The sequence below is a fragment of the Bufo bufo genome, chromosome 1 (assembly GCF_905171765.1).
Source record: "Bufo bufo chromosome 1, aBufBuf1.1, whole genome shotgun sequence".
Lineage (NCBI taxonomy): Eukaryota > Metazoa > Chordata > Amphibia > Anura > Bufonidae > Bufo > Bufo bufo.
This window is the reverse complement of record NC_053389.1, coordinates 603,026,356-603,098,444: the sequence shown is the minus strand read 5'-3', so window position 1 is coordinate 603,098,444 and position 72,089 is coordinate 603,026,356. Positions and strand designations below refer to the sequence as shown.

General features: G+C 43.2%; 2 protein-coding genes across 2 annotated transcripts; one reads left to right on the top strand and one right to left on the bottom strand.

The window, feature by feature from the left end:
- Positions 1 to 23,199: 23,199 nt before the first annotated feature.
- Positions 23,200 to 61,263, bottom strand: LOC120986112 (acrosin-like). The gene is made up of 5 exons (XM_040414466.1): positions 61,029 to 61,263; positions 34,419 to 34,620; positions 27,654 to 27,919; positions 23,485 to 23,630; positions 23,200 to 23,391 (listed from the first exon to the last, which is right to left on the bottom strand). The coding sequence occupies exons 1-5, from the start codon at positions 61,261 to 61,263 to the stop codon at positions 23,200 to 23,202; spliced, it is 1,041 nt and encodes a 346-aa protein (XP_040270400.1).
- Positions 61,264 to 67,607: 6,344 nt separating this feature from the next.
- LOC120986103 (acrosin-like) lies at positions 67,608 to 71,774 on the top strand. The gene is made up of 4 exons (XM_040414457.1): positions 67,608 to 67,768; positions 68,085 to 68,350; positions 71,190 to 71,335; positions 71,415 to 71,774. Exons 1-4 carry the CDS (start codon positions 67,608 to 67,610, stop codon positions 71,772 to 71,774), a joined length of 933 nt encoding a protein of 310 aa, XP_040270391.1.
- Positions 71,775 to 72,089: the final 315 nt, after the last annotated feature.

Sequence of the window (72,089 nt, the reverse complement as noted above, 5' to 3'; positions counted from 1 at the left end):
GAAAAACGAGTGGCCATCATTACTTTAAGAAATGAAGGTCAGTCAGTCAGCCGAAAAATTGGGAAAACTTTGAAAGTAAGGGCTATTTGACCATGAAGGAGAGTGATGGGGTGCTGCGCCAGATGACCTGGCCTCCACAGTCACCGGACCTGAACCCAATCGAGATGGTTTGGGGTGAGCTGGACCGCAGAGTGAAGGCAAAAGGGCCAACAAGTGCTAAGCATCTCTGGGAACTCCTTCAAGACTGTTGGAAGACCATTTCAGGGGACTACCTCTTGAAGCTCATCAAGAGAATGCCAAGAGTGTGCAAAGCAGTAATCAAAGCAAAAGGTGGCTACTTTGAAGAACCTAGAATATGACATATTTTCAGTTGTTTCACACTTGTTTGTTATGTATATAATTCCACATGTGTTCATTCATAGTTTTGATGCCTTCATAGTCATGAAAATAAAGAAAACTCTTTGAATGAGAAGGTGTGTCCAAACTTTTGGTCTGTACTGTATATATTTGGGAATATATTTGTCACCAGCTTGCTGGCCCAGGCTGCGGCGACATGCCCTGGGGCTGCAGCGCAGCTGTGAAGAGTGAGACATGCTCCCCAAGATGCGCAGTTTAGGCCACAACCCCTGGTGACAGGCTGTGTAAGCCACACCCCCTGGTGATGCACCACCCAAGTCATGCCCCCTTGTGACATCCCACTTAAGCCACACCCCCTGGTGATGCGAGCGCACATGCTTGCTGGGGGAGATTAGTAGGTACAGTCAGGTCCATAAATATTGGGACATCGACACAATTCTAACATTTTTGGCTCTATACACCACCACAATGGATTTGAAATGAAACGAACAAGATGTGCTTTAACTGCAGACTGTCAGCTTTAATTTGAGGGTATTTACATCCAAATCAGGTGAACGGTGTAGGAATTACAACAGTTTGCATATGTGCCTCCCACTTGTTAAGGGACCAAAAGTAATGGGACAATTGGCTTCTCGGCTGTTCCATGGCCAGGTGTGTGTTATTCCCTCATTATCCCAATTACAATGAGCAGATAAAAGGTCCAGAGTTATTTGAAGTGTGCTATTTGAATTTGGAATCTGTTGCTGTCAACTCTGAAGATGAGATGCAAAGAGCTGTCACTATCAGTGAAGCAAGCCATCATTAGGCTGAAAAAACAAAACAAACCCATCAAAGAGATAGCAAAAACATTAGGCGTGGCCAGAACAACTGTTTGGATCATTCTTAAAAAGAAGGAATGAGCTCAGCCACACCAAAAGACCCGGAAGACCACAGAAAACAACTGTGGTGGATGACCGAAGAATTTCCCTGGTGAAGAAAACACCCTTCACAACAGTTGGCCAGATCAAGAACACTCTCCAGGAGGTAGGTGTATGTGTGTCATAGTAAACAATCAAGAGAAGACTTCACCAAAGTGAATACAGAGGGTTCACCACAAGATGTAAACCATTGGTGAGCCTCAAAAACAGGAAGGCCAGATTAGAGTTTGCCAAATGACATCTAAAAAAGCCTTCACAGTTCTGGAACAATATCCTATGGACAGATGAGACCAAGATCAACTTGTACCAGAGTGATGGGAAGAAAAGAGTATGGAGAAGGAAAGGAACTGCTCATGATCCTAAGCATACCACCTCAGCAGTGAAGCATGGTGGTGGTAGTGTCATGGTGTGGGCATGTATGGCTGCCAATGGAACTGGGTCTCTTGTATTTATTGATGATGTGACTGCTGACAAAAGTATCAGGATGAATTCTGAAGTGTTTCGGGCAATATTATCTGCTCATATTCAGCCAAATGCTTCAGAACTCATTGGACGGCGCTTCACAGTGCAGATGGACAATGACCCAAAGCATACTGCAAAAGCAACCTAAGAGTTTTTTAAGGGAAAGAAGCGGAATGTTATGCAATGGCCAAGTCAATCACCGGACCTTAATCCGATTGAGCATGCATTTCACTTGCTGAAGACAAAACTGAAGGGAAAATGCCCCAAGAACAAGCAGGAACTGAAGACAGTTGCAGTAGAGACCTGGCAGAGCATCACCAGGGATGAAACCCAGCGTCTGGTGATGTCTATGTGTTCCAGACTTCAGGCTGTAATTGACTGCAAAGGATTTGCAACCAAGTATTAAAAAGTGAAAGTTTGATTTATGATTATTATTCTGTCCCATTACTTTTGGTTCCTTAACAAGTGGGAGGCACATATGCAAACTGTTGTAATTCCTACACCGTTCACCTGATTTGGATGTAAATACCCTCAAATTAAAGCTGACAGTCTGCAGTTACAGAACATCTTGTTTGTTTAATTTAAAATCCATTATGGAGGTGTATAGAGCCAAAAATGTTAGAATTGTGTCGATGTCCCAATATTCATGGACCTGACTGTATATGTATGACCCGTGTATGTTTAGGATGCAGACTGAGTGACAGCTCAGCCTGCCTATCTCAGGACTGCTTGTTTTCTGGTCCAATGGGGTGCTGAGTCCCGGGACCTTTCAGGTTCTGATCCAGGGACTCAGTGCTCTATTTAAATTTCCCGCTGGCAATACACCCTTGCCAGTAACACAGTAGGTTTTCCCTTGCTGTGCTCTGGTTGCTATGGTGTGTTCTTGGATTGTTGTTATTAGGATTTGACTTTGGCTTGACTTGGACGTCTCTCTCTGCTTAGTGATTTTGTACCCTGTTTCCCATCCAGTTCTGACCCTTGGCTACTTGTGACCACCCTCCGCTCTGTTATTTGGTACTGTATTGACCTCGTGGCTTTGACCCTTTTCTGTACAACCCTTCTCTGTGTTCTTGTCTGTTTTGGGTTCCAATTGTGTGAACAGGTCCCTGCAGTTTTTATCGCGGGTGCTTTATTTGGCTCCCTGCACTTACCAGCATAGGGACAGCCAACCAGTTGTGGACTTGCTGCTTAGAGCTTGCTCTGCAAGTAGGCAGGGACAATGTGTTGGGTGCAAGTTAGGGCTCACAGTGTGAGTGTGTTTCCCTGCCTACGGTCGTGACAATATTTATAATAAAGTAATATTTAGTATTTTCATTTTCTTCATCCCGGAGAACTCCTTTACCTTGGTTGTCTGAGGCAGTGCATTCCAAAGAGCTGGTGCAGGTCAAGAAAAGTCTTGAAGATGGGAGTGAGAGGTTCAAATTATGGAAGATGTTTGTCAGTATGGGATCTGCATCTCCACTGCAGGGTGGCAGATCGCTGTCTACACATTGCAGCACTATGGGTCCCAGTACTGGCTTACCTTGTAGGAGACGCAGGTGCCCGCCAGCATACCGCCGCATCCGTCCTCTTTGCCAGGTGTCATCTGATGCGCTATAGAATGCGCGCGCGCACCTCTCCCTTTCTTATAGGAGTAGGCAGCTGGTTCCTGATTACCATCCCCACCCGGAGGCGGGACTATTTGTATTTAAGGCAGCTTCACTCATCATGAAGTGCCCAAGCGTGGTTGTAGTACCTCTTGACTCCCGCTGAAGCATTCCTCTGTGTCTGTTTATTGGATTTCCTGGATTCTGACCTCTGCTTCGTTTGACTACGCATCTGCCTGCTGTCTGTTTATTGGATCACCTGGATTATAGACCTCTGCACTGCCTGACTACGCGTCTGCCCATCTCCTCCTGTAAGTCTGCCTGGATCCAGATCCTGCACTGCCTATGAGACTGCTTATATCTGCACTGCCTGACAACGAGACTGCTTATATCTGCACTGCCTGACTATGCATCTGCCCATCTCCTCCTGTAAGTCTGCCTGGATCCAGACCCTGCGCTGCCTATGAGACTGCTTATATCTGCATGCTATATTGCTCTGAACTTTGTGTTGCCTGTATCTGTCAAGTGACTTTTGAATACTGTCTGCCAGTAAAGACCATCTGTTCCTTTATTCTGCCTTTGTTGGACTCTGTTCACACTACTGCAGGTAGCTGCATTCAAGGTAACCAGTGCAGACACCAGGGTCCCGTCTCTGAGAGTCAGCAGTCAGCAATATTGGACTAATTTCCAGTCCTCTATCAGCTGACACAGAGGATCCACATCCTCTGGTCGTAACAATGTTAATCTTAGATCACTGGCAGATCGGACAACATAAGTAGGGTGGTAATCAGAAATAAGGGAGGATATGTAGGGAGGTGCGGTACTATGGAGAGCTTTTGTCGATGAGGGTGAAAAGTAGGGTGAACTGTATTCTGTGGTGGATGGGAAACCAATGAAGTGACTGGCACAGGCTAGAGGCATCAGTGTATCTGTTAGACAGCGGGCATTGCTGCTCAATAGTTATGATAGTACCTGTTGCGGAGCTTCACGGTATACCCTCAATATCTTCACTTAAATCCCTGTGTAGCTGAAGAAGCAGGTCAATATCCAAGAGACAATTTCCCCAGTGACTGGACGACACACAGTTTGGGAGTCAACTGACTTTACTAGGCATGCGCACCTGGTTTCAAACTGCCAACAGCCTCATTTACATACAATACATAGATGACTATGGTACAAGGAAAAGTGGGGTCAGACAATAGCAAGGGCTGAGACAACACCCTGCTGGGGAAACAATGGGACAGGAAAAGGGGGGAGGTGAAGAGGTACAGACAAGAAAGACATTCTGTAAGTGGCTAGGTTTGCCACAGTACCACGGGCTGAAATTGAAATATCAGGTTTCGGTAGATTAGTTGATTGGGGAAAGACAAGAAGTTCAGTTTTTTCGAGATTCAGTTTTAGGTAGAGAGAGGACATATTTGTAGAGACAGCTGTCAGAATAGCACTGCTGGAGTGATGTCATGGAATGAGGTATATATTTGGGTGTCATCAGCTTAGAGGTAGTACTGAAAGCCAAATCGGCTGATGGTCTGTGAATTAAGGCCTGTTTAGAGAGAAAAGAGAAGAGGACCTAGGACTTAACCCCGAGGAACACCAAGGGTGAGGAGAATAAGTAAAACCGGCAAATGATATACTGAAAGAGTGGTCAAAGAGATAGGAAGAAAACCTGGAGAGAGCAGTCTCTTTGATGCCAATAGAAATGAGCATGGCAAGGAGGAGATGGTGGTCTACAGTGTCAAATGCTGTAGAGAGACCCAGAAGAATCAGTAGAGAGTAGTTGTCATTTATTTTTGCTGTCAGGAGATCACTGGATACTCCTGTAAGAAGAGTTTCTGTAGAGTGCAAAAGCCAGATTGTAAGGGATCAAGAAGAGAGATAGCAAAGGGTTAACTTGTTAGGTAAGAGTAGACCAGATGTTCCAAGAGGTTAGAGATGAAGGGGAGATTACAGACAGGTTGTTAGTTAGAAGCACATGTCGGTTCAAGAGATGTTTTTTTTTAGTAGTTGGGTAATATCAGAATGTTTAAAAGAGGAAAGAAAAATTCCAGAAGAGAGGTGACTAATGACATGCAGAGAGAGAAGGATGAAGGAGGTGTAATGGAATAGGATAACTACTGCAGGTAGTTAGTTGGTCAAGAAGACAAGAAGAACCTGGAGCCTTCTTCTTCTGTTATAAGGTCAAATGAGGAGAAAGAAAAAAAAATGTGTTGGAGAGAGGGGAATCAGAGCTGATTGGTTACTGGGAGATTTTCCTGCCCGATGTTACCAATACTATCTTTGAAGTAAGTGGCAAGATCTTCAGCACAGAGGTCAGTGGTGGGCACATGCACTTTAGGGCTGCGGAAGGAGTGATGAGTATCAAAGAGTTGTTTTGACTTATTTGAAAGTGAGGCGATCAGAGAAGTGAGGTAAGCCTTTTTGGCAAAGTTAAGGGAAGAATTAAAGAAAATCTGCTAATGTACATGGTTTTCCATAAATGTTTGGAACAACTAAAGAACTTCTGTCAAGGTTGCTGTGGTCTGTGTCTGGAAACTCGGAGGGTAATGGTTTTGAGGGTATGTTTGGAATGATTGGCAGCCAGTTCTGGACAACAGAGGGAAAATATCGGAGCCAGTGATGTCTGTAGGGTGTTAATAGATAGGAAATAAGCAGAGAAAGTGCCCAGGTTTCCACACAATTGCAGGTGTTTAAACGTCTGTCAGTGAACATCTCAGGATCCATTCATGCTTGTCATTGCTCTTTTGCAAGTCACTGCTTTTTTGCATTTCAGATGTCAGCTCATTATTATTTTTCCCTTCCCTAATCAACTTTCAGTAAAGACAAAACTGAGAATAAATCTGTATTCTTCTTATTATATCCTCTGTCTAATCTTCTCATCACAGCTGATAGTATTCCGAAAGTCTCCAGCTCATTTCTCTACAAAGGTATCTATACCAGTTCTCACTCATGGAGCAGGTAAAATACTTGTGCATGTTCTATAAGTTCAATGTAATATGGATGCTCACCCATCTACTGTCAAACCACCACCAATGAGGAAGGGGGTCAGTTTAGACCCCGAAACGCGTCTGGTGTACTACGATACCCGCATGTCCAAACAGTAAAAGGACAATACAGGAAGCGCTTCCACATACAATCACTGCCCGCAGATCCACTACAGCCTCCCCGGCATATACTATCAGCGCAGAGCAACCACGTGACACGCTGAACTCATTCAGCAGCGTGTGATACACCGAGTCAACATAAGACCACGTGGGATGCCAAGCGCTGTGAGCTCACAAAGCCCAACACCACGTGGACTCCGTCCCTGCATCACACCCGGAGAGGAGACTGCTGCCAGAACAGACATCGGACAGCGATCTTTGAAGACATCAGAGAGGTAACAGCAGACAGTGTGTTATCTTCCTGTGGGAACACCTGCCTGCTATAGACTATATAGAATATTGGCCACATAGGCCCACAGCAGTTTCTATCCCATTTTCTTTCTGTTGACCAACTGGAATCCCCAGCTGGATCAATTATTAACTCTTTGGAACATTAATTCCTTATTTTTGGAATATTAACTACCACTAGATCTTGGAGTATTGACTATGACTGCATTAAGTTTCTATACAAAAAGACTTTCTATTGATCAAAAAGATTTTCCACTGAGTCATTATTGCTCTTTTATCACAATTATTTTCCTCTGAGGTTTGAATTTATATCCCCACATCAATAGCAAAGCAACAAAGCAAGCGGCTCCAATAGTGTGGAAATATAAAAATGCACATAAATCTGCACTCTTTATTGTGGTTTTCATGCTGTTTTTGTTCGGTTTTTGGTGCAGATTTTCTGAAGTCTATATGGCGAAACCACAATACATCAGCCGTGGAGTCGCACACACAATTGACATGCTGAGGATTGTAAAAGCCGCACTGCACTGCAGGTCAATTTCCGAGTGTATGCACTGTGTACATGAGATCGGGCAACCTTAGGGTACGGCCACATGGTCAGGTTCCTTGATACAGTTTTGGAAGCCAAAATCATAAGTGAATCATAAAAGTAGACAAAGTATGTAGAACAGATACAACGTCTCTCTTTTTAATTCACTCCTGGTTTTGGCTTCCAAAACTGCATCAGAAAACCTGACAGTGTGAGTGTACCCTAAGAGAAATATAATAAAATGAAAGAAAGCAGTACTGCCCTCACCTCTTAGGGAGGACCGCGGATGCCAGTTGTCCAGACCCCTGCATGTCCCAACTTCAATAGTATCTGCGTCCTCAGGACACATATTTAGTTGAATACAATGAAGCCAGGGGCATAACTAGGCCTGTAGATCCAGCCCCGGATGATAAGCATATTGATGCAAACCTCAGCAGCAGCAAGGGAACTGTACTGCCACCGTGCTGCTGTCTCCCTCAGTGATGGGTGCAACAGTAACATGGTAACAGTGGGCACATGATGAGAGACTGCAGGGTAGTGGCAGCAGCATTAGATGTTATTAGAACAGCCATCCAATTAGTGGTTGTGCCGTTGACAGTTGATGCTGCTGATGCTAACCAGGGGTCTCTACCCCCACTATAATGTGAATATGCTCATTCCATAAGCCCACCCAGTATGACACATCACGTGACAATGATATCATGTGTGATGCAATGCTAAATTGCTCCCCTCTTGGCCCTCCAATTTGACTTCTGAACAATGCCCTACAGCAGGCATGCTCAACCTGCGGCCCTCCAGCTGTTGTAAAACTACAACTCCCAGCATGCCCTGCTGTAGGCTGATAGCTGTAGGCTGTTCGGGCATGCTGGGAGTTGTAGTTTTGCAACAGCTGGAGGGCCGCAGGTTGAGCATGCCTGCCCTACAGTGTGCCTTTATACTCCTGCACCTCAACCCTGCTTCCAGCTGAGGTGTTGGCAGCTCCTTGCAATTTATGTAGATGTACAGTGCCTTGCAAAAGTATTCAACCCCCCCCCCCCCCCCCTTGACTTTTTTCGTATTTTGGTGCCTCACAACCTGGAATTAACATGGATTGTTTGAGGGTTTGCATCATTTAATTTACAGAACATGCCCACAACTTTGAAGATGTTTTTTTATTTATTGTGAAGCAAACAACAAATAGGACAAAATAACAGAAAAAGTCAATGTGCATAACTATTCACCCCCTAAAGTCAATACTTTGTAGAGGCACCTTTTGCGGCAATCACAGCTCCAAGTCACTTTGGATAAGTCTCTATGAGCTTGCCTCATCTTACCACTGGGATTTTTGCCCATTCCTCCTTGCAAAACTGCTCCAGCTTCTTCAAGTTGGATGGTTTGCGCTTGTGAACAGCAATCTTTAGGTCTGACCACAGATTTTCTGTTGGATTGAGATCTGGGCTTTGACCAGGCCATTCCAACACATTTGCCCATTCCTCCTTGCAAAACTGCTCCAGCTTCTTCAAGTTGGATGGTTTGCGCTTGTGAACAGCAATCTTTAGGTCTGACCACAGATTTTCTGTTGGATTGAGATCTGGGCTTTGACCAGGCCATTCCAACACATTTACATGTTTCCCCTTGAACCAGTCAAGTGTTGCTTTAGCAGTGTGTTTGGGGTCATTGTCCTGCTGGAAGATGAACCTCCATCCTAGCCTCAAATCACGCACAGAGTGGTACAGGTTTTGCTCAAGAATATCCCTGTATTTAGCACCATCCATCTTTCGCTCAACTCTGACCAGTTTCCCAGTCCCGGCTGCTAAAAAACATCTCCACAGCATGATGCTGCCACCACCATGTTTAACTGTGGGGATGTTCTTTGGGTGATGTGATGTGTTTGTTGGGTTTGCGCCAGACATAGCGTTTTCTTTGATGGCCGAAAAGTTCAATTTTATGCTCATCAGACCAGAGCACCTTCCTCCATACATTTTAGGAGTCTCCCACATGCCTTTTTGCAAACTCACAACGTGCCTTTTTGTATTTTGCTGAAAGTAATGGCTTTCTTCTGGCCACTCTGCCATAAAGCCCAACTCTATGGCGCGTACAGCTTATTGTCGTCCTATGTACAGATACTCCAGTCTCTGCTGTGGAACTCTGCAGCTCCTCCAGGGTTACCTTAGGTCTCCCTGCTGCCTCTCTGATTAATGCCCTCCTACCCGGCCCGTGAGTTTTAACCACTTTGGGATACAGCCTTATTTCACCTTAAGGACCAGGCCATTTTTTGCAAATCTGACCAGTGTCATTTTTAAGTGGTGATAACTTTAAAAGGCTTTGACTTTTCCAAGCCATTCTGAGATTGTTTTTTCATCACATATTGTACTTCATGACACTGGTAAAATGAAGTAAAAAAAATTCATTTTTATTTATAGAAAAATACAAAATTTAGCAAAAATTTTGAAAAAATTGCAAATTTCCAAGTTTCAATTTCTCTACTTCTATAATACATAGTAATACCTCCAAAAATAGTTATACATTTACATTCCCCATATAGGACAAAAGAATTGCAGGGGTGGCGCTCAGTGGATGCTGTCTGCAAGAAGCAGCGGTATCGCGGCAAGAACCACACAAAACTGCCGCACTGGAAAGGCAATGAAGTGTATTTGAGATACTGCGCTGAAGGACAATTTTTAGAGATTTTTAGAGATTTTTATTACTAAACACACTGAACACACTGAAACACACTAAACAAAACTGCTGGAATTTTTAAATGAGATCAATAAAAATGAGTTTTACTTGGAATTTAGTTCTATATACAGCAGTAAAGAAATCAACTTTTTGGATCTAACCATCTACATAGAGGGAAACAAATTACTTACCAAAACCTATAGCAAACCGACGGATGGGAATAGCTTCATATCGATGAATAGCTGCCACCTTCCCAAATGGCTGGAAAATATCCCGCGGAGTCAATTTATGAGGCTAAGACGAAACTGCACAGAAATAGAGGAATATGAAAAGGAAGCAGACACCCTACAGAAAAAATTGGAACATAAGGGATATGACACAATAAAATTGCTGGAGCAAAAGATAGAAATAAACCAACTAAACAGACAAACTTTACTAACAGCAAAAAAGGAAAAAAATAATAATAATAAAAATACAAGTTCTCTGGACATTGAAATCAACACAATAATTCCACCTATCATAACACCGTACAGTGACCAGGTCCCAACTTTCAAAAAAATAGTAAAAAGACACTGGGACATTCTCAAGGAAGACAAAATAATAGGAGAACTTATCCCGAAAGATCCAAAATTTGTATTCAGAAGGGCACAAAATATAGGTAACATGATTGCCTCAACAGGTAGATGTACAGGAACCAATGTAGGGGAAAAAAATCAGAAACCAAAAGAAGAAGGATTAGGAGGGTTCCATCCATGTAGAACCTGTAGAGCATGCAAAATATCAAAAAACAACAAAACCACAATAGAAATCACCAATTCAGAAGGATCCTATAAACACACCATAAAACAGTTCATTACCTGCAACAGTAAAGGGGTCATATATACCTTAACATGCCCCTGTAATAAAATCTACGTGGGCCGCACCAAGAGAACCCTAAAGAAAAGAATGGGAGAACATGTATACAACATAACCAGAAAATATGATGGACATCCACTATCACGCCACTACAGTATAAAGCATGGGGGAAACTTTGCTGGATCCCGATTTTGTGGGGTAGAAATAATACCATCTAACAAGAGGGGGGGGGGACTACATCAAAGAGATGTCAAAAAAAGAATCCAAATGGATATTTAATATGGATAGCCTAATACCAAACGGACTAAATGCAGAGCTGGAACTGTTCGCTTTTGAATAGGCAAATAACACTGAATTCATGCAGGATTGGCAGGGAAGAGGTTAAAGCGCTGGAGAAGTACCTATAAAAAAGGGTGCATAAACAGCCAGGCAGCACTCCCTGAGGAAGAACAGCGTTCTGTTCGAAACGCGTTGGAGGATACCTGGCATCTGTCGGTCATTGCCTGACCGCTTTAGTGACGTCACTAACTAACTCCAAGTGAGCGCCAACCACTCCCCCACACACACCTCCACCTGCGGCAGCAGCGTGCCACCGGCCGGGGCACGAGACAGCACGCCGACCCATCCTGCAGCTGGATTACCCCATCCTAACCCAAAGCATCGATAAAGAAGAAAGAAAAATGAACTTACATCCAAAGCAATAAACCAGCAAAAAAGCGGAGAAAAGAAAAAGAAAAGAGAAAAAAGCCGACTTTCCAAAACTACAGGGACGCAGACAGAAGCACGCCAACTGAGGTCTTCGCTACAGGTAAGCGGTCTTCAAACCAGCTTAATACCTGTATAGTGATATATCCTCGTATGCCAGCCTGCACCAAGTTGTTACAATTGTTTAGTAATAAAAATCTCTAAAAATCTCTAAAAATTGTCCTTCAGCGCAGTATCTCAAATACACTTCATTACATTCCCCATATGTCTACTTCATGTTTGGATCATTTTGGGAATGATATTTTATTTTTTGGGGATGTTACAAGGCTTAGAAGTAAATCTTGAAATTTTTCTGGAATTTTCAAAAACCAAATTTTTAGGGACCAGTTCAGGTCTGAAGTCACTTTGCGAGGCTTACATAATAGAAACCACCCAAAAACATTGTTAACCCTTTAGGTGTTCCACAAGAGTTAATGACAAATGGAGATAAATTTTCAGAATTCAAAGAATTCTTTGGCAAATTTTCAATTTTAACCCATTTATTCCACTAACAAAGCAAGGGTTAACAGCCAAACAAGACTGTATCTTTATTGCCCTGACTCTGCCGTTTACAGAAACACCCCATATGTGGTCGTACACTACTATATGGCAACACAGTAGGGTGTAGAGGGAAAGGTGCGCCATATGGTTTTTGGAAGGCACATTTTTCTAGACAGTTTTTTTGACACCATGTCCCATTTGAAGCCCCCCTGATGCACCCCTAGAGTAGAAACTCCATAAAAGTGACCCCATTTTGGAAACTACACCCCTCAAGGTATTCAAAACATATTTTACAAACTTTGTTAACACTTTAGGTGTTGCACAAGAGTTATTGGCAAATGGGGATGAAATTTGAGAATTTAATTTTTTTGCCAAATTTTCCATTTTAACCCATTTTTTCCACTAACAAAGCAAGGGTTAACAGCCAAACAAGACTGTATCTTTATTGCCCTGACTCTGCGGTTTACAGAAACACCCCATATGTGGTCGTACACTACTGTATGGCCACACGGCGGGGCGTAGAGGGAAAGGAGCGCCGTGTGGTTTTTGGAGGGCTGATTTTTATGGACCGGTTGATTTACACAGTGTCCTGTTTCAACCCCCTTGATGCACTCCTGGAGTAGAAACTCCCTAAAAGTGACCCCATTTTGGAAACTACACCCCTCAAGGTATTCAAAACTGATTTTACAAACGTCGTTAACTCTTTAGGTGTTGCACAAGAGTTATTGGCAAATGGGGATGAAATTTGAGAATTTCATTTTTTTGCCAAATTTTCCATTTTAACCCATTTTTTCCACTAACAAAGCAAGGGTTAACAGCCAAACAAGACTGTATCTGTATTGCCCTGACTCTGCGGTGTACAGAAACACCCCATATGTGGTCGTACACTACTGTACGGCCACACGGCGGGGCATAGAGGGAAAGGAGAGCCGTGTGGTTTTTGGAGGACTGATTTTTATGGATCGGTTTATTTACACCGTGTCCTGTTTCAGCCCCCCTGATGCACCCCTGGAAAAGAAACTCCCTAAAAGTGACCCCATTTTGGAAACTACGGGATAAGGTGGCGGTTTTGTTGGGACTATTTTTAGGGTACATATGATTTTTGGTTGCTCTATATTATATTTTTGTGAGGCAAGGTTCCCAAAAATTTAAATTCTGAAATTTCATCTCCATTTGCCATTAGCTGTTGAGAAACACCTAAAGGGTTAATAAAGTTTGTAGTTTCTTAGATGTGGTCACTTTTAGGGAGTTTTTACTCTAAGGGTGCATCAGGGGGGCTTCAAAAGGGACATGGTGTCAATAAAAAAGGCCACCAAAATAGGCCTTCAAGAAACCATGTCGGTCCTTTCCTTTTGCGCCCTGCCTTTTAGTGATACAGCAGTTTACGACCACAAATGTGGCGTTTCTGTAAACTTCAGTATCAGGGTAATAAATATTAAGTTTTGTTTGGTTGTTAACCCTTGCTTTGTTACCGGAAAAAAGGATTGAAATGGAAAAGTGCCAAAAATAGCTGTTCTGGCACCGTTTAAAAAAATATATATTTGACCGTGTTAATCTGGGGGGTTAGGTCATAGGGTATTTTTATAGAGGAGATTCTTACGGACGCGGCGATACCTAATAAGTCTCCTTTTTTTTTTACAATTATTTAGGTTTTAGACTATATTATCCTTTTTGATACCAAAAATTTTTTGGGTTTTTTAGCCGATTATCTTATGTAGGGGCTCATTTTTTGCGGGATGAGAGGACGGCTTTATTGGCACTATTTTGGGGGCTATATGACTTTTTGATCGCTTGCTATTAAACTTTTTGTTATGTAAGGTTTTTTTCTTCTTTTTTTTTGGATCATGTTAATCTGGGGGGTTAGGTCATGGGGCATTTTTATAGAGGAGATTAATAAAGACGCGGAGATACCTAATTTGTATACTTTTTTAAAATTATTTTTGTTTTTTCAATTTTTTGGGGTGTCTCAAGTCTGAGAACCATAGTTATTTTTTTTATCAGATTGTCAGTGGCTACATTGGGATATAAATTTAGTACTCAATGGAAGTGTGGTACTCCCTGAAGCAACCAATAATGCAGAGGCCCGGATGATCGGGGCACGTGTCACATTGAGTAGTGGTGTCCTTCCGTATCCCCCTCCTGTGACACACTCTGTACCTTTTTTGGGTTCGTCCCTTCTTTCCAGTATGGGGGACCACACCTGGAAAGTGTTGGCAAGGAACGATCCGGGCGCCTCCAGTTCCTTCCCGAGGTACTCCGGCCTGCCTCATAGAACTGAAGGAATGTCCCTGTGTTGCCAGCGCTCTGGAACAGCACAAAAGAGTTGTACATGGCAACGTGCACCAAGTAGACCACAACCTTTTTGTACCATGCCCGGGTTTTGCGCATGGCATTATATGGCTTGCCTTGAGGACTTGATCAGAGAGATCAACTCCTCCCATATACCGATTGTAGTCGACGATACAATCGGGCTTAAGGACCGTTGCTGCGGTACCTCGCACAGGGACAGGGTGATGCCGTTACCATGAATTGTGGACAGTACAAGGACATCCCTCTTGTCCTTATATCTGACCAGCAACAAGTTTCCAGGGGTAAGGGCACGGGTCTCACCCCTGGGGATAGGTACCTGGAGGGGGTGGGCAGGGAGGCTGCGTTGATTTTTCCGCACGGTCCCACAAGCGGACGTGGATCTGGCGGCGAGGGACTGGAACAAGGGGATACTAGTATAAAAGTTATCCACATAAAGGTGGTAACCCTTATCTAGCAGTGGGTGCATAAGGTCCCACACAAGTTTCCCGCTAACACCCAGAGTGGGGGGACATTCTGGGGGTTGAATACGGGAATCTCGCCCCTCGTACACATGAAACTTGTAAGTGTACCCTGAGGTTCACGCCATACCTCGCCCGCTTTGAGGGAACATACTGGCGGAAAATGAGTCTCCCCTTGAACGCAATCAGAGACTCATCAACCGCGACCTCCCTTCCAGGTACATAGGCCTGTACAAATTTGGCCCTAAAGTGATCGATGACCGGCCTGATTTTGTACAGGCGGTCATAGGCAGGATCACCTCGGGGGGGACATGATGCATTATCTGAATAATGCAGGCATTTCCGGATGGCCTCAAACCGGGAGCGTGTAATGGCTGTACTGTAAAGTGGGGTCTGGTAGAGGACGTCCCCACTCCAGTAATGCCTGACACTAGATTTCTTGACTAGGCCCATATGCAGCACGAGGCCCCAAAATGTCCTCATCTCGGCTGCACTGACCGGCGTCCAGCCACCGGGCCTAGCCAAAAAGGAGGCCGGGTGTTGAGCAACGAACTGTTGGGCGTACAGGTTCGTCTGCTCCACCATTAGATTTGCCAGTTGGTCACTGAAAAAATGACAAAAAAAATGACAAAAAAAGTAATATTCAGTGAAGCCCACTGTGGAAATCTGGATTCCTGGTTGGCCTACAAAATCAGGAATCACTGGCTCAAATCGCTCTGGGGTATACCAGACAAGTTCACCGGCAGGGGGCTCCGGTGGATTTAACTGGTGGGCCGGAAAACTAGTACGAACCCCAGAGTGGCTCGTACTAGGGTGGGCCACAGGGTCCCTAACATGGCAGTCCCCTTGCTCCGCCTGGCGGCGCCTCCGCCACCTTGGGGGCTCGCTCATCATCATCGCTAGATGATGAGGAGGACGCAGATGACAACAGGAAAGTGGGGTCATCCTCGTCCTCACTGGGACTCTCGGACTTGGAGGCAAGCTGGGCAGGGGAGTGTATGTCTGCGTGTGTATGTGCGCTCGTGAAAATCTTTATTTGGTGTGCGTGTGTGTGGGGGCACGGGTGTTAGCGGACTTATCCCTAAAGCTAACAGAAAAAAAAAAAAGACTAACTAAAAAAAAAGGCAAAAAATGTGAAAAAAAAGTAAAAAAAAAAAATCAAAACCGCTGATCAACCGTCCGAAGTTGATCAGCAGTAGATTGTGCGATGCGCTAACAGTGGCCGGACTCTAAGAGTGCCGGCCACAGTCAGCGTATGCACAAAAAAAAAAAAACTGCCCCAGTTTTTTTTTGCTGTGGACCCCAGACACCCTACTAAGGCCTCATGCACACGACCGTTGTGTGCACCCGTGGCCGTTGTGCCGTTTTCCGTTTTTTTTTCGCGGACCCATTGACTTTCAATGGGTCCGTGGAAAAATCGGAAAATGCACCGTTTTGCAGCCGCATCCGTGATCCGTGTTTCCAGGTCATGTCACTTACCAGTAGGAGGAGCTCCCGGCCGGACCTGTCACTTACCAGTAGGAGGAGCTCCCGGCCGGACGCAGAGATCGCAGCTCGCAGGTAAGTATAATGGTTCTAAAAATTGCTAAGTAACCATGGCAACCGGGACTGCAGTAGCGCCCTGGTTGCCATGGTTACCGATCGGAGCCCCAGCGATTAAACTGGGACTCTGATCGGTACACTCCGCTGCCACCAATGATAGGGGGGAGATTTTAATTAGGAGGGGGAGGGAGGGGAGAAGGCCCACTGGCCACCAACGAGTTAACTACAGGGGAGGGAGGGGGGCCGGCCGCACTGGCCACCAATGAGTTAACTACAGGGGAGGGGGGGCCCCACCGGCCACCAATGAGTTAACTACAGGGGAGGGAGGGGGGGGGGCCGGCCACACTGGCCACCAATGAGTTAACTACAGGGGAGGGGGGGGCCCACTGGCCACCAATGAGTTAACTACAGGGGAGGGGGGGGCCGGCTGCACTGGCCACCAATAAGTTAACTACAGGGGAGGGAGGGGGGGCCCACTGGCCACCAATGAGTTAACTACAGGGGAGGGAGGGGGGCCAGCCGCACTGGCCACCAATGAGTTAACTACAGGGGAGGGGGGGCCCCACCGGCCACCAATGAGTTAACTACAGGGGAGGGAGGGGGGGGCCGGCCACACTGGCCACCAATGAGTTAACTACAGGGGAGGGGGGGGCCCACTGGCCACCAATGAGTTAACTACAGGGGAGGGGGGGGCCGGCTGCACTGGCCACCAATGAGTTAACTACAGGGGAGGGAGGGGGGGGCGGCCACACTGGCCACCAATGTGTTAACTACAGGGGGGGGCTGCCCCCTGCTGCCTGGCAGCACCTGCCAGGCAGCAGGGGGCAGTCATGTACACAGTTCTTTTAGTATATTCTAACCTGAAGCGTCCCCATCACCATGGGAACGCCTCTGTGTTAGAATATACTGTCAGATTTGAGTTTCACGATGTAACTCAAATCCGACAGTATATTCTAACATAGAGGCGTTCCCATGGTGATGGGGACGCTTCAAGTTAAAATATACCATCGGATTGGAGAAAACTCCGATCCGATGGTATATTAACTCCTGACTTTACATTGAAAGTCAATGGGGGACGGATCCGTTTGAAATTGCACCATATTGTGTCAACGTCAAACGGATCCGTCCCCTCTGACTTGCATTGTAATTCAGGACGGATCCGTTTGGCACCGCACGGCCAGGCGGACACCAAAACGACTTTTTTTTCATGTCCGTGGATCCTCCAAAAATCAAGGAAGACCCACGGACGAAAAAACGGTCACGGAACACGGGAAAACGGAACCCCGTTTGGCGGACCGCAAAAAAATACGGTCGTGTGCATGAGGCCTTAGGGTGATGCAATAAAACTTTTTTTCACACTAACTTTCCCTTTATTATCCCTGCATAGCCCAACCTTTCCCTAGACTTTCCCTAATTACCTGCTGATCAGATGGGGGTGCTGGGGCACAGATCGGGTCCTGGGGGGCAAGGATGGGTGCTGGGGCACAGATGGGGTGATGCTGGATCAGATCCCACCGACGTGCAGGCAGCACTCCTCTCTCCTCCGCTCCGGGACACAAAAGGAGGAGGAGAGGAGCGCTGGCAACATTTGAATATCCCGCCGCCCGCCCACCTATCAATCAGAGGCGATCCTGAGAGGTGATGTCACCGTCACCTCTCAGGATCGCAGGATGGTGATTGGTGGGGTAAAATCACACCACCGATCACCATCCTGTTCCGGGTTATCGGGTCCTCAGAGACCCGAACCCGGAAACGCAGCAAACCGCAGGTCTGAATGGACCTGTGGTTTGCTGCGATCGCCGACATGGGGGGGTCACAGGACTCCCCGGCGCATCTAGCCAAGGTGCCTGCTCAATGATTTGAGCAGGCACCGGGTTCCGATCACGGGCGGCGGTGATCGGAACTATACATGACGTACCGGTACGTCATCTGTCCTTAAGTACCAGGACAATATGCCGTACGGGTACGTCATGTGTCCTGAAGAAGTTAAAGGGCAGCCGTCTTTTGGCAGGTTTGCTGTTGTGCCATGTTCTTTCCATTTGGTTATGATAGATTTTATGGTGCTCCTGGGGATCATCAATGATTTGGATATTTTTTTTATAACCTAACCCTGACTTGTACTTCTCAACAACATTGTCCCTTACTTGTTTGGAGAGTTCCTTGGTCTTCATGGCAGTGTTTGGTTAGTGATGCCACTTGCTTAGGTGTTGCAGCTTCTGGGGCCTTTCAAAAAAGATGTGTATATGTAATGACAGATCATGTGACACTTAGATTGCACACAGGTGGACATCATTTCACTAATTATGTGACTTCTGAAGGTAATTGGTTACACTAGAGCTTTTTATGGGCTTCCTAACAAAGGAGGTGAATACATACGCACATGACAATTTTCTGTTTTCTATTTCTAAACAATAGTTTTATTTATATATTTTTCTCATTTCACTTCACCAACTTAGACAATTGTGTTCTGATCCATCACATAAAATTCAGATTAACAAAACATTGAACTTAAGGCTGTAATGTAACAAAATATTAAAAAAGTCAAGGGGGTGAATACTTTTGCAAGGCAATGTATGTGGTTACTGCACTACACGAGACATCTGTATGAATAATATCTGTATCTCTGGATCTGGAATCACCTGCCGTTACAACCTGCTGTTGTATGTACTGTATGAGTGTTGAATGTGTACATTAATGTGTATGGACATACTGAGTGTATGTAGTGTGTGGGAATGTATACATGCTCTTTTTTTTTTAAATACAACCTTTAACCACTGTAGCCAATGGGGGTATCACCCCTTGACCACATGATTCCAGTCATCCTAATGTGGGCACATTACATTTTCTTTACATTTTTTTTGGTGAGTTCAAACAAGTTTTGGGGATTTGGCCCGTGATCTTTTAGGACCATAGCAAGATTGTGTCCCTGCAGTGACATCATACTGGATGGAAGCAGTTAGAGGGCATTGCTCGGTGTGGAGGGCACTTAAGGGGTCTTCAACCTGTATGGAAGCACTTAAGTGGGCAACACTGTGTAGGGGATTTAAGGGGGTCTCATTTTGTGAGGTAGACACTTAGGGGCATCATACTGTGTAGGGGCATTAAGGGGAATCCTATTCTGTCAGGTGCACTAAAGGAGCATCATACTGGGGGAAGGCACCAAGAGATCACCCTGCTAGGAGGAGGGTATTTAGATTACATTCTACTGTGAGAGGCACTTAGGGGCATTCATTACTGTCTGGAGGGCACTAAGGGGCACTGATCTGTTGCATATGCGATTGGCAGCTGAAGGCATTTTTGTTGTTGGTCCCATGTTCATATGTGCCCGTTTTACTGAAAAAATGGTTTTAATATGTGCAAATGAGCCTCTAGGAGCAATGGCAGCATTGCTGTTACACCGAGAGGCTCTGCTCTCCCTGCAACTGCCACACCTTCTGCACTATGATTGACAGGGCCAGGAGTGATGGATTTTTCACTGAAACAGTAATCCTTAGGATCTATTCATATGATTGTCTATGGTTATTTTGCATGTAAACAGCAAAATGCTGAAAGGAGTATCTAAGAACCCCACAATTTCATTACAGAACCTACAGGTAGCTCTCACCACTATTCATGTCAAAGCACTTAGGTCTACCTTTAGAAAGAAGCTGCACAAATTAAGGATCAATTAGACTGCACAATTTCAGGCAAATAATCGGTGATAATCGGGAGCACATGTCCCTGTGTAAAATGTTCCAGGAGGAGAATCCCAATTGGAGCTCCATTTGGAGCTAGTCACTTGATACTAGGTTTTATTTCTTTGATTCAAAACCTATTACTTTATTGATAATATAGGGGTTAAGTCCTGAGAATAATTTCCTAAAGAGTTCCAAAGACTCCAAGTATATCTCTACATCACTGTGGAAGACTTCTGTAAAAACACCAGGAGTTGGACTGGAGCTGCGACACTGAGAATGGCTGGCAGTGAAACATGGTAAGTATATGATGATATTTTTTTAGTTCATATCTTTTACTGGCATGGGACAATTTTGTTTAGTTAACTTAGACAACCCCTTTAGTTTGTGTCACAAAACTGGTGTATTTGCCTTGTACCACAAAGATTTTGCCAATTTTTACACCCGGCTTGACTTGGCAGGGAAGAAGTCTGGCTTAGCTAGAGAAAGGAATGGCTTAAAAGGTGCCAATGTGTACTAAAAGTGCCTCAAGGTTTGGTGGAAACTTTTGGTGTGAGGGCTGCCAACCAATATGTAGTGTACAGTTAGACAAAGGTGTCCACAGATGCACCAAATTTATCATCTAGCCTGAGCCACCATGATAAATTGGAGGATCTTTAGACTGTCTGGTCTAAGTTTACACAGTCTAAATATTAGACAGGATTAGTAAATCTGCCCCAATGTGTTCTGGACAGACAAAGCAAGATACAGTTACTTGGCCACAGTACCAGAAGACATGTTAAACAAAAGCCAAATACATCACTTAACCAGAGGAATCTGATGCCAACAGGACTGCATTGTGGTAGAGATTTGGTTTGGGGCTGCTTTAGTTCATCGGGGCCTGGACAGAACATCATCATTAAATCCATGAATATTGTACCAGAAGGTGCTTGAGGACACTGTGATGCAATCTTTCAACTGAAACTCAAGTGAAATGGACTTTGAAACATGGTAACCACTCTAAACATACCAGTAAAGGTATGGTTTAAAAAAGTTAACAGTTTTATCCAAGTCAGAACATGAATTTAAACTCTACTGAGATGCTTATAAGTCTGCAAGTTGATTTTAGAGACTGGTAGATAGTTATAAGAACTGTCTGATGGGGGTTATTTGCGTCAAAACGGCAATAGGAGGTATTCCAATCAAAGAAGGAAATGACACGTTTGAAGAAAAATTTTGACTCTAAAGTATACAGTCGTGGCCAAAAGTTTTGAGAATGACACAAATATTAGTTTTCACAAAGCTTGATGCTAAACTGCTTTTAGATCTTTGTTTCAGTTGTTTCTATGATGTAGTGAAATATAATTACACGCACTTCATATGTTTCAAAGGCTTTTATCGACAATTACATGACATTTATGCAAAGAGTCAGTATTTGCAGTGTTGGCCCTTCTTTTTCAGGACCTCTGCAATTCGACTGGACATGCTCTCAATCAACTTCTGGGCCAATTCCTGACTGAGAGCAACCCATTCTTTCATAATCACTTCTTGGAGTTTGTCAGAATTAGTGGGTTTTTGTTTGTCCACCCGCCTCTTGAGGATTGACCACAAGTTCTCAATGGGATTAAGATCTGGGGAGTTTCCAGGCCATGGACCCAAAATGTCAACGTTTTAGTCCCCGAGCCACTTAGTTATCACTTTTGCCTTATGGCACGGTGCTCCATCGTGCTGGAAAATGCATTGTTCTTCACCAAACTGTTGTTGGATTGTTGGAAGAAGTTGCTGTTGGAGGGTGTTTTGGTACCATTCTTTATTCATGGCTGTGTTTTTGGGCAAAATTGTGAGTGAGCCCACTCGCTTGGATGAGAAGCAACCCCACACATGAATGGTCTCAGGATGCTTTACTGTTGGCATGACACAGGACTGATGGTAGCGCTCACCTTTTCTTCTCCGGACAAGCTTTTTTCCAGATGCCCCAAACAATCGGAAAGAGGCTTCATCGGAGAATATGACTTTGCCCCAGTCCTCAGCAGTCCATTCACCATACTTTCTGCAGAAGATCAATCTGTCCCTGATGTTTTTTTTCTTGGAGAGAAGTGGCTTCTTTGCTGCCCTTCTTGACACCAGGCCATCTTCCAAAAGTCTTCGCCTCACTGTGCGTGCAGATGCGCTCACACCTGCCTGCTGCCATTTCTGAGCAAGCTCTGCACTGGTGGCACTCCGATCCCGCAGCTGAATCCTCTTTAGGAGACGATCCTGGCGCTTGCTGGACTTTCTTGGACGCCCTGAAGCCTTCTTAACAAGAATTGAACCTCTTTCCTTGAAGTTCTTGATGAGCCTATAAATTGTTGATTGAGGTGCAATCTTAGTAGCCACAATATCCTTGCCTGTGAAGCCATTTTTATGCAACGCAATGATGGCTGCACGCGTTTCTTTGCAGGTCACCATGGTTAACAATGGAAGAACAATGATTTCAAGCATCACCCTCCTTTTAACATGTCAAGTCTGCCATTTTAACCCAATCAGCCTGACATAATGATCTCCAGCCCTGTGCTCGTCAACATTCTCACCTGAGTTAACAAGACGATTACTGAAATGATCTCAGCAGGTCCTTTAATGACAGCAATGAAATGCAGTGGAAAGTTTTTTTTGGGATTAAGTTAATTTTCATGGCAAAGAAGGACTATGCAATCCATCTGATCACTCTTCATAACATTCTGGAGTATATGCAAATTGCTATTATAAAAACTTAAGCAGCAACTTTTCCAATTTCCAATATTTATGTAATTCTCAAAACTTTTGGCCACGACTGTACTATGAAATATGTGGTGCAAAGTTAGACGAAGTGTCTAAGGATGCACCAAATCTATTATTAGCATGTGCCAATTTTGGTAAATTTTGTGCATTTTTAGCGTGTATATACTGTCTAAACCCAATTAGTAAACCTGCTCAATGTGTTTTTCAAGTATCTTTTAAGCCACAGAGGGACTTTTTTCCTTTGCATATATAGACTACTACAGAAATTAATTTCAATTTTGTGACACTGGATTAAATACTACTGTTCATCTCAAGACTGGTAAGCTACTTTGTGGGCATCAGAAGTTACATGCTATGACTTGTGTTGTATCGTTTCTGAAGTTGGCAAGTTAAATACATTGAAAAATACAAGGTAATACTGCAGAAATGTTATTTATTTTTAAGAAAACATGTCCAAGATGGTAATGACATGTAACTTGACTTATCCAAGAGATTTTTTGATGGTGGGGTTGTACTTAGTTTTGTCCAAGATCCAGTTAAGAAAGTATTGGGTGGAGGTATAAACCCCTGGGCTTCGTGCCTGCGCACAGCCTGATCCCCAGCTGGTTATTCCTACCACTGAAAAGATATTAGTCATAGGTTCCTTGCACATTAGTGGTCCTCCACTATCACCCTATAGAGCAGAAGAGAAAATATATCAATACAAATACTGTACTTTGTTTTAGTTTTTTTAACCTATGAATACGTTCCATCACATTGTGATTACCTGGCAACTGTCAATGCCTCCTTGTTCATAGCCTGCACATAGGTTGTAGATACGCACTTCACCGTTATACCATGTAGTGCTATTGCAGCGTTTGGCAGGAATCATCTGTACGCGAGCTTCTTGAAGAGTATCTGATGGTTCCATAGCTGCAAAAGGAACAGTATTAGTTATGGGACATTGACTATATTACTACAGGGAATTTTATAACTTCCAGATGTAGAAGAGAAAGTTATTTTGGGTGAATTATCACACAGAGGTGGCTTATAAAGTATAGCAATGAGATGACTTCTACTTAAAGGGGTTGTCTCACTTCAGAAAATAGCATTTATTATGTACAGAAAGTTAATAGAAGCCACTTACTAATGTATTTTGACTGTCCATATTGATTCCTTTGCTGGCTGGATTCATTTTTCCATCACATTATACACTGCTCGATTCCATGGTTACAACTACCCTGCAATCCATCAGTGGTGGTCGTGCTTGCACACTATAGTGCTGGCCTTTCTATTGGCCGGAACCGTGGGAGCTTACCTAGGCTGGTGCTTTTTCTTATAGTGTGCAAGCACAATCACCCTGATGGATTGCAGGGTGGTCGTAACCATGAAAATGAGCAGTGTATAATGTGATGGAAAAATAAATGCAGCCAACAAAGGAGACAATATGGACAATAACAATACATTAGTAAGTGCCTTGTATTAACTTCCTCTACATAATAAATGTCTCAACTGCAAGTTTATGTCATCACTACAAAATGACTCCATACTGTGCTTTGCGGAGGTAAATACTCCAGTGTTCGTCCCCTGTTGCTCATTTTAAAGGCAGGTCTGGGCCTGTGGCAAACAGTTCTTGTCTCATACCTAATACTATAAGGCCTCATGCACACGACCGTTGTGTGCACCCGTGGCCGTTGTGCCGTTTTCCGTTTTTTTTCGCGGACCCATTGACTTTCAATGGGTCCGTGGAAAAATCGGAAAATGCACCGTTTTGCAGCCGCATCCGTGATCCGTGTTTCCTGGCCGTGAAAAAAATATGACCTGTCCTATTTTTTTCACGGCCAACGGTTCACGGACCCATTCAAGTCAATGGGTCCGTGAAAGAACACGGATGCACACAAGATTGACATCCGTGTCCGTGATCCGTGGCCGCAGGTTAGTTTTTATACAGACGGATCCGAAGATCCGTCTGCATAAAAGCTTTTTCAAAGCTGAGTTTTCACTTCGTGAAAACTCAGAACCGACAGTATATTCTAACACAGAGGCGTTCCCATGGTGATGGGGACGCTTCAGGTTAGAATATACTAACAGAACTGTGTACATGACTGCCCCCTGCTGCCTGGAAGGTGCTGCCAGGCAGCAGTGGGCAGCCCCCCCCCTGTAGTTAACACATTGGTGGCCAGTGTGGCCGGCCCCCCCCCCCTCCCTCCCCTGTAGTTAACTCATTGGTGGCCAGTGCGGCCGCCCCCCCCCCTCCCCTGTAGTTAACTCATTGGTGGCCAGTGGGCCCCCCCTCCCCTGTAGTTAACTCATTGGTGGCCAGTGGGCCCCCCCCTCCCCTGTAGTTAACTCATTGGTGGCCAGTGCGGCCGGCCCCCCTCCCTCCCCTGTAGTTAACTCGTTGGTGGCCAGTGGGCCTTCTCCCCTCCCTCCCCCTCCTAATTAAAATCTCCCCCCTATCATTGGTGGCAGCGGAGTGTACCGATCGGAGTCCCAGTTTAATCGCTGGGGCTCCGATCGGTAACCATGGCAACCAGGACGCTACTGTAGTCCCGGTTGCCATGGTTACTTAGCAATTTGTAGAACCATTATACTTACCTGGTCTGCGTCCGGTCGGGAGCTCCTCCTACTGGTAAGTGACAGGTCCGGCCGGGAGCTCCTCCTACTGATAAGTGACATGACCTGTCACTTACCAGTAGGAGGAGCTCCCGGCCGGACCTGTCACTTACCAGTGGCCCACTGGCCACCAACGAGTTAACTACAGGGGAGGGAGGGGGGGGGCCCACTGGCCACCAACGAGTTAACTACAGGGGAGGGAGGGGGGCCGGCCGCACTGGCCACCAATGAGTTAACTACAGGGGAGGGGGGGCCCACTGGCCACCAATGAGTTAACTACAGGGGAGGGGGGGGGGGCGGCCGCACTGGCCACCAATGAGTTAACTACAGGGGAGGGAGGGGGGGGGGGCGGCCACACTGGCCACCAATGTGTTAACTACAGGGGGGGGGCTGCCCCCTGCTGCCTGGCAGCACCTTCCAGGCAGCAGGGGGCAGTCATGTACACAGTTCTGTTAGTATATTCTAACCTGATGCGTCCCCATCACCATGGGAACGCCTCTGTGTTAGAATATACTGTCGGATTTGAGTTTCACGATGTAACTCAAATCCGACTGTATATTCTAACATAGAGGCGTTCCCATGGTGATGGGGACGCTTCAAGTTAAAATATACCATCGGATTGGAGAAAACTCCGATCCGATGGTATATTACCTTCTGACTTCATTGAAAGTCAATGGGGGACGGATCTATTTGAAATTGCACCATATTGTGTCAACGTCAAACGGATCCGTCCCCATTGACTTGCATTGTAATTCAGGACGGATCCGTTTGGCTCCGCACGGCCAGGCGGACACCAAAACGACTTTTTTTTCAAAACGGTCACGGATCACGGAAAAACGGAACCCCGTTTTGCGGACCGCAAAAAAATACGGTCGTGTGCATGAGGCCTAAAATATAGAAACAATGACCCCTTAACAGGGTTGTCTCACCTCGTACATTGGGGACGTATCGCTAGGATATGCCCCCATTGTCTGATAGGTGCAGGACCTGTACCTATCTTTAGAATGGAGCCTGCAAAGTGAAGAAGGGCACACCACACATTCAGGGCTGCCCTCTATTCATTCCTATAGGGCTGACGAAAATAGCTGAGTGCTGGCTTGGCTATTTCCGTCAGCCCCATAGAAGTGAATGGAGCGGTGACCGCTCTTGTCTGGTGCTCTCCCCATTCTTTTCAATGGGACTGTGCGCTCAGCTATTTTCGGTGCTCCCATAGGAATGAATGGAGGGAGGCCGGAAATGTGTAATGCACCCTCCTTCACTATGCGGCCTCCATTCTAAAGATAGGTGAGGGTCCTAGAGGTGGGACCTGCACCTATCAGACATTGGGGGCATATCCTAGTGATATGTCCTCAATGTCTGAGGTGAGACAAACCCTTTAAATAAATACTTCCTCAGTAGCAGTAAATGGAATAAAATAACAAAGTCATATCACTTTTCTCCCCTGCTGCTTCCAGTGCTGTGTTCTTGCCTTCATGTCACCTTCCTGGCTGCAGCGGTGATGTCCTGTACACACCGCAGCTATATCTACGGAGCTGTATGATCTTGTTTTTAATGTTTATATATTTTTGTATTTATTATGGGGAAATGGGGGATGATTTGAATTTTTATATATTTTTACATTTTGTTTTATTTTTTCTTTACTGTTTTTACACATATTTTAAGTCCCCATATGGGGACTTTAATAAGCAATTTTTAGATCACTTGTCCCTTAGACTGCAATGAATTACCATTGCAGCTTATAGGTGTTGCGCTATGTTCCTATGGAGCCCTCTCACCTGCAGGCCTCCATAGGTACTACAAGTGTAGTAGCCTCGGATCCTTCAGAGGCTACTACAAGGAACAAATGGCTCCCCCGATCGTGGATTTATGACAGATGTCGGGAAGGGGTTAACAACATTTTGCGTTACATCTGGTGTCAAATTTTGGTGCAAGATAATACAGTCAAGAGTTGATATAGAACTAGAGAAAAGTGTCCATCCTTGCACTACATTTACTATCCAGCCAGAGCCCCTGTGATAATTCTGGTGCAGGTCTAGACAGCCTGTGTAAGGTTACACCATCTATAGGATTACTAAATCTGCCCCAGGCCTCAACAATAAGTTGATGACATGGTTTCCTGCAGCAAGTGTTCAATTCCCTGCTACCACAAGGAGATATGATGCCTTGCATGGTCTTGCTGCCCATGAAATGCATGGAGGTGCAGGGTTCTCAGGAGAAAAAGACAATCTTGGTAGCCCCTCTCTGCTCTGACTAATAGGCGAGGGTACCCTATCAACGTATAAATGGAGGTCGGGATAAATAGTACAATTAGAATATAGCATAGTATTGTATCAGAAGTACCGCTTTCTTCCAGGGTGCCCCAGCCAGCAATGTGGCAATCAGTCATGAGTGAAAGATCTGCAGTTTTCTGAGGAAGGCACGCGGGCTGAATGTATTTACTGTAAGAGATTGGCCGATCCATAGCCACCAGGGCGATGTCATTGACTTCTGTGTCGGGGTTATAATTCTCATGTTCTATCTTTTTGGATATGCCCCGAAACTGCGTTCCTGGGGCGAGAACTGACAGTTTATGGAGTCCAAACACCAATCTCCAGGAGTAGACATAGCTGAAACAACAGAAGTGATGACATTAGAGGATATAAGCAACTAGATATTATATATGACCTAAATCAGCCCTCTTTTTGAGAAAAGTAGACTAAATGGTTCTTATTGCTGTTATTGTTCACTACAATCTGCATTTCTTAGAAAGGACTTATTATAAATCATCGTAAAACTACTTCTATTGTAATGAAATGTGATAAATAATCCTCAGTGCACTATTTAGTACTGTACTTTCATTTACACACAATTGTAATTTCTTAATCCAGTATATAGAACGGCTCGGCAAAGTGAACCATGGGCTTAAAAGACTAGAATTTCCATCAGAACATGCACTGACACTCAGATCCAGCAGACGAGTTTCTTCCGTGACCTAGTTATTCATCTGCCGGCTTCTGTCAGCTCTACTCCTGCCTTTGATACCATTTGACTCTTTCTTACTGTACGGTCTCCACTGGGATTTGAGAGAAATTCTGTCTTGTTAGTTCGTTTCATCAACCAATGAACCTGTGTTTTCTGCATTTACAGATGTCACGCTGTGAGCCAGAAGCTGCTGAGAGCAGATTCCCAGAAGGACAGTTGTGATGTATCATGGTTTGTGCTCAATTGTATTTGCTGCACTACAATGATGCACAAATTATCTCCATCGGTAAATGATACTGTAGCAAGCAATACCGCGCTGACTTCTGAATTAGACAGTGTTACATTAGGTCAGCTGTTACAGTTCTAATCCCCATGAACAAAAACCTACTGACATTTTGTTGCATTTTTGATTTTTTTTTCTTTTCTTGTCTTAAAGGAGTTGTCCAGGATATTGCAAGTGAAGACCTATCCTCAATATAGGCTATTAATGTCTGGTCCGACACCCTACACCCTAACAATCAGCTGTTCTACAGTAAACATAGAAACATAGAATGTGTCGGCAGATAAGAACCATTTGGCCCATCTAGTCTGCCCAATATACTGAATACTATGAATAGCCCCTGGCCCTATCTTATATGAAGGATGGCCTTATGCCTATCCCATGCATGCTTAAACTCCTTCACTGTATTTGCAGCTACCACTTCTGCAGGAAGGCTATTCCATGCATCCACTACTCTCTCAGTAAAGTAATACTTCCTGATATTCCTTTAAACCTTTGCCCCTCTAATTTAAAACTATGTCCTCTTGTAGCAGTTTTTCTTCTTTTAAATATTCTCTTCTCTTTTACCTTGTTGATTCCCTAAAGTTTCTATCATATCCCCTCTGTCTCGTCTGTTAAGGTCCTTTAATCTTTCCTGGTAAGTTTTATCCTGCAATCCATGTACCAGTTTAGTAGCTCTTCTCTGAACTCTCTCCAAAGTATCAATATCCTTCTGGCGATATGGTCTCCAATACTGTGCACAATACTCCAAATGAGGTCTCACTAGTGCTCTGTAGAGCGGCATGAGCACCTCCCTCTTTCTACTGGTAATTCCTCTCCCTATACACCCAAGCATTCTGCTAGTATTTCCTGCTGCTCTAGGACATTGTCTGCCTACCTTTTAGTCTTCTGAAATAATGACCCCTAAATCCCTTTCCTCAGATACTGAGGTTAGGACTGTATCACTGATTTTATATTCTGCTCTTGGGTTTTTACGCCCCAGGTGCATTATCTTGCACTTATCAACATTAAATTTTAGTTGCCAGATTTTTGACCATTCCTCTAGTTTTCCTAAATACTTTTCCATTTGGTGTATCCCTCCAGGAACATCAACCCTATTACAAATCTTTGTGTCATCAGCAAAAAGACACACCTTACCATCGAGGCCTTCTGCAATTTCGCTGATAAAGATATTAAACAATATGGGTCCCAGAACAGATCCCTGAGGTACCCCACTGGTAACAAGACCTTGGTCTGAATATACTCCATTGACTACAACCCTCTGTTGCCTGTCCCTCAGCCACTGCCTAATCCATTCAACAATATGGGAGTCCAAGCACAAAGACTGCAATTTATTGATAAGCCTTCTATGTGGGACAGTATCAAAAGCCTTACTAAAGTCTAGATAAGCGATGTCTACTGCACCTCCTACATCTATTATTTTAGTCACCCAATCAAAAAAATCAATAAGATTAGTTTGACATGATCTCCCTGAAGTAAACCCATGCTGTTTTTCATCTTTCAATCCATGGGATTTTAGATGTTCCACAATCCTCTCTTTAAGTATGGTTTCCATTAATTTCCCCACTATTGATGTCAGGCTTACTGGCCTATAGTTGCCCGATTCCTCCCTACTACCTTTCTTGTGAATGGGCACAACATTTGCTAATTTCCAATCTTCTGGGACGACTCCTGTTACCAGTAATTGGTTAAATAAATCTGTTAATGGTTTTACTAGTTCACCGCTAAGCTCTTTTAATAGCTTTGGGTGTATCCCATCAGGCCCCTGTGACTTATTTGTATTAATTTTAGACATCTGACTTAGAACCTCTTCCTCTGTAAAGACACATGCATCAAAAGATTCATTAGTCTTCTTTCCTAACTGAGGTCCTTTTCCTTTATTTTCCTTTGTAAAAACTAAACAGAAGTATTCATTGAGGCAGTCAGCTAGTTCTTTATCTTCTTCCATATACCTTCTTCCAGTACCTCTACTACCAGAAGTCAGCACTGGAACTACACAACTCCATCAACTGTGTCAGGTCAGAGTTGGTTACTGCAGTGAAATGAATGGGAGTAGCACTGCGGTAACCAGCTCTGTCCACTACGTGATGGACTTCCAACTTCCGGCGCTGGAGCTACCCTGAAACAGTTGATCCAAGGGGGTGCGGGGTGTTGATCAGACATTGATGGCCTCTCCTGAGGATAGGCCATCACTTATGAAGTCCTGGACAACCCCTTTAATTATTATCATATACAATCAAGGACTTTACTAAATTGTTTTGGACTTTTTAGTTATTTGTTACAATGAGGAGGAGTTTGATGGACAAATTAATACAAATCCATATTATATGGACATTGAGACTTATTTAGCAAACTAAGAAAAAAATGGCCTTGTTGCCCATAGAAACCAATCAAATCCTAGCTTTCGTTGTTTAAACTGCTCGGAAAAAATGAAAGCTGCGCTGTGATTGGGCCATTCACCTAACATGTTTCCCAAATTAAAATGAAGTAACTACAACAGAAGACTGTTAGTGTCTGAGTTGCAGTCACTTTAAATGCAAAAAATGCAAAAGAACGAGCTGTACTAACATCTTCAGGAGCTTTTCAACATGAATACTTTTTATTGTGTATTTGGGAAGACTACAGTACTTCAGGATCAGAAAAAAGGGCAGACAAGTATGGTGCTTGCTTAGAAGGGAGACAATGTCTGTGGGGACACACAAGGTTAATTTTTAACTCTAATTAATCAGTGACTGGCATTCAGTGTCTGACTGACTGAAGTCCCTTGGGCCCACCAGAGGAAATGGGCCCACCCTTTCAGCATACAGGACCTTAAGGGTACTGTTTTTTTAGGTGTCCATTATTTTCAGAACTTGGGCCCACCGGAGAATCCTCTGGTACTCTGGTGGACCAGTCCAGCCCTGCTTGTATTTGTAACTGGGTCACTGATGGATTGCAGGGTGGTTGTAACCATGGAAACGAGCAGTGTATAATGTGATGGAAAAATGAATCCAGTCAGCAAAGGAGGAAATATGGACAATCACAATACATTAGTAAGTGCCTTGTATTAACTTTCTCTACATGATAAATCCAGCTTACTGAAGTGAGACAACCCCTTTAAGACCACGTTCTCTTGATCATGGGGGTCCCAGCAGTCAGACCCCCACCAATCAGACGCTTATCACCTGTCGTGTCATAGCTGTTTCACCTTTTCACATTCCCTATCCTTAAAGGTTTTCTTTGTGCGTAAAAAAATAAAAAATTAAATAAAAATTTAAAATCTGGCCCAAAGTATGTGTCAAACTAAAATAGAAATACTCTGAAATGTTGGAGCCCCCACTGATCCCCCTTCTTGACTAAGTGGCAGGTTGAGCATATGCCCTGCTTCTCCATCCATTCTCTATGGGGTCGCCGGAGATGGCGGAGTACAGCGCTGGCTAATTCCAGTGGTCCCAAAGAGAATGAATGGAGCAGTGATGCCTGTAAATACGGAATATCATCACTACCGCCATGTAAATCATACATGTCAATACTGGAGAATATGATGCACTGTGCAGAATTTTTCGGGCATAAGTCTAACCCCCTTTGCAGGTCATAACCTTTAACAAAGCCCAAGCAAAGGTGCTAGGCTAGAGGAGCAACATAAGCAAAGGGCACAAACGAAGGGTCATACCTGAAGCAGAGGCATTAGGGTTACCCGAGGCAGGGTAATAGTGGGGATCCTGGAGCAGGGGTAACTGGAGAAGAGGCAATATTAGTGGTGCATTTAGAGTGGGGGCATCTGAAGCTGGGGCACTAATGGGGGTGCACCTAAAGTAGAGGCATTAGGGTCACCTGAGGCAGGGTAATAGTGGTGATCCTGGAGCAGAGGTATTAGGGGGGGGGGGGGCAACTGGAAAAGATGCAATAATAGTGGTGCATTTAGAGTGGGGGCATCTGGAGCTGGGGCATTTATGGGGTGCACCTAAAGTAGAGGCATTAGGGTCACCTGAGGCAGGGTAATAGTGGGGATCCTGGAGCAGCTGCAGGGGTATTAGGGGGGCAACTGGAGATGATTCAATATTGGAGTGCTTTAAGAGTGGGGGCATTGGGGGGCACCTGGAGCTGGGGCACTAATGGGGGTGCACCTAAAGCAGAGGTATTGGGGAGGGGACGTAGGGCAGAGTCCTCCCAATGCTTCTCTGAACTCTGCAGAAAGCAGCAAACATACACAGATCTGAGTCTACTATAAACAAATCCCTTATTTCCCCCTTACAGTCTCCTACAGCTCACTACTGTCACACACCTGAAAAATCAGCCCAGCACCGCAGAGGAGTCCTTCTCTCCAGCAGCCACAGTTTTCTGACAGCAGGGAGGGCAGGAGGAGGCAGACACCTTCTCTCCTCCTTCACAGCCAGCAGCTTCAGAAGTCTAGAAGATACAGCGGGGCCTCCTGTACAATGTACACCAGTAGGAGGCTGCATCACTGTGCGATACTGCCACCTAGTGGTTACAATAATTATCTCGCCTTAGAAAGGAGAAACAATTACTCCTCCATCTAATCTGGGGCGCAGGAGACTGGGAGCCCACCAAGAAATCCCCCGCCTCTCCGGTGGGCAATTCCGAGCCTGCCTAAGACTCTGTACATATTGGCATCATAGGTTAAGTTTTTATAAGATGCATGATAGATCCATTATGATACTTTTTGTAATAATACAGTCATATCTCATCGTTATAGCACGCTACTCTATTCTGTCCATCATACATCAACAGAAATCCTCATGCCGATCTACCACATTGCAAACTGCAGATCTGCAGCAGAAATCTCCACCATTTCTGCCATGGAAAATGCACATCGATTTATATTCCATTCTATGAACACAACCTAAGTGGTGACTTTAATTTTAAACGGATTTTCCTACCATAATGTTTTAAGATAGAAATAAAGAATTGATCAGTGAAGATCTGATCACTCAGACACAATCAATGCAGAGAGGAGGATCATTACAGTCCTGCTTAATTGGAAATGGAATAGGCTGTTGCCCTTATTAAAATAAAAAGGGGCTTATGGAAAGTGCTGTAAGAAAACACTGGATAATCTCCATAACTTCCATTCACTTCAATGGAGAGGCTTCGGACAGTCTGCCCTACGCTATCATACAGAGCTTAAACCAGCATGTTGGTGTGAGTGGTGGGGTTCTTAGTGACTCAGCCCCCATTAATCAGGTATTTATGACAAATCAGAGAAAAAACTTCGGGCCAAAATTATCATTAAGATTGGACAGTGTCAGACTATGAAGAGTCGTCCCCCCCCCAAAACTGGTAACCCTCATTTGTAGCCTAGGCTATTTACAGTAAGGCCTCATTCACACATCAGTGTTTTGGTCTGTGATTTCCATCAGTGATTGTGATTGACAGTGATTGAGCCAAAACCAGGTGCAGCTCTAAACACAGAACAGGAGCAGATCTTTCCCTTATACCTTATGTCTGTGGAGGCTCCAGTCCTGGTTTTGGCTCACAATCACTGTTGGGAATCACTGACCAAAACACTGACAGTGAATGAGGCTCTAATTCTATAAAAATGGTATCCAGATATAAGCCTGCCACACGCATTCCAGCAGGACACACTTTTGACATACATTTGCAGAGAGCCTTTGGTGCTGTACATTATTCTGTACATCTGGTATAGTTATTTTTTGTATGCAGCTTTATATGTCTGATATACCGTAAGGTTTCAAGATCATATAGCGGAGGAGAATAACCGTACAAGACTCTGTGTGCCGCCGAGCAGACTCCAGGGTGCGGGCATGAGACCTATACCGATCTTCAGCATAAAAATCTAGGCATACTCCGAGAGCTTTCTGATTGCATACTCTACTAACACAGAGCGCAAAGTCATTTCTTACTCATCTTGATCCTTGAAGCAGTGGGCGGCTGTCAGAATCCACTGGGTGTTGAAGAGAGAGCCTCCGCACAGGTGTATAAAAGTCTCTTCATCGATGGGCTGCTGGATGCTGACTAACCACGGCCAGGACCCAGGTAGGGCGTCTTTCCCTCCAACAATGCGCGAGCCTAGGTCAGAGCTTGCCAGAGGACGATTTCCACATGCTAGAGGGGAAGAGAATGTTTGACTACACTTTAGCTATAATATTACATCAATAAAGCTGACTTTTATGACTGGAGAGTGGAGGCCATTGGTTTAGAACAATAGCCAGGATTTTCTAAACAGGCCTAAAATAACAGCAATAGGTGTGCCAGAAGGGCGCTTCACATGGAGTAGAGTTTGTTGCAGAAATTTCTGCAACTGAAAATGAGTTCCTTTCATCTGAATGGGGTCTGCAGAAACCCATCCATTCATTTCTGCCAAAACAACCTCATTCACATGAATGGAACTGATTTTAGGTTGTAGAAATTTTGGGAGCAAAAGAAAGGAGGAGGAGGGAAAGTCTAAGAAATGTCTTATGAAGAGCCTACATGGTTTTACAGTTGTGTCTGTTCATTATCAAGCAGTGTACAGTCTTGAATTTCTACTTAATTCCTTTTAAAATGACTCGAATTTTAGAAAGCCTCAGATTTTATAGAGGAAGGCCCCAGTTCATAGGAGATTGGTCTGGGTACCTGGGCAGCATAAGTAATGGTACATCAAAATCATGATGATCTCACTTGTAATTTTCTTCTAATTTTAGTTATTTATGTGCATACTTACTTCCAGGGTAAGGAAAGCCAGTGGCACAATCCATAAAGTGCCACAGTAGGATGGTGGTGACCTGTAGGAACACCTGGAGCTTCATTGCCACTTTGTGTCTTTCCGCATGGTAAGGAAGAAAATGGCTGTAACTAGGAGTTAGTCTAGAATGATGGAGGTGGTAGTACTGTGACATCACAATGAAGTGTATAGTGTCATGATGACGGAAGGAAGGCCCCTGGAGAGGTGTATGGCCCAGTGCAGACAAGTGCTGTGATGTAAACTTACATGAACTATCTCTCACTATAGGGTTAAGTCTTCTTCCCATAGATCCAAAAGGAAAAGAAGTTGGCTGAGATGACAGGGGAATGCTGTGCTCATGTCACTAACCATTACTTCATCTTTACAGCTATGTTCCACCAGTCGGCAGATGACTTTACTCTTGGTTATTTAATCTGCTTCCCTCCCCTGACTACGACCTAAGGATGAATATATTTTCTCATGGCTGGAGAGGATGCCTTTTACGAAGGTTGATACTGGGTGTCACAAATTCAGTCTTACTACCAGATCATTTCAGTACATTTTAGATTCTGCCAATCATAAGAGAAAGGATTTAGGTATGGTGCATGAAAAGAAAAAGATTGAGGGTAACTTTACTTTTCACAGATCAGAAATCAATGGGCATTACTTCTGAAAACTACAGCAGGTTATAGGGATGGCGCCCAAACCAACCAAAAAGATGGCAGCCATCATCTTTCAGGTGCAGATTATAAAATAAAAGGAGAGATCTGATTGGTTGCTATGGCCTACACGTTCACTATTTTGTTGCTATGGATTTTAATTCAGGGGGAAAAAGTTAAGTTAAAAGAGACATTGGGATCCATGTATCAAAACTGTCTAACGGGACCACAGACCTTGTTCTACATAGCAACCTGGAAAAATAGCCCTAGAAAAATAAATGCTGCACATTTTTTGTTTGCTATGAACAACCAGACAAGTGAATGGGAGCAGCGCTGCAGTAACCAGGCACAGCTGCTATGCAGGGTATGGACCTGTGAGGTTCTGGGGCCAAAACTGCGGATCAGCAAGGGTTCTGGGAGTTGGACCCCACTAATCTGACTTATCCTAAACATAGGTCATCAATAAGGTAGTCCTGATCTGGACTGTGGATTGATTCTGGATTTTTTTTTTTTATCATTTCTATGACTAAAGTTAACTCATGACTGAAGGTTGTTACTCCTACATATAAGACAAGGTCTGAAATACGGCATTGCTCCACCAGTGCAGTTCTGGACTAAGACACAAGATGTAGAGGTGATCAGTGTGCCCACACTGAGTATACATGCATACAGTACTTACTGCCAGGGTAAGGGAAGCCAGTGGCACAGTCCAAACAATGCCACATTAGGATGCTGGTGACCTGTAGGAACACCTGGAGCTTCATTGCCATGGTGTGTCTTTCCGCATGGTAAGGAGGAAAATGGCTGTAACTAGGAGTCAGTCTAGAATGATGGAGGTGGTAGTATTGTGACATCACAATGAACGGTGTTGCATCTTCTGTTTTATAATGTCACTAGCAGAACAACCCCGCTTCGCACGAGTATATTTCATCTATTTCATTTAATGTTTCTGTGTGTTGTTAAAAGATATTGACAGTATCCCCCATAACAGTGACCTAAACAGCACCCCGCCCCCTTAACAGTAAACTCCACAGCCCCTCACCCCTTAACACTGACCACCCCACAGTGCCCAGCCTTCTTAAAATGGGACCTCCACAGCAGCCCATCCCCTTAACTTTGACATTCACAGCAGCCTGCCCCTTTAACAGTGAGTTTCACAGCACCCCACTCCCTTGACATTGACCTCCTCAGGGGCCCGCCCCCTTAACAATGACCTATACAGCACCCCGCCCCTTAACACTGACCTCCATAGGGGACTGTCCTCTTATCTGTGACCTCCACTGTTCCCTGCCCCCTTAACAGAGACCTCCACAGCACCTGTCGCTTTAACAGTGACTGTCACAGTACCCCATTCCCTTAACAGTGACCTCACAGTACCCTGCTGCCTTAACAGTGACCTCCACAGAAGCTGCCCCTTTAATAGTGGCCCCTGTCCCCTTTACTGTGACCTCCACATTGCCCGCCCCTTTAACAGTAACATCCACAGTGAACGCCCCTTTAACAGTGACCTCTACCATGCCCGCCCCTTTAACAGTGACTTCCACAGCAGCTGCCCCATTAACAGTGACCTCCACAGCAGCTGCTCCTTTAATAGTGTCCCCTGTCCCCTTAACAGTGACCTCCACAGTGCCCTGCCCCTTTAAGGCTAGGGGGTCATTCCATGTCAAGTGGACCAACCTAGAAATCCGACCCTCTCCAAATAGAATAAAATTATGCACAGATGTTCCCTAGGGTCCTAAATGAAATCTTACAAAATTTTTCATCTGGGCCTCTGTTGGCTCCAGAGTTTCAGGCAGCTGATTATGGACCAGCTGTAATGCACTGCTTGCTGCGTAACCCAAAGTGGTAACTTTGTCAAGGCACAGTATTTTAAGTAGTTAAGCTAGGAGGCTTGCAAGTTAGTAAAACTACTTAGTCTCCTTGCAAAGTTTGGTGCCTTAAGAAGGCTTGGTTCAATTTTTACACGCCATCAAAATAGGCAAAAAAATTGACAAATGACCGTTAAGGGCCTACTTTGACTGCCCACTGCTCCTCACATGCATGTCCGATCAGGCTGTAATTTTGCCAGGAGTTATGGCCCATGCGATATATCTTAAGGTCACATACACAAGCTTTCTAACCAACTTGAAGACAAGATATGATTAGACAAAGAATTGACATTTCATATTTTTGCCAATTTTTGCTACTATTGGGGTGGAAATATGTCAAATGTGTAATTTTTTATCTTTTTTATTTTTATTAATCTTATCTAAAAGAGCATGCTTTTTACCACAAAAGTCACCCTGTTTTATCTTTGACCCGGGTTATGTTGGCCAGAACTAAGCTCACAAGTATGTACCTATTGAGATATTTCCACCCCCATAGTAGCAAAAATTGGCAAAAACATGAAATGCAATTTCTTTGTTTAATCATATCTTGTCTTCAAGTTGGTTGGAAAGCTTGTCTATGTGACCTTAAGATATATCGCATGGGCCATAACTCCTGGCAAAATTACAGCCTGATCGGACATGCATGTGAGGAGCAGTGGGCAGTCAAAGTAGGCCCTTAACGGTCATTTGTCAATTTTTTTGCCTATTTTGATTGCGTGTAAAAATTGAACCAAGCCTTCTTAAGGCACCAAACTTTGCAAGGAGACTAAGTAGTTTTACTAACCTAAAAAACTTCCGCCTCGTTGCTTAACTACTTAGGATACTGTGCTTTGACAAAGTTACCACTTTGGGTTACGCAGCAAGCAGTGCATTACAGCTGGTCCATCATCAGCTGCATGAAACTCTGGAAACAACAGGCCCAGATGAAAAATTTTGTAAGATTTTATTTAGGACGATAGGGAACATCTGTGCAAAAATTGTATTCAATTTGGAGAGGGTCAGATTTCTAGGTTGGACCACTTGACATGGGAGACCCATTGTGTCTGGGATTAACTCATTGACAAGTCGACTAACAGAATATATAGATTATTTTCTTCTGAAGTATGTTGTAAAGGCCCCGTCATATTTAAAGGACACGGGATGTGTATTGAACCTGATAAAAAATATAGACACCTGTGGAGAAAATATGTGGCTTGGTACAGTAGACGTAACGTCACTGTACACTATTATACCAAAGTACTTGGGCATTAGGGCCATTCATGAAGTACTAACAGCTGATCCAGAGATGACAAAAGAACAGGGAGATTTTATTGTGGAATGTGTAGATTTCTGTTTAACACACAATTATTCTTGGTTTAAGGAGAACTACTACCTCCAGAAAGTCGGGACGGCGATGGGGGCAAAATTCGCCCCAAGTTTCGCCAACCTGTTTATGTCGGCATGGGAATCAGAGAATAACCCCCCTTTTAACCTCTTCAGGAGACATGACGTACCGGTTCGGCATGTTGTCCTGGTACTTATGGACACATGACGTACCGGTACGTCATGTATAGTTCCGATCACCGCCGCCCGACAGGCGGTGATCGGAACCCGGTGCCTGCTCAAATCATTGAGCAGGCACCTTGGCTAAATGCGCCGGGGGGTCCTGTGACCCCTTCATGTCAGCGATCGCAGCAAACCGCAGGTCAATTCTGACCTACGGTTTCGGAAGTTTCTGATCCCCGTGGATCAGAAACTTCAAATAACCTTTATTTTAATATTTAACCCCCCCTGCTGCCCTCTTTTTTTATCTGCCGGCGGGCGCAGCGGGGGGGGGGTGCGGGGAGTGCGCGGCAGGGAGTGCGGGCGGGCGGTGCTTGGGGGGGCGGGCAGGCATGCGGTCATCCATCCGCCCGCCCCCTCTTTCAGCTCTCAGGATAGCCGAGCAGTTTGCAGAGTGTCAGCACATTGCTGACACTCTGCTTGAAACGGCTAACATCTGTGCTGGCACAGATGTCAGGCGTTTAACCCCTTCCATGCCGCGGTACGTAGGGACCGCTGTATGGAAGAGGTTAAGAGGGAGGGAGCTCCCTCCCTCTCCCATCGGGGGCTGCTGTGCCTTTTCAGCCCCCGATGAGAGAGGGAGGGGGCCCCCCCTCCCTCCCCATCACCCACTGCTCTGCTGTGGCAGCGAGTGATGGTTACCATGGCAACCGGACGGCTTCACAGGCGTCCGGCTGTCCATGGTACTGATCAGAGGCTCTCCATGGTGCTGATTAGACTTCTGCTAAAGGCAGAAGTCTAATCAGACATTGTAAAGTGAAAATACAGTACAGTACACTATATAGTGTACTGTACTGTACTGTATTATACAGACATCAGACCCACTGAATCTTCAAGAACCAAGTGGGTCTGGGTCAAAAAATATTATTTTTTAAAGTGAAAAAAAAGTTAAAATCAAAAAACACATTTATCACTGATTAAAAATGAAAAAATAATATTCCCTACACATGTTTGATATCACCGCGTCCGTTAAGACCTGATCTATAAAACGGTCATGTTACTTTACCCGCACGGTGAACGCCATAAAAAATAAAAATTAAATCTATGATGAAATTGAAATTTTTATACAAACGGAAAATGCAAATGTGATCGCACACTACATCCAGCACTCTGCCCTCCATGCTGGATGAGACATTGGTTTATATTTTGGCCAAAGCATAGTAAGCCACTCACCGCGTCAAGGTTGTCTCATGAGTGGTCCCTAACTCTTGTTCCTACCTGTTCATGGGCCACGACAGCCACATAAATTGAAATTTTGCCCACCTTCCTTCCCAAAAAAGGTAATAAAAGTGATCAAAAAAGTCGCATGTACGCCAAAATAATACCAATCAAACCGTCACCTCATCCCGCAAAAAATGAGACCAATCGCCCAAAAACTGAAAAAAACTATGGCTCTCAGACTATGGAGACACTAAAACATGATTTTTTTTGTTTCAAAAATTAAATCATTGTGTAAAACTTACATAAATAAAAAAAAATAGTATACAGTCGTGGCCAAAAGTTTTGAAAATGACACAAATATTAGTTTTCACAAAGTTTGCTGCTAAACTGCTTTTAGATTTTTGTTTCAGTTGTTTCTGTGATGTAGTGAAATATAATTACACGCACTTCATACGTTTCAAAGACTCAGTATTTGCAGTGTTGGCCCTTCTTTTTCAGGACCTCTGCAATTCGACTGGGCATGCTCTCAATCAACTTCTGGGCCAATTCCTGACTGATAGCAACTCATTCTCATAATCACTTCTTGGAGTTTGTCAGAATTAGTGGGTTTTTGTTTGTCCACCCGCCTCTTGAAGATTGACCACAAGTTCTCAATGGGATTAAGATCTGGGGAGTTTCCAGGCCATGGACCCAAAATGTCAACGTTGTGGTCCCCGAGCCACTTAGTTATCACTTTTGCCTTATGGCACGGTGCTCCATCGTGCTGGAAAATGCATTGTTCTTCACCAAACTGTTGTTGGATTGTTGGAAGAAGTTGCTGTTGGAGGGTGTTTTGGTACCATTCTTTATTCATGGCTGTGTTTTTGGGCAAAATTGTGAGTGAGCCCACTCCCTTGGATGAGAAGCAACCCCACACATGAATGGTCTCAGGATGCTTTACTGTTGGCATGACACAGGACTGATGGTAGCGCTCACCTTTTCTTCTCCGGACAAGCCTTTTTCCAGATGCCCCAAACAATCGGAAAGAGGATTCATCGGAGAATATGACTTTGCCCCAGTCCTCAGCAGTCCATTCCCCATACTTTCTGCAGAAGATCAATCTGTCCCTGATGTTTTTTTATGGAGAGAAGTGGCTTCTTTGCTGCCCTTCTTGACACCAGGCCATCTTCCAAAAGTCTTCGCCTCACTGTGCGTGCAGATGCGCTCACACCTGCCTGCTGCCATTCCTGAGAAAGCTCTGCACTGGTGGCACTCCGATCCCGCAGCTGAATCCTCTTTAGGAGACGATCCTGGCACTTGCTGGACTTTCTTGGACGCCCTGAAGCCTTCTTAACAAGAATTGAACCTCTTTCCTTGAAGTTCTTGATGATCCTATAAATTTTTGATTGAGGCGCAATCTTAGTAGCCACAATATCCTTGCCTGTGAAGCCATTTTTATGCAATGCAATGATGGCTGCTCGCGTTTCTTTGCAGGTCACCATGGTTAACAATGGAAGAACAATGATTTCAAACATCACCCTCCATTTAACATGTCAAGTCTGCCATTTTAACCCAATCAGCCTGACATAATGATCTCCAGCCTTGTGCTCGTCAACATTCTCACCTGAGTTAACAAGACAATTACTGAAATGATCTCAGCAGGTCCTTTAATGACAGCAATGAAATGCAGTGGAAAGGTTTTTGTGGGATTAAGTTAATTTTCATGGCAAAGAAGGACTATGCAATTCATCTGATCACTCTTCATAACATTCTGGAGTATAAGCAAATTGCTATTATAAAAAATTAAGCAGCAACTTTTCCAATTTCCAATATTTATATAATTCTCAAAACTTTTGGCCACGACTGTACATATTAGGTATCGCCACGTCCGTGACAACCTGCTCTATAGAAATATAACATGATCTATCCCCTCAGGTGAATACCGTAAAAAAAAAAAAAAAACGGTGTAAAAAAAGCAATTTTTTGTCACCTTACATCACAAAAAGTGTAATAGCAAGCGATCAAAAAGTCATACACACCCCAAAATAGTGCCAATCAAACCGTCATCTCATGCCGCAAAAATCATACCCTACCCAAGATATTTGCCCAAAAAATGAAAAAACTATGGCTCTCAGACTATAGAGACACCAAAACATAATTTTTTTTGTTTCAAAAATGAAATCATTGTGTAAAACTTACATAAATAAAAAAAATAGTATACATATTGGGTATCGCCGCGTCCGTGACAATCTGTTCTATAAAAATATTACATGATCTAACCTGTCAGATGAATGTTGTAAATAACAAAAAAAAAAAACGGTGCCAAAACAGCAATTTCTTCTTACCTTGCCTCACAAAAAGTGTAATATAGAGCAACCAAAAATCATATGTACCCTAAACTAGTACCAACAATACTGCCACCCTATCCCGTAGTTTCTAAAATGGGGTCACTTTTTTGGAGTTTCTACTCTAGGGGTGCATCAGGGGGGCTTCAAATTTGACATGGTGTCAAAAAACCGGTCCAGCAAAATCTGCCTTCCAAAACCGTATGGCATTCATTTCCTTCTGCGCCCTGCCGTGTGCCCATACAGTGGTTTACGACCACATATGGGGTGTTTCTGTAAACTACAGAATCAGAGCCATAAATGTTGAGTTTTGTTTGGCTGTAAACCCTTGCTTTGTAACTGGAAAAAAAATATTAAAATGGAAAATCTGCCAAAAAAGTGAAATTTTGAAATTGTATCTCTATTTTCCATTAATTCTTGTGGAACACCTAAAGGGTTAACAAAGTTTGTAAAATCAGTTTTGAATACCTTGAGAGGTGTAGTTTCTTAGATGGGGTCACTTTTATGGAGTTTCTACTCTAGGGGTGCATCAGGGGGGCTTCAAATGGGACATGGTGTAAATAAACCAGACCAGCAATATCTGCCTTCCAAAAACCATATGGCGCACCTTTCCCTCTACGCCCTACTGTGTACCCGTACAGTAGTTTACGGCCACATTTGGGGTGTTTCTGCAAACTACAGAATCGGGGCAATAAATATAGCATTTTGTTTGGCTGTTAACCCTTGCTTTGTTACTGGAAAAAATGGATTAAAATGGAAAATTTGCCAAAAAATCTAAATTTTGAAATTTTATCACCATTTGCCATTAACTCTTGTGGAACACTCTTGTGGAACAAACGATGTTTGTAAAATCAGTTTGGAATACCTTGAGGGGTGTAGTTTCTAGAATGGGGTCATTTTTGGGTGGTTTCTATTATGTAAGCCTCACAAAGTGACTTCAGACCTGAACTGGTCCCTAAAAAGTGGGTTTTTGAAAATTTCTGGAAAATTTCAAGATTTGCTTCTAAACTTCTAAGCCTTGTAACATCCCCCAAAAATAAAATATCATTCCCAAATTGATCCAAACATGAAGTAGACATATGGGGAATGTAAAGTAATAACTAGTTTTGTAGGTATTACTATGTATTATAGAAGTAGAGAAATTGAAACTTGGAAATTTGCAATTTTTTTACAAATCTTTGGTAAATTTGGTATTTTTTATAAATAAAAATGATTTTTTTTTTACTTCATTTTACCAGTGTCATGAAGTACAATATGTGACGAAAAAACAATCTTAGAATGGCCTGGATAAGTCAAAGTGTTTTAAAGTTATCACCACTTAAAGTGACACTGGTCAGATTTGCAAAAAATGGCCTGGTCCTTAAGGTGAAATAAGGCTGTGTCCTAAAGGGCTTAAAGAAAAAGACAGAGTTTGGTCAGCTTAACATATGGCGAAGATTTATAGACGACTGCTTCCTTATATGGGAAGGAGAAAAAATAGGCTTAGAAGAATTAATCGCAGAGCTAAATATTAATGATTGGAATATCAGTGACAGTGACAAAGAGGTGAATTTTCTCGATCTTACGATATTTATAGAAGATAGGCAACTTAAAACAAAGACCTTTTTTAAAAAAATGGATGTGAATGGTTTTATCGATCTGAACAGTTGCCACTATGGCCCTTGGCTTAATAACATCCCGAAGGGTCAGATCGGGAGAATTCACCGCAACTGTACTTATTCTGCAACGTTCCAGGAACAGAGCTCACTGATCTAGGATAGTTTCCTGGAGAAGGGATACAACAAAGAGGACCTAGTGAAATGTAGCCGTGAGGTTCAAGAAAACTGGGATAAGAAAGGGTTAATTAATAAAGTAGAGGAAGATAAAAAGAAGAATAAGAAAGATTTTAGATTTGCCTTTCTCACTAAATATACAGTCCAAACAGGCCTTATAAAAAATGCTACTAGGAAGAATTGGAGTGTACTCAAGAACGAGCCGAATATAGGTGCAGAAATCCCCAGTCATCCCGATTTTATTTTCAAAAAGGCACCGAATTAAAAAAATTGATTGGCTCACAGTGCAATTAAAAATTTTAAATAACGAAAAGAAAAAAAAATAATTTGTGGTGCGGTTTTTGTCTTCTGTGTGAAAATAGGAGTAATGAAAAGAAAAAGATGAATACCACAGTGATCCATTCGACCAAAAGAGATAAAGATTTCAAAATTAAAGGGCAAATTACATGTGATAGTATAGGGGTTGTATACATGCTGGAGTGCCCTTGTGGTCTCCAGTATGTGGGTCGCACAACCAGAAAATTAAAAATTCGGATACAGGAACATGTTAATAATATTAAAAAGGGACTGGAGACCCATGGGGTATCGATGCATTTTAAAAAAATCCATCAGAAAAACCCTAAAGGGCTTGCATTCACTGGATTAGAGGTGGTGAAAAATGACTGGCGGGGAGGAGATGTGATTAAGAAGATAGATCGGCGGGAGGTTAGTTGGATCTATGAGCTAGATACCATCCAGCCACAGGGACTTAATGTCAAATTGGATTTAAAATCATGCCTGGTGGAATAAAGTAGCTGATTTCGAACAAGCAAAAGATCAATCGCCGTTAGCCAAGGAGGTGAGGGAGGTGTGTAACCGAAAGAAGACACGACGATTGAGACCAATCAAAACAGGGAGGTGTGCACTACGGGAGTGTTCTGAATTTCTCATCATGAGTAAGGATAGTAAGTGAGTAATCAAAAGCGGATTTATGAATGAATAAACTTGAAACTGAATGGAAATGGGAAGGGAGAAAATTACACCTAGGATGCGATTGCAGATGCTGAAGGAAAAAGTTTTAAAGGAAGTTTTTATTGGTTATAAGGATTTTATGGTTATAACTTTATGATTCATATATGCGGGAGGGGAAGGGGGGAGGGTATATAACATGTGGGAGGAAGAGTATGGTGAAGCCCCTGACGAAGCTTGGAGCAAAACCCGGGTTGGGCAGATTTGAAAAAGACAGCTTTGACTGCTTTGTTTTACCATATGTTTGTGAGTATAATAAATACTTTTCATATAACCACTTGCTAGCGGTGCTTCACTTTTAGAGGAATCCTTGTTTTAGTGGTGGTGAAGAGACGTGGATAGAGGAGAGCCGTGGAGGTATACTATGTGCCTATGTATCAAGCTGCGCTTGTGAGTATCTACACACAAGGAATTTACTGGTGACCTGCAGTGCTTCACTATATGCAAACTTTCTGTTATCCCACAGGTGCCTTAGTGTACTGATAGTGGGGACCTGATTTACTTGCCTTAATGGTTTTTATATGTGTGTTATGTCTTGATGAAGGGCTGGATTCTGTAGCCCGAAACATGTTACTACACCTTTTTCCTGTGATTTTGGTGGATTTTATTTGATGAGCCAATAAAGAACTATTTTTTACCCCACAAGAAGCTGGATTCTCTCTTTCTATTGGATATTCTATTAGGCCCAGTTCTGGCCTTTTTTCCGTGCTTCGTGGATTAAAGTCAGAGGTAAGAGCTGCAGCCATTTCTATCATTGTTTTGGACATATTTGAACAGCGTGCACTCCCTCTGTATGTCTGAGTAAAACTGATTTTAGGCTCTGAATCCACCATTTCTTTTTGTCATCTATTTTGACTGAAGTATAATGTCCACAGCTTTGCGATCCGTAGAACAATGTGAGGATCGCATTAAGAAAATGGACGATATTTTCAATACAATGAATACACCCAAACAGGGTGATATGGAGTTAAAAGTCAAGATGACAGCACTGGAAAAACGTTTAACTAAGGAATTACGCGTGTGGTGGGATTGTACATCCCTGAAACGATATCTGGACAAGAATATGGTACCGAGGGGACTATGTATTAAAAAGAAACCTACCACCGGGTATTCCGATCCTTTTGCAGCGCAATGGTACAACACTCTAAATGATTGCTCTTTGAAGCTGATGCAGCTCATTATTACACAGGAGGAAGTGTGTCTGAAGGAACTCCATGAGGAGATTAAAATTTCACAAGGTGACCTTAAACAATATGAGCAAGATGGCAGTTTTCTCAATATGGACATTAAATTAAAAGAAAACCTGAATAAATTGGAGGACACCATTATTGATTACAAACAAAGCAAGTATAAGAGAGATCTTCTGGATTATAGTACGGACACAGTTTTCACTTGGTCTAATAGTAAAAATGGTGTTCCACGCTCAATTCTTAAGAAAATGAACCGCAATAAGGGGAGACGCAGTTCACGTGTTTCATTTAGCTCGACGGACATGGACTCGGCGGAGTCTGCTACAGATGAAACGAATGGTTCCGATACAGGGACCCCGCATAAAACGCATGATGACTCCACTCACAAGGAGCAGGCAAAAAACGCAGGGCGGGGAGAAAGCACCGTAAAAAATCGGCGATATCCTACTCGCCGGAAATAGCTTATGATGACATTCAGGTAATCAACCTATCCTCAGTGCCCTTCTACCCCATTCAGGAGGGGGTACTGCGGAGGGGTTTTTCTTTCTCTCCGTTCTGCAGTTTTGACCTGTATCACACGATCATTGATATCAATCGTCTTGCTAGAAATCTCACTCTAAAAAAACATTTCTCATCCAGTAAAGACGCGATGAGTGTGAATACAGGCCAAACAGGCGAAACAATAATGAATGTAAACACGGGTCAAATAGGTCATACAATAATGAATGTGAACACAGGTTCAATAAATCAAACAATGTTGCAGACGGTCCCTACCTTAAAGGGAACCTGTCACCGGGATTTTGTGTATAGAGCTTAGGACATGGGCTGCTAGATGGCCACTAGCACATCCGCAATACCCAGTCCCCATAGCTCTGTGTGCTTTTATTGTGTAAAAAAAAACGATTTGATACATATGCTAATTAACATAAAAGAGTCATATCTTACTTGTGTGACCAGAGAAGAGTCATATTTTCAAGCTCTGACTCATCTCAGGTTAATTTGCATATGTATCAAATCGGTTTTTTTTACACAATAAAAGCACACAGAGCTATGGGGACTGGATATTGAGGATGTGCCAGCGGCCATCTAGCAACCCATGTGCTCAGCTCTATACCCAAAATCCCGGTGACAGGTTCCCTTTAAGTGATACATCTATGCATTATCCAGTGTTTGACTTTAAAGAGGACCTTTCACTAGAATAAAACATCTAAACTAACTATACAGACATGTAGAGTGGCGCCCAGGGATCCCCCTGCACTTACTATTATCCATTTTGTAATTGTGAGTTCTCTGCCCTCTGACAAGATTCCTGAAGAGATGAAACACAGATCAATTCTTTAAAGAGGACCTTTCACTAGAATAAAACACCTAAACTAACTATACAGACATGTAGAGCGGCGCCCAGGGATCTCCCTGCACTTACTGTTATACCTGGGCGCCGCTCCGTTCTCCCGGTATAGCCTCCGGTATCTTCATAGTTAGGCTCCACCCAGGGGAACCTGACGGCGTCTCATTCTCCCAGGCTGTAGCGCTGGCCAATCGCAGCGCTCAGCTCATAGCCTGAGAGAAAAAAAACCTCTCGGGCTATGAGCTGAGCGCTGCGATTGGCCAGCGCTACAGCATGGGAGAATGAGACGCCGGCAGGTTCCCCTGGGTGGAGCCTAACTATGAAGATACCGGAGGCTATACCGGCGAACGGAGCGGCGCCCAGGTATAACAGTAAGTGCAGGGAGATCCCTGGGCGCCGCTCTACATGTCTGTATAGTTAGTTTAGGTGTTTTATTCTAGTGAAAGGTCCTCTTTAAAGAATTGATCTGTGTTTCATCTCTTCAGGAATCTTGTCAGAGGGCAGAGAACTCACAATTACAAAATGTCTCTGAAACATTCAGGGTATTAAACAAGGGTTTTTACCCAATACAGTCTCGTTCTGTGGCCCTTGACAAATTCCAGGAGTTAATAGAGAAGGATCTGTGTACTCTAAAACAGAAAAACAGGTCCAAGCATAAATGTAACAATCTCACCAGGGAGGAAATGAATGCTTTGCAGGCTTTACATGATATGCAGGAGATTGTGATCCGTAAGGCTGATAAGGGAGGAGCGGTGGTAATCTTAGACAGCAGTGTATATAAGGAACAAGTTCTAAATATGTTGAATGACAAGAACACCTATCTGCTGTTAGGTTCCAATCCGCTCCTCCCTTATCAAGAGAAGCTTCACAACATTCTGTTGGAGGGTGAAAGATTGGGAATTTTATCCAAAAAAGAAGTGGAGTATATTTATGTGGAACATGCGACCACACCAATCTTTCACGCACTTCCAAAAGTGCATAAACCGGGTTCCCCGCCCCCTATGCGTCCGATTGTGGCAGGCACCGGGTCCTATTCTGAGAGACTATCGGAGTGGACCGATTCCCTGCTACAGCCACTGATACCTTTGATGCCTGGTTATCTGAAGGATAGTCGCACAGTGCTTCAGAATTTTTATAACTTTAAGTGGAGTGAAGAATATATTTGGGTTGCGGCTGATATTACTGCACTATATACTAACATTCCTCAGGATTCAGCCATTGTGGCTCTTAAATGGTTTCTGACGCACTATAGCGACTATACTGTGGAACTGCAGGATTTCTTGTGCATATGTGTGGATTTTCTGATGAGACATAATTTCTTTCTTTATCCTATCTCCAAATGTCGGGTGTTTCAATAGGGGCCAAACACTCACCATCTATTGCAAACATATACATGGCGTGGTGGGAGCGAAATTTTCTGTTTCTTGATGACAACCCCTTTGCTGGCTCTATTAAATGGTATGGACGTTATATAGATGATATGCTGTGGGTTTGGCAGGGGGTGGGGGGGGGGGGGGAGAATAAGGTGACCCAGTGCATTAAGTATCTTAATAACTGTACAGATTCCATCAAACTTACTTATATTAGCGATTCAGCTAAAATTGATTTTCTTGACTTACATTTGGAATCGGACCTCTCTGAGGGATTGGTCACTACCTGTACCTTTAGAAAAAAGACATCTGGGAACACCATTCTTCTTGCTTCCTCCTGCCACCCACCGCATGTCATAAATAACATACCAAAGGGGGAAATGATTAGAGCTAGACGTAATTGCTCTACAGAGGGGTTGTTCTTAAAAGAAACATAGATTATTACACAGAGACTCCTGAGCAGAGGCTATACACTCCAGAACATTAATAAAGACGTTGAGTTTGCCAGATTGAAAGATAGGGAATCTCTGATCTTTCCTCAGACCTTGAAAAAATCCTATAGATGTCAAAAAAGTCAAAAAAGTGAAGACCTTGCTGAGGAGGACAAAAAACCTACTGTTTTTATTACTAACTATAGTAGACAATATCCACACATATGCAGAATTATCTGTAAACATCTCCCTGTCCTCAATTACGATGAGGAGTGGAGAGATGTGGTGTCTGTGGGTATGAGGTGCATATCCAAGAAAGCACCTACGGTGGGAAAAAAACTATGCCCCAGCCTGTTTACTGATACCATTCCCCGGGCATGTTCCTGGCCAAAAACTACTGGCAATTATAAATGTGGAAGTAAGAAATGCATTTTCTACCGATACATGTGTGTCACTAAGGAGGTCACATCTACAGTGAATAACAACAGATACACTCTAAAACAATATATCAACTGTAATACGGCGTTTGTTGTGTACGTTATTACATGCAGAATCTGTAAAGTTGAATATGTTGGCTGCACTGTAAATGAGCTGAAAATACGTATCAGAAAACATCTTAGTGATATTCCTCATTATCAGACTCGCAATCTATCGGCAGCGACTTTCCACTTCGCCACTGTTCACAGAGGTGACGCATCTGCGTTTTGTGCACAGGGGATTGAAGTGGTTTCATTGCCCATAAGAGGAGGGGACCGCAGACAAAAACTCCTTAGCAGGGAAACCTTTTGGATGTTTTCACTTGATACCTGCATGCCAAAGGGGTTAAATACAGGGTGGGCCATTTATATGGATACACCTTAATAAAATGGGAATGGTTGGTGATATTAACTTCCTGTTTGTGGCACATTAGTATATGTGAGGGGGGAAACTTTTAAAGATGGGTGGTGACCATGGTGGCCATTTTGAAGTCGGCCATTTTGAATCCAACTTTTGTTTTTTCAATAGGAAGAGGGTCATGTGACACATCAAACTTATTGGGAATTTCACACGAAAAACAATGGTGTGCTTGGTTTTAACGTAACTTTATTCTTTCATGAGTTATTTACAAGTTTCTCTTTGTTTACAGCCTTTGACATGTCGCCGTGGTTAACACGTGAGGAGCGGATAGAAATTGTGTTGATGTCTGGTGAACGCAGTAACTGGGTAATTGCAGCAGATTTCAATGCAAGACACCCTACGAGACCACCCATCTCCCATGCTACAGTTAGAAAACTGCTTGCTAAGTTTCGTGAAACTTGTTCAGTGTTGGATTTGCCAAAATGTGGACGCATGAAATCTGTCTCTAATGAAGAAATATCAGTGGCTGTCCTAGCTTCATTCAGCAAGAGCCCAAGGCGTAGCACTCGCCGCATGTCACTGGAGAGTGGCATTAGTCGAACATCCCTTCGGCAGATATTAGCTACTCACAAATGGCACCCTTACAAACTCCAGCTACTGCAGCATCTCAACGAGGATGACCCAGATCGGCGCACTGAATTTGCAGAATGGGCAAAACAAAAATTGGAACAGGACCCTCAGTTTATGCAGAAGATTTTGTTCAGTGATGAGGCAAACTTTTTTGTGAATGGTGAAGTTAACAAACAAAACCACCGCTATTGGTCTGACACTAACGCACATTGGATAGATCCCTCCAAGACTGTTGGAACAAAAAAATTGATGGTATGGTGTGGTATATGGGGTACAAAGATAGTAAGGCCATTCTTCATCAATGGAAACCTCAAGGCCACTGGATATGTGAAATTGCTACATGATGATGTGTTTCCCTCTTTATGCACTGAAGCTGCCACGTTCCCTGAGTTTTTCCAGCAAGATGGTGCACCACCATATTATGGGTGTCAGGTCCGAGCATTCCTAGATGAACAGTTTCCTGGAAAGTGGATTGGTCATCGTGGGCCAGTTGAATGGCCCCCAAGGTCTCCCGATCTGACCCCCTTAGACTTTTATCTTTGGGGTCATCTGAAGGCAATTGTCTATGCTGTGAAGATACGAGATGTGCAGCACCTGAAACTACGGATACTAGAAGCCTGTGCTAGCATTTCTCCTGCGGTGTTGCTATCAGTGTGTGAAGAGTGGGAGAAGAGGGTTGCATTGACAATCCAGCACAATGGGCAGCACATTGAACACATTTTATAAGTGGTCAGAAACTTGTAAATAACTCATGAAAGAATAAAGTTACGTTAAAACCAAGCACACCATTCTTTTTCTTGTGAAATTCCCAATAAGTTTGATGTGTCACATGACCCTCTTCCTATTAAAAAAACAAAAGTTGGATTCAAAATGGCCAAATTCAAAATGGCCGCCATGGTCACCACCCATCTTGAAAAGTTTCCCCCCTCACATATACTAATGTGCCACAAACAGGAAGTTAATATCACCAACCATTTTTTATAATGATAGGCTTTGGTGTCGCACTGCGACATGCTGCGAGTACAACACGACAGTCGCAAAAAATTCATCCAAGATGGATGCATGAAGCAGTGTAGTTGTGCCCTATGTGTCATGCGACTTATTGTCGTCGTGTAGCCCTAGCCTAAAGCTGACCTACAGCAGTGAAGAAAAATAGCTGGGTTGTTATGGAAACCTGGAGTAAAACTGTGTGTATGTGGAGACTAAGGGCCTGCAAGCATCTATTGGCTGATAAGGGACATGTGACTGTGTGTATGGCAGTTGGGATATGAAGAGAAAGACTTGCAGGCTTGTATTGGCTAATGCAGGTCATTTTTGGGGAATATCTCAGGAACGTTACGTCCTAGTCTAAAACCTTCTTGGACACCTGATGAACCTGTGTGCCAAATTTGGTGAAGATAGGTCCAGTCGTTTGGTGGCGCATAAAGAACAGACAGACAGACTCATTTTTATATATGTGAATATGCACAAAGAAAAGTCCAGCTCAACCCAATTATCCAAACACCTGCGTGCACGGAAAAGGCTGGTGAGCCTGTATATCCTTGATATGAAAACACAATGAAATTCCAGCACTCACGATTTTGGTAGCTAAAATCTTCGTCTTTTATTCAGGCAGTAGACAATTTAGACAGGACATCCACCCACATTTTTATATACAGTACAGACCAAAAGTTTGGACACACCTTCTCATTCAAAGAGTTTTCTTTATTTTCATGACTATGAAGGCATCAAAACTATGAATTAACACATGTGGAATTATATACATAACAAACAAGTGTGAAACAACTGAAAATATGTCATATTCTAGGTTCTTCAAAGTAGCCACCTTTTGCTTTGATTACTGCTTTGCACACTCTTGGCATTCTCTTGATGAGCTTCAAGAAGTAGTCCCCTGAAATGGTCTTCCAACAGTCTTGAAGGAGTTCCCAGAGATGCTTAGCACTTGTTGGCCCTTTTGCCTTCACTCTGCGGTCCAGCTCACCCCAAACCATCTCGATTGGGTTCAGGTCCGGTGACTGTGGAGGCCAGGCCATCTGGCGCAGCACCCCATCACTCTCCTTCATGGTCAAATAGCCCTTACTTTCAAAGTTTTCCCAATTTTTCGGCTGACTGACTGACCTTCATTTCTTAAAGTAATGATGGCCACTCATTTTTCTTTACTTAGTTGCTTTTTTCTTGCCATAATACAAATTCTAACAGTCTATTCAGTAAGACTATGAGCTGTGTATCCACCTGACTTCTCCTTAACGCCACTGATGGTCCCAACCCCATTTATAAGGCAAGAAATCCCACTTATTAAACCTGACAGGGCACACCTGTGAAGTGAAAACCATTTCAGGGGACTACCTCGTGAAGCTCATCAAGAGAATGCCAAGAGTGTGCAAAGCAGTAATCAAAGCAAAAGGTGGCTACTTTGAAGAACCTAGAATATGACATATTTTCAGTTGTTTCACACTTGTTTGTTATGTATATAATTCCACATGTGTTAATTCATAGTTTTTATGCCTTCAGTGTGAATCTACAATTTTCATAGTCATGAAAATAAAGGAAACTCTTTGAATGAGAAGGTGTGTCCAAACTTTTGGTCTGTACTGTATGTAAGGCTACTTTCACACTAGCGTTCAGAGCGGATCCGTCTCCTATAATGCAGACATTTGGATCGGTTCAGAACGGATCCGTCTGCATTATAGCTTACAAAAAATTCTAAGTGTGAAAGTAGTTCAGACGGATCCGTCCAGACTTTACATTGAAAGTCAATGGGGGGCGGATCCGTTTGAAGATTGAGCCATATAGTGTCATCTTCAAACGGATCCGTCCCCATTGACTTACATTGTAAGTCTGGACGGATCCGTTTGCCTCCGCACGGCCAGGTGGACACCCGAACGCTGCAAGCAGCGTTTGGGTGTCCGTTTGCTGAGCGGAGTGGAGGCTGAACGCTGCCAGACTGATGCATTCTGAGCGGATCCGCATCCACTGAAAATGCATTAGGGCTGGACGGATGCGTTCGGGGCCGCTTGTGAGCCCCTTCAAACGGAGCTTACAAGCGGAGCCCCGAACGCTAGTGTGAAAGTAGCCTAAGAGATGATGATGGAAGGAAGGACCTAGTGGTCCGTAGTAAAGCATAGATAAAAGAAGCATTGAAAGCATTTACAATTTTAAAGCATTTAAGATTTGTAAAGTTTTCTTCCTGGACTTAATGGGGTAGATTTATGAAACACACTATGCCAGATTTCTGGCAACAAAAAGTCACAAATATTTGCAACATTTTGCACTACTTTAAAAAAAAAAATAGGTGGCTCTGTGCCTAGGCAGCCCGTCACATTTATTATAATTTACTTCACAAATAAAAAAAACTTGCGTAAATTATACCTGAAATTTAAATTTTAGTTCTGGCATGCAGATGGGCCACAATTATTAAGAGGCATGCATCTCTTAACTAGTGCATGTGATGCTAGTGGTCCAAATATTAAGAGTATATGCAAACAACAGTACACTTTAAGTGGATTTTCCGCTCAGATTTCATGGTGTTTCCGCACACTACATATCTCAAAATTTACACTGCAGGTTAATTTCTTGCGTAGAAAATTTCCATTTCCAAATGTCATCTACTTAGGTGGCACTATATTACGCTGCGGAAAATCTGCTGAAAATATGCACCATGCGGATATACCCTAAAACTAGCATAGGCATAGAAAACGCAGGTCTTACCAAGTGTATGTGTGGGTGTGGAGATAGATAGATAGATAGATAGATAACAGAGATAGACTATTTATTATATATACATTCATTGTCAAAAAGAATAACACATGAAGAAGATGTTGCTGGAATTGAATGAAGCTTGCTATGTGTAATTATAATGATAATATATGTAAGTGTTTACAATATTAGAGCGAAAGGATAAGTTTACATGTGAAAGGAAGCTCTAGTGCTCTGTTGGCTCATCGCTAGCCTGGATAGAAGATCAGATATGGTTGGACATGAAGGCATCCTAGGTCCTGTATAGTATCCTGGAGCTCAAGTGGCAATAAATCTGCTGACCAGGCAAGCCAAGGAAGTGTTGAAATCTGGAGGAGACAACATTTCTGGGAAACCCTTGCTGTGTGTGGGTGAGCATTATACTGCAAAAAAAATGCCAGTTGGAAGCCCTGCCATGAGAGACAACACATATGGCCACAGGATGTCCTGCACACATCAATGAGCTGTTTAATGTCCTTCATATCACTTCTAGAGGTGACTGTCATATGAGATGGCTCACCAGCAGTTGGGCAGTATATTGCTCCACAGGAAAGGCAAGACTGAAGCGCTCACCACCAGACCTTCATACTCGAACCTGATGATCATCAGATCCCAAATAGAACCTGGATTTATCACTACAGACAATAAGGCTCCATTCCGAAGCAGTCCAGGTTTCTTGTTGATGACACCACTGCAAACAAAGGTGACAGCCTTGACACCAAATTTCCGCCCATTAAGCTCCTGAAAATAGTCTGGGCAGGAGAGTGTAATGAAGGTGTCACCTGTGACTGAATGGTTGACAATGAGACTGTGGGAGCTGCTCATGCTTGTGGGCGGATCAAATGATCCTCTCTACTGGTGCTCTGTCTGGGACAACTGGAGCGTGTTAACTATAAATGCCTGTCCTCATGTAACCACTGCTCCCAACACTTTCTAACAACTAGGTAAGAACTGCCTACATGGGAGGTAATTTGTCTAGCAGTCAACAATATCTCACTAAGAGGTACACTACCCAAAAGTAGCCTATGAGAGCATTTTTATAGGACAGCAGGGGAAGCACTTTTACACCCTCTTGTGGCAAGACCCAGTGTCTAATCAGACCATATCTGTAATCATTTACATATCTGTTGGCCACATAACTGCATGCTGAGTTTTGAAAGAATCTGACATTTCTATCTGGCTGAGTTATTTTGTATGTGTGTATCTATATCTATCTATCTATCTATCTATCTATCTATCCTTAGTTCGAAATATAGTTAAGAAATGGCAGTTAACGAGAACAGTGGAGGTCAAGAGAAGGTCTAGAAGACCAAGAAGATTTGCAGACACCACAAAATTCAGCGTCAGAAGTAGGGTTGTTGTGACCAAAATTTTGATTCGATTTCGATACCATAAAAAAGTATTGCGATACTCAATACCATTCGATACCACGCGAAAAAAATAAAATGCCAAAAAAGCGGCGTGCATTCCGCATTTTAAAAAATGGCGAATAGCGCAGTTTTAATTTATTTTTTCTGTTGCAGCGTTCACCACATATGAGATTTTTTTTATATTTTAATAGTTTGGACTTTTCGGACGTGGCAATATGTGATATGTTTGTTTATTTTTTGTTTATATATTTTATATGTAAAATTGGGAAAGTGGGTAATTTATACTTAATAATTTGGTGTTTATTTTTTTAACTTTTTTTTTTTTACTTTTTATTTAATAACTATTAGCCTCCTTAGGGGCTAGAACCTGGGATCTTTTAATCCCTTGTCCTATTCACCCTAATAGAGCTCTATTAGGGTGAATAGGACTTCACACTTTCCCTTCTGCCCTGTGCATATTACACACAGCAGCAGGGAGATTACCATGGCAGCCAGGGCTTCAGTAGCGACCTGGCTGCCATGGTAACCGATCAGAGCCCCAGGATTACACTGCTGGGGCTCCGATCAGAAGCTGCCACTGCCACCAATGAGGAGGAGGGGAGGGGACCCTGTGGCCACTGCCACCAATGATTTTAATACTGGGGAGGAGGGGGGCGGGCGCACTGCGCCACCAATGATAATTAACCTTTAATGCAGGAGGCGGGTGCCAGCAGAAGAATCATAGCTAGGAGCTACGATCAGTGGCAGTTAACCCCTTAGGTGCCACACCTGAGGGGTTAACTGCCGCTGATCGGGGCTATGTGATTATGCTGCCGACACCTGTATTTGTATTAAACATTAACTTTCATTAGTGGAGCAGTGCGCCCGCCCCTCTCTCTTCTTATTGGCAGCAGCGGCACAGGGGGAGGGAGAGAGTGACTCCTTCTCCCCTGTGCTACTGAGGAGAACACAGTGCTCGCTGACAGAAGCGCGCTCCATGTTCTCTGATGCTAGGCTGCGCAGTAGCACAGCCTAGTATCGATAAATGTCAAATTCCGGTATCGTATCGATAACGAGACAAAAGTATCAATTGGGTATCGATATTTTGATACCCGCAACAACCCTAGTCAAAAGTTTTCAAAAGATTATCCAAACAAGCCTGATGAAATTTGGAAACAAGTCCTGTGGTCCAGTGAGGTTAAAATAGAACTCTTTGGCCACAATGAGAAAAGGAATGTTTGGAGAAAAAAAGAGCACAGAATTTCATGAAAAGAAAAGGGGTTGAGCAATCATACTTTTGGGTTGTGTTATAGATAATGGGAAAGGGAACATTTCATGGGTAGAAAGAAGATTGGATTCAATTAAATTTCAGCAAATTCTGGAAGCAATGATAACACCAACTTTTAAAAAGCGGAAGTTAAAAAGAGGATGGCGTCTACAAATGGATAATGATCCTAAACACACCTCAAAATCCACAATAGACTACCTCGAGAGGCACAAGATGACGGTTTTACCATGGCCCTCACAGTCCCCTGATCTAAACACCATTGAAAATCTATGGATAGACCTGAAAAGATGTAATGCATGCCAGACGGCCCAGGAGTCTCGCATAACTAGAAGGAAGAATGAATGAAAAATCCCTCAAACAAGAATTGAGACTCTTGACTTACTACAAAAAGCGTTTACAAGCTGTGATACTTGCCAAAGAGGGTGCTACTAGGGACTAACCATGCAGGGTGCCCAAAGTTTTGCTTCAGGTCCTTTTCATTTTTTGGTCATTTTGAAAATGTAATAAAAAAATTAAAGTTTTTGCTGAAAATACAAAGGGAATGTGTCATCTTTAACTTTATGCCCTTTGGAGATCATTTCATCTTCAACATGCTTAACTGTTCACAGTAACATTAACTTAGACCAGGGTTGCCCAAACTTTTGCATGTCACTGGAAGTTGCTTTAAAACTGTGACTTTAATGAGAAATTGCAAGATTGTAGTCAGTTCACCACATTCACATACCTTATTTCCATCAGGTGCATGGTAGCGAGGAAATGCTGTGTTAACCAAAGAATTATAAAGCAGCGCTGCACTCCATTAGGATGGGTTAACATGGCAGCTTTTATTTCTTGAAAAGGAGTTTAAAATATATCTTCACTGAGTGAACCACTTACACGTTTCAAACTACATGCTCTCAATCATAACTTTACGTCAAAACAGAGTGTAAATATTGCAGATTTGCTGCCAAGGATTTGCGAGAAGCTGGATGACATTTCCATGCAGGGTTCACCCTTTGCAATGCTCAAGGTGAAATTCATGGCAAACTGCCAGCAGAAATGCAGATGCAGAATCAGAGCAAAATCTACAGGGTGTAAGTATGCTAAAGTTGGAAAATATCCATATCGATATTTCATAAAGACTGCATTCACACCAGGGGCGTACATAGAAATCATCGGCACCATAGCAGGAATCTGAATGGGGCCCCACTAAATCCAGCTACTAACCACCAATGGCCCATCCCACCACTAGCCCTGGCTCCTCCCCTGCCATACCCCCAGCAGTGGCAGCCGTGTAGGCATCAGGAGCGACGCGGGGGCCGGGGTACGTATTAGGCTACTTTCACACTTACGTTTCTATTTTCCAGTATTGAGATCCATCATAGGGTCTCAATACCAGGAAAAAACGCTTCCGTTTGGCCCCATTTATTGTCTGTGGGCACTGTCCACTATAAGCAGCACACAGGCACAGTTCATGGAGGGGAGGCTACGGTGGCGCTGGCACAATAGTATTCCAGTGCCACCTTGCCTTATGAACTGTGTCTGCTCTTCTCTGTGCCAACAGGCCCCCCTTATGAACTGTGCCTGTGTGCTGCTTATAGTGAATACTGCCCTCATGAAATTGCTCAAGGTCTCTGCATGCACATTCCAATAGGTGTGCATGTTCTGGGTAATAGTCAGTCAGCTAAGTTAGTTTTCCTTTGCATCAGTTTTTAGTATCTTGTACCTTGTTCAGCAGTTTTCTGGCTGAACTTACTGGGAGGACTGCAACTCTCAGCAAACCCTGAACTGCAGCCCACAACAACAGTCACAGCTTGCAGATCTTGGCTAACTAAGTCAATAGCCCCCAACACAAATAACATCAGGATACCGGGCAGCACACACCTCTCACCTGTGCAACACAATCCACACGTGCCGCGCACGAGGTTTCCTACTTCCGGGTCTACACGTGTTACAGAATGAGACCAAAACGAGCTCACCAATTGGACGAGTGGCCCAATGAGTCCCCTCCCCTTAGCCAATGAAAGTCTAAATTAGAAAACCGCGGGCGAAGATTGGCTGCTGACTGCAAATATGGTGGCGGGGCGGTCAGCCGCATTGTGATTGGCGGAAAGGAATGTGCGGGGGAAATAGAAAGTGACAACCAACCAAGCATCGTGTTTGTCATAGCAACTGAACCAACCTGAGTGCGACACGATAACAGATCCTATAGAGGCTTATATAGGGGAGGGAGGATGAAGGGGCCCTCATACCTTACTACCTGAACAGAGGGAAAGCAAGGCCTGGGACAGAAGACAAGTGGGCCACCTCAATGCCCCATGTAACTAGTAGTAGGCCGCGATCATAGTACATAATACAGATGTAGGGGGCGGGGCTTTCCATGCGCTCCGGGACCCCCCTGCCACGGGCCCCATAGCAGCTGCGTGGTCTGCCTATATGGTAGGTACGCCACTGATTCACACCATGTATGTGCATCCTGTTTGGGCTCCCATTTTTCTTATGTCAAAAATTTCAAGATGATCTTAAAATGCCTAGTGGTAATAATCCAAATGAGTTTTAGCTCCTTCTTAATAAATTATAAAACATTTAAAAAATCCCAATCACATTTACCTAAATGAAATAAACTCTGTGCAGGCCCTCAGAGTTTCTTGCTTCCCTTGTGAGTAGATCACTTTTCTGAGTGTAGGTATTTTCTGGAATGCTACACCAGGGCTCCTGATATTCTTCAGTTATCTTTTTAGTATTTTCTTGAGATCTAGGCACTGACTGCTTTCACTGACCAACTTAAAACAGAAAAATGTCCCCATTTGTATTGCATAGATGACCTGACGATATGTGTATTTCATTAGGAACATAAGTTCAAAGGGTTTGCCAAGACAGAATCTCAATGTCATTGTCATACTGGTGAGGGTCCAGTCTTGAGAACCAGTACGTCTGCTTTTGGAAAATGCCTATTGATTCAAACATGCAGTTTTGTGAGCCATTTCTAGTGCAAACATTTTTTTTTTAAGCTAAAGTCTGGTTTCGTTTGTAAAGGATGCAATGTAAAAAATAATACTTATCCTCTATTTCGGTATTCACACCTGGCTTTGCCTAAAAATTGAATCAAAACTGCGCGTGTGAATGGAAACAGAAGACAGAGTAACTTTCATCTTCATCTGAGACTTCTTTGGATTTCAGACACTTGAGAGGAGGCCCATTTAGAAGATCTGAATGTGAGGTTTACCGGAGAATTAACAGCGACAACAGTTTGGCTTAGGAGTGCATTCTGGGTTACAACATGGTCTCAGCGATGGGTCCTCGCCTTTGTTAAGCTCACTTTCTGCATAAGTCATACTCTTGAGAAATCTTTCCCGTTCATTCTGGATTTCATTTACAATTGGTTGGAGCTCTTTAGGGATAACCGGTTTCAGTAAGTTATAGTTCTCAGCAGGGTCTGTGTCAAGATCAAACAGCAGAGGCGGGTTATGCTCAGTCAGCAGCGCAGTGATGTGGCAGTCTGGATCTGGAGTTGTCTCACTGTGAAATGCTCCTTTGGGGAAATGTAAAGTCATGTCAAGCATTAAGAATTCAAAGAAATAAGACATCGGTGGGTCGGCAAGAAGTAGAGGACAGATAGATGGCAGGATCAGGCTACAGAATGGTCTTTTGCAGCTTTTAACCATGGAGATCCCTTGGGATATTCTCATCTCAGCCAATTACAGCTGAGATAGGAATACACATTATATGCAGCGGCCTCTGACCAGGGTTATGGAGTTGGCTGTGCCAAGATGTATGCGTTACTCCAATTTACTTCTGTGGGAGCTACGGAAACAGTGTAGCATGGCCCGCTTGGCTGTTTCTGTAACCCCCGCCACAGCATTCGACAGGAATTCCAATCTCAATCATAAATGACTGAGATGGGAATATTCCTTTAAGTTAGCATAGTAGCTGTAGACACAAAACGCTTATATTTTAGATGCATTGGAACTATACAATTTGGCTGTAAAGATGGACATAATGTTTAAAGTAGGTAAAGAATAATTTATCCAAGTCTACTTTTAGTGTAAAAAATGGTCTAAATGTTAGCCATCATGGAAGCTAGCTTAGATTTAGACCGGCGGTGGATGCAAGGAAGTTAGGTAGAGGCCAGCGTCTAAAATGCTGGTTTTAATAAATTACCCCCTATATGTTCATAGGATAAATGTTAATAGGGTACTATTAGCCTTAGGGCTGCAAGCCTATATTTAGGAGGATACCTTTCAGATTTGTTGAATTGGGGACAAACACTTTTCTCTGACTTTATACCAACTACTGGTTGGCTTTTTTTTAGGCAGATTTTTACACCAGAATTGCGCTGACATTTTGGCGCAAAATGGTGCATCTTACACTCCACCCCTTTTTAGTGATGCTCTGCCTATTTCCTCTCACATTTTTTGAGCATTTCGGAAAAAAAGTGTAGAAACCCTAGATGCACCAAATTGCACAAATATGCGCATCTTTTTTTAGACAGATTTTTGGCACAGTCACATTAGTAAATCTGGGGCAGAGTGATAGGGCGTTTCTAATTCTATATTTATTTATATATTTTTTTATTTTTGTAGAAACACAGTCTCACACACACATGTATGTACATATTACCAGGTCACTAATAAAAGCTGTTCTATACAGTTTATGATGATAAACTCCCTTACTACAGGACGACAGCTCAGCATAATCTAAGCCATCTTCATTGCTCAGAGAGCTGTTGCAGAAGCAGTAGGCATTCTTACTTACAGGACAGACGTCCAACTGAGAGATAATTGTTTATTTGTAAGTATATTGTAGAAAACTGGAAGGGAGCATTAGCACAATGTAACCTACAGTACCAGTAATGATACAGCAACTCTCCCAAGTCATTGCCATTTAAATGAACTGTGCAACTAAAACAACCTAACGAGGAAGTGAAAAGGTCTAGGTTATAAAAAAGAAAAAAGCAAATAAAACAAAAAAGACAAAAGATCATTTATGGATCAAATTGTGGTTCTCGCCAAAAATAGTAGAAAAGGATCACAGAAAGGGGAGATACTTTCCTAATGCATTGGAACTGCTGTTCAGTTGAATTTTCCTCAATGACATTGAAGCCTGCATAAAGATTGGCTATGGAAAAAGAAGTACAAGATGTTCACAGGATGTGCGAGGCCCTTCAGTAGCATCTTACTCCTCCAAGTTTAAATTCTATGGGAAGCATGTGCAGGCCGTTCCATGCATTGGGGACCGCAATGACTGGCTCAGGCGGATGCAGTCCCATTCAGCTAGAATAGGTCGGTGATCCGTTCTATTTTTTGCGGTGCAGAGGCACGGACTGAAAACCCAAATGAAGGGGTCCGCATCCATAATGCGGTGCACAAACGGCCGGTGCCCATATATTGTGGACCTACTGTTTTGTAGGTCATGTGCATGAGCCTTAAAAGTTGAAGAATCAAGTTGCCCATAGAATATTAAACTTTTTGGGGATTTTGGGATATTTTAGCAATTGGCAAAGTACCCTACAAGAATATATATTACCCAAGATAAAAATTTTCCTCATTCCAACTTTATATAGTGGAAAATGCTACAATGATGCCCCATGATGATAATGGTTCCAGCTGATGGGTAACATTTCTAAAACTACATCCATGTAAAGCTTTACTTCAGTGGCCAAATGGGATAGTGCCTTTATCTTCCAGCTTGCCTTAGGGAGCTTTACATATGTGTTCAGCAATACAGAGCCACCAAGCATGGGGATACCAGATGGCAGACACTTGATTTGCTGCATCTGGCACCCCTAGGCTGTATAGGCTCAAGAGGCATATCACCCAAGCCGTCAACTATCTGGTTAAAAAAAACACTGTAGTTAACATTTTTGGGTCTGCTGCAGCCATGCTGGAGGGAAACCACACCAGATTGCTTAACATAAGTGAATGCGCCCTTTAATGGGGTTTTCTGGTTATAGTTAGGGCTATATTTATAGCTGGTGGCGCCCTAGGCAACAAGTCTGAATACTCCCTATCAGAATGAGGGGAGTGATAGACAGAGTGGCGACTGTTTGGGGCACTACTGAAGAGAGCTGTGGGCACAAGGACGATCTAGGAATTTAAAGTGACCTCATGACAGAAGGCGGGGCCAACACAAGTAGGTGGGGTCAACTCAAGTATGTGGGGGTAACTCAAGATGTGGCCAGCAATAACATAAAGGTGTATTATATTGTTCAATACTTTGGTATTTGGTTCTGCTGTCGAAAAACAAATACCAAAGCACAGCACAATGAACTGCTCCAGCAACACCAAACACCAAAATGCCACACAATATACAGGTCTAGCAGGACCAAATACCACGGTGCAGCACAAAATATTGCCCCAGCAGAACCAAATACCACAGTGTAAGACAAAATACTGCCCTAGAAAAACCGAATACCACAGTCACGGGCAAAATATTGACCTAGCAGAACCAAATACTACAGCACAGCACAATATACTGCCCCAGTGGAACCAAATACCATAGTGGAGGCACAATGTACAACCCCAGCAGAACTTCTTTTTGCACTGTGGTATTTGGTTCTGCTGAGGTAGTATTTTGTACTGCACTGTGGTATTTGGTTCTGCGGGGGCAGTATATTGTGCAGCACTTTTGTATTTGGTTCTGTTACAGAACCAAATACCACAGGGCAGGACAAAATACTACCACGGCAGAACCAAATGCCACAATGCAACACAATATACTGCTCCAGCAGAACTTATTGTTGCACTGTGGTATTTGGTTCTGCTGGGGCAGTATATTGAACTGCACTTTGGTATTTGGCTCTGCTGCAGAACATACCATAGTGCAGGACAAAACACTGCTCCAGCAGAACCAGATATCACAAACCAGCACAAAATACCTCCCAGAAGCTGCCCCTCTGTGGTGACTAGGGTTGTCATGATACCAAAATTTTGATTAGATTTCAATACCATAAAAAAGTATTGCAATACTCAATACCAATTCGATACCACATGAAAAAAATAAAACACCAAAAAATCTGCGTGCATTCCGCATTTTTATGGAATGTCCGGCCCATAATCGAACAGTCCTATCCAATTTTTTTGGGGGGACAAGGTGACAAAAAAATGGCAAATGGCGCAGTGTTCACCGCATAGGAAATATTTTTTTTATATTTTAATAGTTTGGACTTTTCGGACGTGGCCATATGTAATATGTTTATTTATTTATTGTTTATAAATTTTATATGTAAAATATTATACTTAATATTTTGGTGTTTTTTTTAAAACTTTTTATTTAATAACTATTTCGCCCTGAGGGGCTAGAACCTAGGATCTTTTGATCCCTTGTCCTATTCACCCTAATAGAGCTCTATTAGGGTAAATAGGACTTTACAGTGTCCCTGCTGCCCTGGGCTTTGTGCACACGGCAGCAGGGAGCTTACCATGGCAGCCAGGGCTTCAGTAGCGTCCTGGCTGCCATGGTAACCGATTGGAACCTGCAATTACACTGCTGGGTCTCGGATCACAACTGCCACTGCACCACCAATGAAGAGGAGAGGAGGGGACCCTGTGGCCACTGCCACCAATGATTTAATACAGGGGGTTTGGGGGGGCACACTGCACCACCAATGATTTAATACTGTGGGTTTGGGGGGGGCACACTGTGCCACCAATGATTTAATACTGGGGTTTTGGGGGGGCACACTGTGCCACCAATGATTTAATACTGGGGGGTTGGGGGGGACCTACTGCGCCACCAATGTTTTTAAACCCTTAATACAAATATAGGAGACACCTGAGGGGTTAACTACCGCTGATCGCAGCTCCCTATTCATAGAGGTCGGGTGCCGGCTATGTGATTCCGCTGCCGGCACCCGCCTCCTGTATTTGTATTAATGGTTTAGTTATCATTGGTGACGCAGCGGCCACAGTCCCTCCCCTCCTCCTCTCTCTCCTGTCATTGGTGGCAGCGGCACAGTGACTCCTTCTCCCCTGTGCTGCTGAGGGAACATGGAGAGTGCTGAGAGCAGAGCGCACCATGTTTTCTGGTATCGGTGAATGGCAAATCCACTTATCGTATCGATATCGGTACAAAAGTATCGATTGGGTATCGATAATTCGATACCCAGTGCAACCCTAGTGCTGACCAGCGCCAGCTGCTACATTCTGTCTTCCTCCAGTTGTCTATAAGATATAGAGGTGGGATGGAAGAGGTGAGACATGGATCACAACATACAGGAGAATGCAGCACTACATACCGCTTACATTCTGTGATGTCTCCTCTAATGTACAATATACAGAGAGAAAAGTCCAGCTCACCAATAATAATCCACAGTGCACGGACAAGCCAAGGCAGGCTCAATGTCGACATGTTTCAAACCCGAAAGGTTCTTAATCATGATCTGTAAATGACCGGAACTCGGACAAACTTGTAGAACCCATCCTCCAATCAGATGCAAAAAAGGGGAAAGAAGAAAAAAAAAAGGGGGGGAGGGAAACCGCAGGTGATTGAAGGCATGGAACAAGACAATGTAGACATTCTCTTTCCTCATCTTCTCCATTTGGCCCAGACCACCACAAAAAAACTTTTTCAGCTGCATCTTTTCTCTCTTCTCTCACTTTTCCATCATTCCAACCTTCTCAACACAAACTCCCCATCTTGGTGCTCCAACAGTGTCATCCTACAGCAACCCCCAATACTGTGCCTGCTTTGCTCCCTAACACCTTCAAGTAAATAAAATAGTGCCCCTTGTAATAATAATGACCCCTAAAATGCCTCCACTAATAAGGATAATACCCCCAATTGTGCCCCCAGAAATGATGTCCCCTAAAATGACCTTAATAATAGAAATACCCCTACAGTGTCTCTAGCAAAAATGCCCCACTATTGTACCCCCAGCAAAAATGCCCATATAGTGACCCCAGTATTAATAATGTCCCCTATGGTGCCTCCAGCAAAAATAAAGCCCTCAGTAATAATAGTGCCCCAGTACAAAAAATTCCCCATATTAAAACTATCCCCAGTGCTCCCAGTAATGCCTCCTATATTGCCCCCCCCATTTAAAAAAAGGTAATTAGCATAAATAGAAAATTGTTTCAAAGGTAAACAACAGCATTCATATTTCAGACACAGGTATATTTCTAACATACTCGAGGAGACCTCAGTGAACCTGTTGGCAGTTTAATATGAAAAATCGTGCTGACAAAATCCCTTTAAATGTCTGTGAACTGAGTTGTTTCCAATCATGGACACTGCCGTTTGAGGTCAGTTGTGTAAAACACCAATCACATGCTGGCTATGGCACCTCCATGGTACCATGCATGATGGATGCTGGGACAGGGTTAAATAGTGGTGTCCTAGGGCAATTGTCTCTTTTGCCCATTATATAATCCACTCCTGCCAGAAAACAGTTTTCTTCTCTGTGATGTCACTAAGGTGTTCTAAACAGAGATGGAACTAGGTGTGACAACCTCAGATAGACTTATCTCAGCAACGTAATATTGTCAGAACCTGGTGAACTGAAACAGCAATGGCCTCATATGTCTCCTCCTCAGTCATCATTTGTATTGCCATAGGGCTTATACCAGTCATCAGTGGATACAGCTTGGAAAGTAAGTTCAGTCTAACAATACACTTGCTAAGTATGTATTCAATAGCAGCAGAATCTGATATCATGTTGATGTAATAGGTGGTGCGTCTATGTAAGGCCAGGATGCTGAATAAATTGCTAACAGGAGGTCAGGACGATCATCTGAAAAATGCTCACTTGCAGCTGAAAAATCTATTTGAAATTGACTGATGTCTGACAATGTATTTGTCATGGTTTTTGTTCACTTTTTACCTGTAAACTCTTCTGACATGAAAGTCTTTCTCTCCTGAAGATTGTGGTGTCCGTCCCCTGGTACCAGGATATGGCAGCATGCGGATTGTTGGTGGAGTAGACGCTCAACCAGGAGCATGGCCATGGCTTGTGAGCATTCAGGTACCATCTCGAACTAGTCATCGACACTCTTGCGGAGGAACTCTTCTGAATAAATTGTGGGTGCTAACAGCAGCACATTGCTTCAAAGCCAACAAACGGTAAGGAAGACTCCAAAATAATAATGGAACTATAAACCCATAGTGATGATTTATGTATATTAGGAACATTATATGAAAGTAAATTCATAGGAAAATCTGCTGTAGCACCCTTGTCCATACACAGTTTTTTTTAGAATGGTAATAATGTGGACAATGGCGTCCAGCCATGCACCATTCATCATCCAGCCTGAGTCACTGTGATAAATATGGTGCCTCTCTAGACTGTCTATATAAGTTTATACTGTCTACATTTTAGACAGGAATAGCAAATCGCCCCAATGTGTGTAAATTAGTGAACTTTGTTTCAACTTTACAGATCTGTGCCCAAGTGGAAAATAGTTATAGGAGGTCATCGACTGTCTGCGCTCTCCCAAGATGTACAGATACGTTCAATCAAGTCATATACTGAACATGAGAACTACAACCCGCGCATAGAGGCCTATGATATCGCTCTTATTGAGCTAAACTCACCAGTGGACTATAATGACTACGTGCAGCCGGCCTGTTTACCTACTACCACCATGAACATCACCATTTTCCACCCTTGCTACATAAGTGGCTGGGGAGTCATGGCTGAGAAATGTAAGTGTCACCTATAGCTCCTGGGTAAAGTAAGCAGTAGCACCTAGTTTACCTAATTTGGGGCAATTAAAAGGGGTGTCCAAAGGGATAAGTGCCTGATTGGCTGGAGTGTGCACCTGGGTCCCTGCCAGGCACAAGAACGGGGGCCATTTGAATGGTTAAGTACAAGTGCTCGGCCATCTCCAGCTCCCACATAGAATTGAATAGAGCGGCAGCACGCAAGTGTATCTTCCGCTCCATTTAAATGGCGGAAAAAAGTCCCCATTCTCATTACCAGTAGTGGCCCCAGTGGTCAAACCTTTATCAGTCAGGCACTTATCCACTGTTGCGTCTTTGTTGTGGTTATATTTGCCACGTGAAAAACACAACTTGTAAACCCAACCATATATTTTGGCAGGAAATGTCCATTTCATTTTCAGCTGGTATTTATGTAGTAATACTCAGCTATGAAAATTAAAAAGGTGCGAGGTATGATACATAATTGGACAGAACTAATACAAGGAATATGCTGCCTCTGTGAAAAGGGTTGTTTGCTGTATTTGGAAGGGGATGCAGGACATACAGTGGATATAAAAAGTCTACACACCCCTGTTAAAATGTCAGGTTTCTGTGCTGTAAAAAAATGAGACAAAGATAAATCATTTCAGAAATTTTTTCACCTTTAATGTGACCTATAAACTGTACAACTCAATTGAAAAGCAAACTGAAATCTTTTAGGTGGAGGAAAAAACTAAAATAATGTGGTTGCATAAGTGTGTACACCCTCTTATAACTGGGGATGTAGCTGTGTTCAGAATTAGGCAATCACATTCAAAATCATGTTAAATAGGAGTCAGCATACACCTGCCATCATTTAATGCCTCCGATTAACCCCAAATAAAGTTCAGCTGCTCTAGTTGGTCTTTCCTTAAATGTTCGCATTGGGATCTCATTGTTAAAAGGCATCAGTCAGGAGAAGGGTACAAAAGAATTTCCAAGGCATTAGATATACCATGGAACACAGTGAAGACAGTCATCAAGTGGAGAAAATATGGCACAACAGTGATATTACCAAGAACTGGACGTCCCTGCAAAATTGATGAAAAGATGAAGAAAACTGGTCTGGGAGGCTACCAAGAGGCCTACAGTAACATTAAAGTTGCTGCAGGAATATCTGGCAAGTACTAGCTGTGTGGTACATATGACAACAATCTCTCGTATTCTTCATATGTCTGGGCTATGGGGTAGAGTGGCAAGACGAAAGCCTTTTCTTATGAAGAAAAACATCCAAGCCAGGCTACATTTTGGAAAAACACATTTGAAGTCTCCCAAAAGCATGTGGGAATAGGTGTTATGGTCTGATGAAACCAAGGTTGTACTTTTTGGACATAATTCCAAAAGATATGTTTGGCGCAAAAACAACACTGCACATCACCAAAAGAACACCATACCCGCAGTGAAGCATGGTGGTGGTGGCAGCATCATGCTATGGGGCTGTTTTTCTTCAGCTGGAGCTGGAGCCTTAGTTAAGCTAGAGGGAATTATGAACAGTTCCAAATACCAGTCAAGGCACAAAACCTTCAGGCTTCTGCTGGAAAGCTGAACATGACAAGGAACTTCATCTTTCAGCATGACAACGACCCAAAGCATACATCCAAATCAACAAAGGAATGGCTTCACCAGAAGAAGATTAAAGTTTTGGAATGGCCCAGCCAGAGCACAGACCTGAATCCGAATGGAAATCTGTGGGGTGATCTGATGAGGGCTGTGCACAGGAGATGCCCTTGCGATCTGACAGATTTGGAGTGTTTTTGCAAGGAAGAGTGGGCAAATCTTGCCAAGTCAAAATGTGCCATGCTGATAGACTCATACCCAAAAAGACTGAGTGCTGTAATAAAATCAAAAGGTGCTTCAACAAAGTATTACTTGTGCAACCATATTATTTTATTTTTATATTTTTTTCTTCCCTCCACCTAAAAGATTTCAGTTTGTTTTTCAATTGAGTTGTACAGTTTATAGGTCACATTAAAGGTGGAAAAAGTTCTGAAATTATTTATCTTTGTCTCATTTTTTTTACAGCACAGAAACCTGACACCTAACAGGGGTGTGTAGACTTTTTATATCCACTGTAGTTAGTCAGTGTGGACTGCTTTATAATAGTACATTGACTTTAACAGGCCTACGGTCCAATATAAGGATTATATTTATATATATATATATATATATATATATATATATATATATAGTGGAGGTTAGCTTAACAAATGGTAGGCAGTCGGCAGGATTGGATGCAACATAAGAGTTTTATTGGAAAAAAACACAACAAAAATTGTTCCAACAGGATGGCTTGGCTTCAGCCCATCAAAGTTCAGTCACATAAAGCACTTATCTTCAGCCCTCATGTGTCATATAACAGTTCAATTTTTAAACAGGCAAAAATACAGGAGTCATCTTTGTGCAGAGTCTTGTCTTTTCCCTTCTCAGGAACACTGTGGAGAGGAATGCTCCCAAGTCCTCTGCAGACCAACACCAAACACATACTGACAGTGTGTCTTTTAAATTAGCTTCCAGCTGGGTGAGGTGGTAACACACGAGATGGAGTATGGGAGTGACCTTCCCACCCAAACTCTTCAGTCACTCCTAATCCCGGACCCAAATTCCAGCTACCACAAACTCAGCGATCTAACATCACTGGTTGCCATTTACTTCCAGGACTTACATCACTGAGAGCAGCAGCCTCAGTGACACATACTTACCATCAATAACCTCACCCTTTGGATGCTTACAATATATATATATATATATATATATATATATATAAAACTTTATGCACAATAATGCTTGATATATATTATTACAGCTGCCGAAACAGCAGATGTTCTACAGGAGGCTAAAGTGAACCTAGTTGATCTGAAAAGGTGCAACAGCTCACAGTGGTATAGCGGTATGATTTGGGACTACAACCTATGTGCTGGATATGAAGAAGGAGGAATTGACAGCTGCCAGGTATTCTTAATTTCCTTAGAAATCCCTTTACTATATGGACAATGTGAAGCTATAATAATCTCCTCACCTCTACTTACAGGGTGACAGCGGAGGACCCCTCATGTGCCTGGATGAAGCTACCTCTAAATATTACGTGACTGGTGTCACAAGTTGGGGGAGTGGTTGTGCCCAGTCCAAGAGGCCAGGTGTGTACAGCAACACCCAGTACTTCATTGACTGGATCCAAGGGAAGTTAACGGAAATCTTATCAACACCAACACCACCTAACCTGGACACTACAACTATAAAGAATGTTCTTCTTACTAAAAGAAAACCACAGGTTCAGTTCATCTTCAAAATTTGCAAACCTACTTTGCATAGTAAGAAAATGATCCCAAGACCAATTAAAGTAAAAAGAAAGCCTTACGTCTATGGTGAGCTACCAACGATCCAAGAATAGTTTCTTAAAACAAATTATCAGAAAAATACATCTTTATTGCATTCTGTGTGGTTTGTGTTTCTGTATGGTTCATTATATTGCAGTTTTGGAAAGAGAGGAGTTATACCAGGGGCGTTGCTAGTTTAACCCTCCTCTTGTGTTAGGGTCAGAACCGACCCGTTTTCAGGTTTTGAATGTCTATAAGTATCACATAAATTTGTTTATTGCATCAAGATTTTTTTACTTTGTCAGGAACCTCTATTTAAACAATGTAATAGAAAAAGAATCCTTTTCACTAAATTATAAAATACTGTGGGGAAAATTAAGACGTTTATG

Excerpts from the sequence above, each read along its gene's own strand:
- LOC120986103 (XM_040414457.1), top strand. The coding sequence starts at position 67,608 with ATGCGGATTGTTGGTGGAGTAGACGCTCAACCAGGAGCATGGCCATGG. Across the intron at positions 67,769-68,084 it reads TGCTTCAAAGCCAACAAACG|ATCTGTGCCCAAGTGGAAAA; the intron begins GTAAGGAAGACT and ends TCAACTTTACAG. Across the intron at positions 71,336-71,414 it reads GAGGAATTGACAGCTGCCAG|GGTGACAGCGGAGGACCCCT; the intron begins GTATTCTTAATT and ends CTCTACTTACAG.
- LOC120986112 (XM_040414466.1), bottom strand. The coding sequence starts at position 61,263 with ATGACTTTACATTTCCCCAAAGGAGCATTTCACAGTGAGACAACTCCA. Across the intron at positions 27,920-34,418 it reads TGCTTCAAGGATCAAGATGA|CTATGTCTACTCCTGGAGAT; the intron begins GTAAGAAATGAC and ends CTGTTGTTTCAG. Across the intron at positions 23,392-23,484 it reads GAGGCATTGACAGTTGCCAG|GGTGATAGTGGAGGACCACT; the intron begins GTAATCACAATG and ends TCTGCTCTATAG.